At 47.9% G+C, this 70,931-nt stretch overlaps 3 protein-coding genes and 1 pseudogene across 6 annotated transcripts in view; 3 read left to right on the top strand and 1 right to left on the bottom strand.

Annotated features, from left to right (window-relative positions):
• Positions 1 to 15,698: 15,698 nt before the first annotated feature.
• On the bottom strand, positions 15,699 to 26,197 carry SELENOW (selenoprotein W). 2 transcript variants are annotated; one of them, XM_082231406.1, is made up of 6 exons: positions 26,039 to 26,197; positions 22,195 to 22,219; positions 21,313 to 21,366; positions 19,921 to 19,995; positions 17,152 to 17,269; positions 15,699 to 16,342 (listed from the first exon to the last, which is right to left on the bottom strand). In XM_082231406.1, the coding sequence occupies exons 1-5, from the start codon at positions 26,065 to 26,067 to the stop codon at positions 17,195 to 17,197; spliced, it is 258 nt and encodes an 85-aa protein (XP_082087532.1). In that variant the 5' UTR covers positions 26,068 to 26,197; the 3' UTR covers positions 15,699 to 16,342; positions 17,152 to 17,194. The 2 variants fall into 2 exon arrangements, with proteins under 2 accessions (XP_082087532.1, XP_082087533.1); XM_082231407.1 differs by having other exon boundaries at positions 15,699 to 16,339.
• LOC309536997 (small nuclear ribonucleoprotein E pseudogene) lies at positions 23,646 to 24,237 on the top strand (annotated as a pseudogene). The gene has a single exon. The product of its transcript is annotated as a small nuclear ribonucleoprotein E pseudogene (transcript).
• A 9,752-nt stretch (positions 26,198 to 35,949) lies between the features above and the next one.
• Positions 35,950 to 40,818, top strand: LOC309538122 (homeobox protein Nkx-2.4-like). Its single transcript, XM_082233370.1, has 2 exons — positions 35,950 to 36,343; positions 39,854 to 40,818. The coding sequence occupies exons 1-2, from the start codon at positions 36,085 to 36,087 to the stop codon at positions 40,396 to 40,398; spliced, it is 804 nt and encodes a 267-aa protein (XP_082089496.1). The 5' UTR covers positions 35,950 to 36,084; the 3' UTR covers positions 40,399 to 40,818.
• A 27,093-nt stretch (positions 40,819 to 67,911) lies between these two features.
• LOC309536919 (gap junction delta-2 protein-like) overlaps positions 67,912 to 70,931 on the top strand; it is a 15,463-nt gene continuing 12,443 nt past the window's right edge. The window contains exon 1 of one of the 2 annotated variants that reach the window (XM_082231316.1): positions 67,912 to 68,319. Coding sequence is in view for 1 of the 2 variants with exons in the window: in XM_082231315.1 (XP_082087441.1) it covers positions 68,253 to 68,323 (71 nt within the window). In the remaining variant the exon portion in view is untranslated. Of the gene's footprint in view, positions 68,324 to 70,931 lie in introns of both variants that reach the window. The other variant, XM_082231315.1, reaches the window with a different exon arrangement.

The following is a 70,931-nucleotide window of genomic DNA, read 5'->3' as shown; positions in this document are numbered from 1 at the left end:
TCTATGGTCTCTGTGTTGGGAAATGGGAACAGATCTTGCTCATCACCAACCTTCCCTCCACAAATCAGTATCACTATGAGGCTGAACTGAACAGCTTGCTCCAGAGTTTTAAGAGATACGTTTCTGTGGTGTGGTAGTTAAGAGCGGTGGACTCTAATCTGGTGAGCTGGGTTCGCTTCACCGCTCCTCCACATGCAGCTGCTGGGTGACCTTGGGCCAGTCACACTTCTCTCTGAACTCTCTCAGCCCCACTCACCTCACAAGGTGTCTGTTGTGGGGGTGGAAGGTGTCAGGGGATGATTAGCTGCTTGTGCTTAAAATAGTGCCCCTTCAGAGTTTGTGCGACCCCACAAACCTCTGTGTGTGACAGAGCTCCTCAGACATGTCTGCTCTAGTCACTTGTAGAGTCCGACAGTGGCTGTCTGCGGAAGCGCTTCCAGCAAAGAAGTTCCTTAACGGAAACGCGTCTCCTGGACTCACGACGTGACAGCTTCCGGCGAAGCATAGGTCTCCCTGCAGTTGCTTCTGACACCTCCCCGCTATTTTCGCTCGAAGTGTCTCTCACCCCTTTCTCTCCCCTTCTGCTTCCTGCCTGGGCTGCTGCGTCTCTCTCAGCATTACTGAGATCCTCCTCCAGAGACCCCGCGCTCCCCCTACTGGTCCCTGCTTTAGCTGTTGACTCTCTCCCAGTCTCTGGGAGCCCTACCACTTCCCTTTCCTCCGATGTCAGTTCCCTGACATCCACCTCCCCTCCAGGGCCCCCCTCTCCCCCGCCCCTACTCTCTCCTCTGGGCGGTGAGGAGCTGAAACCCCTAAAAGAATCCTCCTCATCTTCCGACGTCTCGAACATTTCCCTCCATCGGTCTTCGTTCCGACTCGCTGAATCCTCCTCCACCTCGGAATCAGCGAACCCCTCCAACTCCTCTTCTTCGTCGGTGGTGGCGAAGTATTCCCTCCGGAACCTCGCCACTGGCTGGGGTTTCCGAGGGAATCTCTGATGAAAAGTTTCAATCAAAACCTCGTCATCTACATCCTCTGCCCTGACCCAGGTGTTTTCCGACTCCGGCTCCCCTTCCCACATTACCAAATACTCTACTTGCTCTCCCCTCCACCTGGAATCGAGAATCTCCGCTACATGGTAGCTGTGTTCTTTTTCCTCCATAGCTGGTCCCCTATTGACCCTCCCCTCTCTGTCCCCTATATACGGTGACAGCAATGATCTGTGGAACACTGGGTGCAACTTCATGTGGTTAGGTAACCGGAGTCTGAAAGCCACTGGGTTGACCTGTTGCGTGACTTCAAATGGGCCCAGTCTTTTGGGTCTTAACTTCTTACAACCTCCTTTAAATGGTAACCCTTGGGTGGACAACCACACCTGATCCCCCACCCTAATGCTTTCTCCTTCCCTTCTGGTTTTGTCTGCCTGCCTCTTATATTCCTCCTTCGCCCTGTTTAAATTAAGTTGGAGCTGGCGATGGATCGCTTCCATTTCTTCAACGAACTGTTCTGCGGCTGGAACGCTCCAGTTCTCCCCCTCCCCCCCTGGGAAGGCTCGGGGATGACACCCGTGATTGGCCAAAAAAGGGCTCATTCCCGTGGACACGTTCTCCGCATTGTTATAGGCAAATTCTGCCAACGCCAGCTTCTCCACCCAATCATTCTCTCTGTCATTCACATAACACCTCAAATATTGCTGGAGGACACCATTAGCTCTTTCCGCCTGCCCGTTGGTTTCTGGATGACGGGCAGTTGAGAAATTCACCTCTACATGCAATAAGCTCATGAGCTTCCTCCAGAACCTGGAAGTAAATTGTTTCCCTCGGTCCGAAACCACCCTCAAGGGGGCACCATGCAATCTAAACACATTTTCCACAAACAATTTAGCGGTTTCTTCTGCTGTGACCGCATGTGAGCAGGCTATAAAGTGGGCCATCTTGGTTAACAGGTCTACCACAACCATAATGGCTGTCTTCCCTTTGGACCTGGGCAGATCAGTCATAAAATCTATTGCCACTGCCTCCCATGGTCTTTCCGGCGTGGGTAGTGGTTCTAATAAACCTGCCGGTGCCCGCCTCTCCCCCTTGGCTCGTTGACATCGGTCACACCCTCTCACATACTCCCGCACATCTTCCCTGACCTTGGGCCACCAGAATTCCCTGGTAACCAGCCACATGGTTTTGTGTTGCCCAAAATGCCCTGCTGTGGGGCTATCGTGCAGTTGCTTGAGTACCTTTTCCCTCAATTCTCCTTCAGGTACGTATAACGCTCCCTTGTAGTACAACGCCCCGTTTCTCTCCTCAAAACCCCCGGGTTTGTCTCCCTCCCTCCTGAGACCCCTGAGTTTGTCCTGGGCATATTCATCCTGCACCGTTCCCTCTATCAGTTCCCTTAGCCCCACCAGTGCCGCCCCACACACCCAGCGATCCTCGGGAATGACATGGGTCTCTTCGGGTGCACCCTCTCCCTCCAAATATTCAGGTTTGCGTGATAGAGCGTCCGCCCTAACGTTCTCCTGGCCTGGTACGTAACAAATCTCAAAGTTAAATTTGGAGAACTCCTGGGCCCATCTCAACTGCCGTTGGTTGAGCACTCGCGCAGTTCTCCAATACTCTAGATTCTTATGGTCCGTGCGTACTTGCACCTTCTGTTGTGCACCAATTAGTAGGTGCCTCCATCTCCGGAAGGCCTCATAAATCGCAAGAAGTTCCCGGTCATACACCGTGTAGTTTCTCTCCGATTTGTTCAGCTTTCGCGAAAAGAAGGCACACGGTCGCCACTCGGACCCCTCCTTCCCTGGCTGCAGAAGAAGCACCGCCCCTATGGCTCTGTCAGAAGCGTCTGTTTCGACCCTCAGCTTTTTTTGTAAATCCACATGTAGAAGTTGTTCGTCAGAGGCGAAGGCCTTTTTCAGTTCCTCAAACGCTCGCTCCGCCTCCCCCGTCCAAACAAACTTCTTTTTGCTGCTGAGACAGTCCGTGATGGGCGCCGTCAGGTGAGCGAAGTTTCGGATGAACTTACGATAAAAGTTTCCAAACCCTAGGAACCTCTGTACATCCTTCTTAGTCTTGGGGGTTTTCCATTCCAGCACCGCTTGAACCTTGCCGGGGTCCATGGCCAACCCCTTGTCTGACAAGCGGTACCCCAGGAATTCCACCTCCTTGGTATGAAACTGACACTTCTCCAGTTTCACCCACAGTCTGTTGGCATGCAGCCTGCTCAACACTTCTCTGACGTCTCTCACATGTTGCTCCTCATTCTCCGAATACACCAACACGTCATCTAAGAAGGCCACGCAATTCTTGTAGAGCAAAGGCCCCAGTACATGGTTCATAAAGGCTTGAAAACACGCGGAGCCTGCTTGTAATCCAAAAGGCATAACGAGATATTCAAATGCCCCCAAAGGGGTGAACATGGTGGTCTTCCATTCATCCCCTTTCCTTATACGTATCAGGTTGTACGCCCCCCTTAGGTCCAGCTTTGTAAAAATCTTTCCTTTTCGCACCCTGGTCAAAATATCATCAATCCTGGGCATAGGAAAAGCCACCGGCTCTGTCACTGCATTTAGGGCCCGAAAGTCACATACCAGTCTCGGCTTGTCCGTGTTCTTTTTATCCACAAAAAACACTGGGCTACCCCCCGCTGCCTTGGACTCTCTGATGAAGCCTCTCTTCAGGTTCTTGTCAATGAACGCTCGCAACTCCTGCATCTCCCTGTCTGACATGGCATACAACCTGCCTACAGGAAGCTGTGCTCCAGGGAGTAAATTGATCTGGCAATCAAAGGGCCTATGCGGGGGTAGTTGGTCAGCTTCCTTCTCGCTGAACACGTCGCTGAGATCAGCATACTGTGATGGCACCTTCCCCTTCTCCATCACTTCCGTCCCTGCTAGGGTGGCTTGGGCCCCTGCTGACCCCTTTTCCCCCCTGCAGTGTTCTAAGCAATGTGCGGAACCGAAGGAAACCACTCTTTGATGCCAGCCCACCAGCGGATCATGTAGGGCTAGCCAGCTCATTCCCAAAATAATGGGAGCGCCTCCCAAGGTGGCCACATTAAACGCTATCAGTTCTGTGTGCCTTGCCACCCTCATTATCATTGGGATGGTCTGCAAGCTGACGCCTCCTCCCAACAGTTCTCTGCCATCGATCGTGGTCACCTGCAGGGGGTTGCTTAAGGGGATAGTCTGTATCTGGTGTTCAGCCGCAAACTCCTTGCTCATGAAATTGCAGGAGCTGCCTGAGTCCAACAGCGCCTTTATTTTTAGGGGGTGTCCATTTTGCAACTCTAGCGACACTTCAATCACTAGAGCAGGTCGAGGAGCTTCTGGCACTGGCACTTGGGAAAGGGGCACTTTCACTGCTCTTTGGCCTGGCTGCAGTGCCCTGCTGGCAACCAGGCGTTGGCTTTTACCTGCTCCGTTTCTCCCTGCTCTTCCCCCTCAACAGTTCCCACCATCCCTTGCCATTCCTTCCTCTGGGGGCAGACTCTGGCAAAGTGGCCTGGCTGTTGGCAGAGATAGCATTTCCGGGGTCCCTTTCCCTCCTTCTTCGCCCCCTCACTGGGCTTTGAAACTGCGCGCGCGCGGGCTGTTCCGATTTCCATCGGCTCTGCCGGCGGGAAAGCTGGCTCAGGAATGTCTGGAATGCGTAACTCCTTCCAACGTTCCCCTCTCCCTTCCCGCCTCTCCAAGGCTCTTGCCTCCTGGCGCGCTCCAATGGTCAGCGCAGATTTGGTCAGCTGATCCATAGACACCGCCCTGGGGCTCCTGGCCAGCTCGTCTTTCACAGCTGAAGAAAGACCTTCTTCAAATAGCATCTGAATGGGTGCTGCCGATAAATCCCACCCCAATCTGTGAATCAGCATGGTGAATTCAGTCCAGTACTCACGGACAGATCTGCTTCCCTGCTTGCAAGCCATTAGCTGTCTGCGCACTCCCCCCTCCTCAATATCGCTGGAGAACATGATATCCATTGCACGAAAGAATTTCATAGCGTCCTTCAGGATATCGTTGTGCGTTACCATCAGGGGTCGAACCCAGTCCCGCGCCCCCTTCTCAAGATGCCCAATTACGAAAGCAACTCGGGATTCCTCATCAGGGAACTCATCAAACTGCACATTCAGGGCATATTGCATTTCAGTCCTAAAGGCATGGTAATCCTTGGGGTCCCCCCCAAACTTCTGCACTAATCCTGGTACCTTTCTGGGGAACTGAGTGGTTCTCCCCTTCTTGTCTGCATCTTGAGCCCTCCTCTCCTCGAGCCTCGCCGTCTGCAGCGCAAGTTGGACCTCCAATGCTCGGTATCTGTCTTCCAAGCTTGGACCAGCTCCACCCCCTGCGGCTCCGGCTCCTGCTGGGTCGCTCATGATGCCTTCTCCTGCACAGGCAGCGTACAGAGACTGTCGGACTGCTGTCAGGGGATGATTAGCTGCTTGTGCTTAAAATAGTGCCCCTTCAGAGTTTGTGCGACCCCACAAACCTCTGTGTGTGACAGAGCTCCTCAGACATGTCTGCTCTAGTCACTTGTAGAGTCCGACAGTGGCTGTCTGCGGAAGCGCTTCCAGCAAAGAAGTTCCTTAACGGAAACGCGTCTCCTGGACTCACGACGTGACAGCTTCCGGCGAAGCATAGGTCTCCCTGCAGTTGCTTCTGACACCTCCCCGCTATTTTCGCTCGAAGTGTCTCTCACCCCTTTCTCTCCCCTTCTGCTTCCTGCCTGGGCTGCTGCGTCTCTCTCAGCATTACTGAGATCCTCCTCCAGAGACCCCGCGCTCCCCCTACTGGTCCCTGCTTTAGCTGTTGACTCTCTCCCAGTCTCTGGGAGCCCTACCACTTCCCTTTCCTCCGATGTCAGTTCCCTGACAGAAGGGAAAGGAGATTTTTAGCCACTTTGAGGCTCCTTCAAGTAGAGAAAAGCAGGATATAAAAACTAACTCCATAAATAAGAATTCTATGGAAAAGGACCATCCCTGCCATGATGATGAAAACTATATGTTTGGATTTTGCTGTATTATACCAACCTGTGGAATATGACAGTTCGCAGTTTCAAAATCTATTTGGCCACAGTGGTTTGACAGTCGGGACACACGAAAACCTCTGGAAGATCTTTTGAATCAATGCCTATGCGAAAGCAGTGGTACCAGTCCTTGCAGTTTCCTTCACAGTAAGCCATAGTTAGGTCACCACTGGGCCTCCTGCACCCTTCCTTCAAGAAACATAGTGACCAGCAGCCTTCAAACAAGGATATCTGAGCAATAGGTTAGTGTATCCTTCCATCCCTCTGGGCATGATCGAGACACAGTAATGTAACTCTCGTTCAAGATTTGTCTCTTCTTGGGAGGAACAGCATCAATTTCCACTTGAAAATATTTGTCTTGTCCTTCAAAATAGGTTTTCCCACAGTACTGTATTATTTCTTTTGCAATCCAGGGTCTAATGGCAGCCATATCCTTTTGTATGAACTGTAATTGGGCAGCAGACGCAATCAGATGGGCAATGGTACATGTGAAAGGACCGTAGTCACTGGAATTATGGTACCTTGCCTGGGTATATCAGTTGGTGCAAAAAATGATCAGCCGCAAAACTATAGGGATATTTTGAATCCATCTTATACAAACATGCTAAGAAGGATGTTATTGCATCAATCACAGAGTGGTTCAATCCATGTTTGGAATCTAGATAGAGCATGGTCTTCCTTTTAAAAATGATTACTATCAGTTTCCAGTGGACTTCTCTGTCATTTACTGGAATAATCAAAACACCTTTCTTTAGCACTCCAAATCTCAAACAGTTCTTCAGAGCTTGCACTGGCAATCTTTGACATATCTGCATGAAGTGGCAAGAACGGTAAGTGGGAAAATTGTTCCATTGTGACCTAGCTCTTTGGCCATGATCACCCTGGAGGCAAGAAAGGCATCTATTATGCTCCTTCAGGTATACTGCATCGAGGCCGTTTAGGGCTTTAAAGGCCAGCACCAACACTTTGAATTGTGCTCAGAAATGTACTGGGAGCCAATGTAAGTCTTTCAGGACATGTGTTATATGGTCTTGGTGGCCACTCCCAGTCACCAGACTAGCTGTAGTAGTCCTAGCTGTAGTAGTCCAAGCGGAAGATAACAAGAGCATGCACCACTCTAGTGAGGCAGTCTCCGGGCAGGTAGGGTCTCAGCCTGCGTACCAGATGGAGCTGGTAGACAGCTGCCCTGGTAGACAGCTGCCCTGGATACAGAATTGACCTGTGCGTCCATGGACAGCTGTGAGTCCAAAATGACTCCCAGGCTGTGCACCTGGTCCTTCAGGGGACAGTTAGCCCATTCTGGACCAGGGAGTGCTTCACACCAGCCCACCCCCTGTCCCCCAAGAACAGAACTTCATTATTGGATTCTCCTCCAGCTTCATTGAAGGGGCGCTGCGCAGAGAGGAAACATTGTGCAGTGCCTCTCAAGCGAAGCAAAGCCTGGAGAGCAAGAGGGATCGGTGTGCACCGACCCCTCTCGTTCTCCAGGCTTCAGGCAGCTTACCACAAGCCTTCGGAGATCAGCAGGAACTTGCGCTGTGCTCCAAAGGCTTCAGGCGGCTATCCCTGAAGCCTGGACAGCGAGAGGGGTCGGTGCGCACCGACCCCTCTCGCTCTCCAGGCTTCAGCGAAAGCAACGCGTAGCCTCTGGAGTGTGGAGGGAGTGCTCCCTCTGCGCTTCGGAGGCTTCGTGTTGCTATCGCTGAAGCCAAGGAGCCTGCATTCACTCCATAGGACGCACACACATTTCCCCTTAATTTTTGGAGGGTAAAAAGTGTGTCCTATAGAGCGAAAAATACGGTAGTCATATATTCTCCTATCGGCTCTAATAATAATATTGCAGTGGTGACATTAACAGTGCAGGTAAGGGGATTTTTGTGATTTTTGTAGAGCAACTCATGATTTTTGTGGTGCAGGCTGTGCCCGTGGCTATGATGTGTGATTTGATGGTGAGTTTGGGGAGCCCCAATGCGAAAAGAGTGAGGATCCTTGTGGATCTGTGCTTCAAAACTACGTTTTTGGGCCATGGCGTTGCCAGGAAGCCGTGGATCCATAATTTTTATGGTGCAGGCTCTGCCCCTGGCTATGACGTGTGATTTGACAGTGAGTTTGGGTTGGCCCAATGCAAAAAGCATGAGGATCCATGAGGATCCGTGCTTCAAAACCACGATTTTGGGCCATGGCATTGCCAGGAAGCAGTGGATCCGAGTTTTTTTGTGGTGCAGGCTGTGCCCCTGGACATGATGTGTGATTTGACGGTGAGTTTGGGTTGGCCCAATGCAAAAAGCGTGAGGATCCATGAGGATCCGTGCTTCAAAACCACGTTTTCAGGCCATGGATTTTCCAGGAAGTCGTGGATCCGAGTTTTTTGTGGTGCAGGCAGTGCCCCTGGACATGATGTGTGATTTGATGGTGAGTTTGGGTTGGCCCAATGCAAAAAGCGTGAGGATCCACGAGGATCCGTGCTTCAAAACCACGTTTTTGGGCCTTGCAGTGGCCAGGAAGCCGTGGATCCGAGTTTTTTGTGGTGCAGGCAGTGCCCCTGGACATGATGTGTGATTTGATGGTGAGTTTGGGATGGCCCAATGCAAAAAGCGTGAGGATCCATGAGGATCCGTGCTTCAAAACCACGTTTTTGGGCCTTGGAGTGGCCAGGAAGCCGTGGATCCGAGTTTTTTGTGGTGCAGGCAGTGCCCCTGGACATGATGTGTGATTTGATGGTGAGTTTGGGTTGGCCCAATGCAAAAAGCGTGAGGATCCACGAGGATCCGTGCTTCAAAACCACGTTTTTGGGCCTTGCAGTGGCCAGGAAGCCGTGGATCTGTGATTTTTGTGCTGGATGCTGTGCTCATGGCCATGATGTTAGATCTGACGGTGACTTTGGGCTGGTCTTGTGCAAAAATCATGAGGATCCATGAGGATCCGTGCTTCAAAACCACGTTTTCGGGCCATGGATTTGCCAGGAAGTCGTGGATCCGTGATTTTTGTGGTGGATGCTGTGCCCCTGGCCATGATATGTGATTTGACAGTGAATTTGGGTTGGCCCTATAAAAAAAGCGTGAGGTTCCATGAGGATCCGTGCTTCAAAACCACGTTTTCGGGCCATGGATTTGCCAGGAAGCCGTGGATCCATGATTTTTGTGGTGGATGCTGTGCCCCTGGCCATGATATGTGATTTGACAGTGAGTTTGGGTTGGCCCAATACAAAAAGCTTGAGGATCCATGAGGATCCGTGCTTCAAAACCACCTTTTTGGGCCACGGAGTGGTCAGGTAGCCGTAGATCCGTGATTTTTGTGGTGGATGCTGTGCCCCTGGCCATGATGTTTGATCTAATGGTGACTTTGGGCTGATCTAGTGCAAAAATCATGAGGATTCATGAGGATCCGTGCTTCGGAACCACGTTTTTGGGCCAGGGCGTGGCCAGGCAGGCGTGGATCCGAGTTTTTTGTGGTGTAGGCTGTGCCCCTGGCTATGATGTGTGATTTGACGGTGAGTTTGGGTTGGCCCAATGCAAAAAGTGTGAGGATCCATGAGGATCCGTTCTTGAAAACCACGTTTTTGGGCCATGGTGTGGCCGGGAAGCCATGGATCCATGATTTCTGTGGTGGATGTCGTGCCCCTGGACATGATGTGTAATTTGAAAGTGAGTTTGGGCTGATCTAGTTCAAAAATCATGAGGATTCATGAGGATCCGTGTTTTTTAACCATGGTTTTGCGCCACTGCGGCACCACGAAATCGTGGATGCGTGATTTTTTTGGTTCTGCCTACAGTCTAAGATGTGGTCTACAGTATCATGATGTTTTTATTTTGTTTCAATATAAAAATCATATGAATTCATGAGGATCCGTGCCTCGGATCCATGTTTTTATGGTGCTGCAGCGCGGCAAAGTGTTGGATCCACGTTTTTTATAGTCCAGATTGTAGGCGTGCCTTCTAGGTGTGATTTGACACTGCATTTGTTGGAATTATTTTTAAAAAAGTGGAGATCCATGAGGATCCGTGTAGATCCGCCTTTTATGCAGACCCTACATTTCACATATAGCAACGGTTGCCCTCGCCACAAATATCTAGCCGTCGTTTAAAAGAAGCTGCTCTGCTGCAGACTATAGACACTATACTGTAAATTGTGCCAAAAGCAATGTGTTTTAATGGAGCAGCGCCCAGGCAAGCCATGCTCCATTCTTCCAGGAGAATGGTCGGTTTACATGCGAGTCGAACTGAGTCTCTCGTGTGTGGTTCTGAAATAATCGCCTCAACGCGTTTTGTAACAAAAAATCAGCACACCCGTAATAATATCAAAGGAATGCGAACTTCAGTTGCTCAGAATTGGGCCTACGTGAATCACGTCAGGAGCAACTTAAAATATTTTTTGTTGCAGCATGAGTAAGTGATCACTTTTTGTTCACAATCATCGCCGTGATCTCAAATCATAATTTGATTTCCATAGGATCCTCACCACAGATTCCATGGAATACTAAATGGATGCTGTGTGCCATGTGGAGAGACTAAAATTGCACACGAGTGAACTTACCATATGCAATTGGACATCATGTTTCCTCAGGAACAAACTTTTTTAGGTCAGTGGCAGGCCATTTGAATCTTTTGTCCGTTCTAGTCTTTGTTAACTACTGGATTTGCTTTTAGGTAAACATGGATAAAAACAGGCAGGGTGGCTGCAATTCTAAGAGCGTATACTAGGGAGTAAATCCCATCGGGACTTAGACCTGCTTAAAAACACATAGGACTGAATTACACAGCAAACACTTATTTATGGGTTGGCAGGCAACTATAAAAAGAGGAAACTCCTACATAAATAAGAGGCCGTTTGTATGTGAAAAACTCCTTAATTAACAGAAAATGCAGCTTGATTCTTTACATTAAATGCACACACACCATTGAAAAAAAACTATGGGACGCTAAGTGTACTGCTTGACAGCAGTTTCCCTAACAGCAGAGTGGGGTCTTAGACACTTTTGGTCTCGACTTGGTTTATTGCGGGGGGAAATTCACATTTTTTAGTAAACCTGTATTCTTCCCTTCCTCCCAAAGCCGCCCAGGACATTAACATCCACAGAGAGGTCCGTGCAGTTGAAGTGGCTCAGGAATTCATAGCTTCCGTGACAACCATGGGGCTGTCTCCGTTTACATCCAGACCTTCTCATGTTGCAGAACACTCTTGGCTTGGTCTTTTGTCAGTTGGAGGCAGGGAGTGGAAGCAGGGGGCTGAAGCCCCTAGCAGCTTATATAGTACTATATAGTATAGTAGGTAGGTGGGTTTTTGGCATCAAGGGGATATGCACCAGGAAGTTAGAAAACTCCACCCTATCCTATGTGGAGCTTTTCTGAGGGAGAGGAAAAATACCCTATTCCCCCCCTTTCCTATTCGAAAGACATTCCCCAGCTCCCTATCTTGCAATCTGATGCTTAGGTTTTGAACTGGCTACTAGCCCTTTGGAGCTTAGAAAGGGCGAAAGCTAATTCCTTAGCCCTGAACCACAGCATTCTGTGATGCTTTACTTACAGGCTAGTGGGATCATTGTTGCTGGAGTGTGGGAACAAGCCACATAATTTACATTATGCTCCCCCACCCTACCCTTGCTGCTAATACTAAATATAATGCATCTGCATTTCTTTCTGCTTCCCCCACTGACCCCTCCATTCTTGTTATTCTGTTTGCAAGCAATCCACAGGCATTTAGCAGATTGCATCTTTTTCACATAGAATCAAAGAATTGTAAATTTGGAAGGGACCCTGAGGGTCATTAGTACAACTGTCTGCAATGCAGGAAACTCAGCTAAAGCATCCATGACAAATGGCTATCTAACCTCTGCTTAAAGACCTAAGGGAGACTGTTCCACTGTCAAAGAGCTCTTAATGTCTTAAAGTTTTCCCCCTGATGTTTAGTTGGAATCTCCTTATCACTTGGATCCATCAATTTGGGCCCTACCCTCTGGAGCAGCAGAAAAGATGCTTGTTCCCTCTTCCATGTGACAGCCTTTGAGATAGATGGCTATCATGCCTACTCTTTCCCGGACTAAACATACCCAGCTCATTCAACCATTCTTCATAAGGCTTGGTTTCCAGACCCTTGATCATCTTGGTCCCCTCCTCTGCACATGTTCTGCCTTGCCAACATCCTTTTTAAATTGATTGCTACTTGTTGCACGCTTCACACAGAGCAAGGAAATTAACTTATAAAAAAGGACTAGCTACTGTGGAGGATTCTTTTTTAGACGAGAGGGGAAAGACTGGGCAACTTCCCAAGGCAGTTCTCCGCCTCAACATTTGCAATGTCTGGTTCAAATATTTTTCATCTAATTTGTGGGTTGAGAGGAGCAATGTTGGACCCCTGCCAAATGTCTCAATGTGTAAGAAGATACTTGGATGATCTCTGGTGGATGTTAGCTGTAAACAGTGAGCAAAACCAAAACTATCAAAAGCCACTGTGGGCCAACAGCAGCAGTAGTAAGGGATGGAATTATATAGTGCCACTATTTTCATAAGATATCCAATTAAGTCCCTATTGATCAGTGCAAACTATTCTAAATGAGCCCAGCAACTCTGTTTTCAGCACAGAACTTTACATAAGCAACAAAGCTGACTAGTTTCCTGCTTTTCCTTGTTTGGAGTTCCTGACGTTGGACTGAGAATGTTTGGTACGGATTGTTTGCGTAAATATTTTAAATTATGATTTGCCCTGAGAGTGACAGATGAAGGGCGCTATACAAATTTAATAACTAGTAACAGCTTGCTCCTTCACCCCCGTGACCACCATCTCAAGTTTAGGACACACAGCTCTCTACAGATCACTGTGAAAAGACCGTGCACATCCATTGAAACGCCCCTGAACTATATAGTCCGTTGCGCTCTCATAACAGCTACTTCTTTTAAATCTAAATGCCATGCTTTGTTTCCCATTTCCATGCTGTGTCTTGTTGGGTCCTAGAATTTTTTCCACATGCCTTATCAAGTCTGCCCCCTCACGCCATTCTCTCATCCCATGACTTCCTGTTGAAGTTCAGTGCCTTCTGCACAGCAGCCGTGCCTGTACAGAGAACACTAAACCAGAGGTGACAAACCTACAGCCTTCCAGATTTTGTTGGACAACAGTTTCCATCTTTTCCAATCATTGGCTGTGCTGGCTGGGACAGATGGGAACTGGAATTCAATGGCACCTGGAGGGCCAGATTCCACATTTCTTTTTCCCCAGTGTATTTTTTATTAAATGTTTCAAACATTTTCACAATAATCTTCATAACAATTAAATTGTTTAAATTCCCACCCCACCTTGTGTTTTTACTCAAACCTTTTCTACTGCGTTATATCTTTATTGCAAAATGTTTATTATCATTTTTCTTCTGCAGATTTTATTGCAAATCCTGCTTGCAATTTCATTAGACTATAATTTTTAAAAAAAAGTCCACAAAAGATATCCACAATTCCCCTACGCTTCTTGGCAATAGTTTTATCCTTGCCCCAGCACACTACAAAGGGCTGCACTTGAAACTGTTTCTTTGTAAGGAAGTCAAAGTGCTCAAACAAAGTACCCTGCTTCCCTGGAATTTTAGTTTGGTTAAGCAATTTAGGAATGGGATTTTTCCTGCTTTTAAGAAGCAAGGTGCACACAGTCATATGCGTACAGTACCATACCATAATGGTACTACATAACTGAGGAGAGCCACCATCTCCTCAACTCCATTCCCAGCTCTCTTGTTATGAAAACAAAAACCAAGAGCAATTTCATTTTGCGCAGCTCTGAAGGAACCGCTTAATTCCTGCTTTGTAAGCAGCTTAGTACCCTAGTGATGGCATCCTGTTGGCATAGCAACGGCAGACCAGAGCTTCACATAAGCATCACAGTCGGGGACCTATGAGCTCTTGCTCAGTATTTAAACTTGAGATTTAGCCCTTAAGCATTCTGTAATAGGTACAAATTGTGAGCCAAAACGTGCACCAAGCTGATTAGTGCCCTTTAAAATGAAAATATTTTGGATGAAACATGCACTGGCAAAATCAGGGGGAAGCTTCAATATACCAAACAAGATTAGATAATTTAAGCTGGAGCCCCTCTTTCTCCAGCAGCACTCCATACTCCTGGTTTTACTTTACTTCCAAACTACAAGAAAGAAGATTCCACCTAAACATTAGGAAGAACTTCCTGACAGTAAGAGCTGTTTGACAGTGGAATTTGCTGCCAAGGAGTGTGGTGGAGTCTCCTACTTTGGAGGTCTTTAAGCAGAGGCTTGACAACCATATGTCAGGAATGCTCTGATGGTGTCTCCTGCTTGGCAGGGGGTTGGACTCGATGGCCCTTGTGGTCTCTTCCAACTCTATGATTCTATGATTCTAATGCTTCTCAATGTTTCTTCCAACTATGGAAAAAGAGGGCATGTTACTATTTGTAAATACAATTCAATGTTTTTCTGAGGATTACAGCAGACGTCACACATTTATGAAGATTGGAAATCAAATTTCACGCATGCCTTAAAAGGGGGGGGGGAGAGAAAAGTATTTATTTGCAGAGTTTTATTCATCCCAACAATGCTATGGTGGTCTTGGGCAGTCACTAAATCAACTTCTGGAGGAGACTTTTGCACTTGGATCTCTTTTCAGAAGAGGGTATACAGGCTACAAGAAGTTACGCTTTCACTGTGAGGGGATGGGAGAAGACTACAAAACTTCAATCACAGGATGAAATGGGCATGGAATACAAGGCAGCCATTCATCCATGGCACTCATATAAGCTCAGCTTTGATCTACGGTAGCGTAAGACCTTAATCTGGAAATAATGATATTATTATTTGTATCCTGCCCATCTGACTGGGTTGCCCCAGCCACTCTGGGCAGCTTCCAACATATATAACGTAGTAAAACATTAAACCTTAAAAAGCTTCCCTATACAGGGCTGCCTTCAGATGTCTTCCAGAAGTTGTATAGAATCATAGAGTTGGAAGAGACCACAAGGGCCATCGAGTCCAACCCCCTGCCAAGCAGGAAACACCATCAGAGCACTCCTGACATATGGTTGTCAAGCCTCTGCTTAAAGACCTCCAAAGTAGGAGACTCCACCACACTCCTTGGCAGCAAATTCCACTGTCGAACAGCTCTTACTGTCAGGAAGTTCTTCCTAATGTTTAGGTGGAATCTTCTTTCTTGTAGTTTGGATCCATTGCTCCGTGTCTGCTTCTCTGGAGCAGCAGAAAACAACCTTTCTCCCTCCTCTATATGACATCCTTTTATATATTTGAACATGGCTAACATATCACCCCTTAACCTCCTCTTCTCCAGGCTAAACATGCCCAGCTCCCTTAGCTGTTCCTCATAAGGCATCGTTTCCAGGCCTTTGACCATTTTGGTTGCCCTCCTCTGGACACGTTCCAGTTTGTCAGTGTCCTCCTTGAACTGTGGTGCCCAGAACTGGACACAGTACTCCAGGTGAGGTCTGACCAGAGCAGAATACGTATAGTTTCTTATCTCCTTGACATCTGATGGGAGGGTGTTTCACAGGGGGGGTGCCACTACTAAGAAGGCCCTCGGTGCTGGATCTCCGTGCCCGGGCTCAACGACAGGGGTGGAGGTAAAATATTAAAAGGTAAAATATTGGTGTAAAAACGTAGGTAGCCTATGCCTCAACTTTGTGTAGTTACGCACAAATATGCAAGAGAATAAAGTGTTTCCACACAGGTTACAACTTGAAATGTCTTTTATTGGATACCAAATGGATTCATTTTTCCCCCCCATCTTGCAACTTGAAAATCGGCAGTGGGGTGGAAAAGGAACAAGAAAGAATACTCAAGTTGCATGTTTTGGGCCTATATTAAATGAAATGTATTTTTTTTTGTGTGGAAAAGGAATAGGATTCCACCATGTTGTGTAAGCACTGGGTAAGCGTATTTTAAGTTGCCAACTCGCAGAAGGCAAAAGCACCCCAGAACATCCCGTGATCTAAGAAGCCAGAACAAGTTTGTTTTGTTTGTTTGGTGAGAGGGCTCTACGATGCCTACCCTCCACTGCGATCTAGAATCAGTTTCCATCATTAGTATATCAGATTAAAACAAGAACTACAGAGAAAGCCAAGATTGCGTGCAGCACACACTGAATACACAACACCAAGGTGTTAGGCACTGTAGTTGCTGGCCGCTGCCCAGGTCAGCACACAGGTGTCAAAGTGCATCTTATTCAGAGCTCAAATTCTCCCATCAGGCTTTGCTCAAGCTGGCATCCTACGCAAGGGTTTTCAGGAAACTGCCAGGTGTCGGCTGACGTTTCAGCAGCTCCCGTCATCAAGCGCTCGGCCAAGGTGAACAAAACAGATTTTTCTTTGAGCTGCTGAGCAAGGAAGAGAAAGACAATGCGGTTACGTGATTTTGCCGCTGTACATGAGCAACTGCTTGTCCAAGCCACCCACTGCCCCACCAGCTATGCTAAATGCTTCAAGCGTGGCACGTAGAGGCAGTGGCGTAGCGTGGGGGGTGCAGGGGGGGCCGGCCGCACCGGGCGCAACATCTGGGGGTTAGGGGGGCGCAAATCCATGGGTTAGGGGGCACAAATTACTTGCCTTGCCCCGGGTGCTGACAACCTGCGCTACGCCATTGCGTAGAGGGCAGAAGATGCTACTGTATACAGCCTGACAAAAGACCGCATTGCCCATATGTAGGTGTGGATTAGAACTCTGCACACGCTCAGAGACATTTCACACGTGCCAGAGCTTATCTCCAAACTCTGCCCCAAGGATCCTGATCAGCAAAAACAAAAGATCACCCTTGATCTTGAGCTGCCACTGACTCGCGTAGCTGTTTTTGGTTCACGCTATTCGCAAGACAGGACAGAACCATTTAGAAGGATACATCCTAGCCAATTGTAGGCTTCAAATCTGTATCAGACAAAGTAATCTGGCATCATCATGTAGATACACCCCCCCTAGCTAGGGTATTAAGCAGGCCCAGGGGCAGAGGGACCTGATCACAATGGGAGTGTGTCTACTGCCACCGTTTTTGAGAAAGCCTAGCTTAACTGAACAATATTGCAAGCACTAGGGTGAGAAAGCAATTTGATCCCAGTACAGACCCCACCGTGGAGCCAAGACTCTTGACAGCACATGTATAACAGGCAGAAATGTTTACGTGTTGTTTTTTTACCTCTGCTAAGCATTAAGCTGTTGGCACATTCTTCCAGCCGTCCTTACGCCAAGGCGGCTTTGATGGCCATGATTATCTTCTTCAGCTTGGCACTATCATCTACAAAGCCATCTCCGTTCTAGCAGAAAGAAAAAGCAAGGTCGGAAAAGGAAGTCCCCATCCTACCTCTCTAAAAAGATTCAGAAGCTACCAGATTGATCATTGTCCGCCTAGGGCTCCTTTACAGTGTAGGGACAGATCGATGCCACGAGGACACAGAGTTGCTACACACTGGTATTTGGGTGCTACATTATGATGTGACTGTAGAATTTATTTATGCCACTCGCAGGATTTGGCTTCTCAGCACAGAAATTCTTTTTCCTTTTTGAATTTTCCTTAGTTAGATTTGCACATGCCCAAAGTTCCGTATATGGAAGTTTTTAATGTTTAGTGCTTTATTAAGTTTTTGTATAGACTGAAAAGATGAGCAGGGTACAAATAATAAAATTATTATTTTACTTTATTTTTATTATTATAGGACAAGCTGCATTCTTGCCTACTTGATAATTTGTTCTTTTACTCTTCATTCACTTCATGTAGAAATCCCTTCCCAGGAAGCATCCCAAAGCAATTTAACAATAAAAAACTTAGATAAACATCTCCACTTTATTGGAAAATTTATATAGAAAGGTTTATTGTTTTGTGTACATTGAATTGTAAGATACAACTTATGCAATGGGACTTGACAGGAAGTCAAAACTGAAGAAAAGATTTTGTAAGATAAAAGGGGGAAAATATTTTCATTATTATCATTAATTCTCCCCCCCCCCCGTGTGTGCGTGTGTGTGCACACGCGTATGTTTTGTATGGTATGTTTGGGAGGAAATAGATGGTAAATAACAAACAAAATATTAATGTATGTAATTTTTATTTCTCAATTATATTTTGTGGTTGTATGGTTGTAATGCTTTTTGTAGCATAAAATCATTCAATAAAAATTATTTAAAAAATAGTTAAACATCTCCACTTGGCCTGCTTCTGTTATTTGGGGGGGGGGGGATAACAAAGGACTATGTGGGCATTTAAATACCACTCTGGCTGGACTGCACCACGCCACGCCCAGACACATGCAATAGGTGTGTGAACTGTACCTTTCAGCTCTTCTCCCACAAGAGTCCTCCCACATTTTAACTCCTACTGTGTCAGGGAGAAAAGGGATAGTGCATTTCTTCCAACCACATCCATGTGCAAGTGCAGAGACGGGATCCGTGGCCCTCCGGAAATGCTTGGACTCCCATGGCCCCAGCCAATGCCTGAAGCTGCAGGCTAACAATGCCTGGAAGGCTACAGGCTAATGAATTGGCTTAAGGTGGTATTTAAAGGTAAAGGGACCCCTGACCATTAGGTCCAGTCGTGGCCGACTCTGGGGTTGCGGCGCTCATCTCGCTTTACTGGCCGAGGGAGCTGGCGTACAGCTTCCGTGTCATGTGGCCAGCATGACTAAGCTGCTTCTGGCGAACCAGAGCAGTGCACGGACACACCGTTTACCTTCCCACCAGAGTGGTACCTATTTATCTACTTGCACTTTGACGTGCTTTCGAACTGCTAGGTTGGCAGGAGCAGGGACCGAGCAACGGGAGCTCACCCCGTTGCGGGGATTCGAACCGCCGACCTTCTGATCAGCAAGCGCTAGGCTCTGTGGTTTAACCCACAGCACCACCTGTGTCCCTAAGATGGTATTTAAGCGAGCAAATTTAAAACATGTACACATCTCTGAAAATTCCCCCATCTTGAAGAGAGAAAAACACCACCCTAGCAAATAATCTAAAACTTCTACAGTTCAGAGAGAGACACAAAATCTTGTAAGGTTGCCAAATTGTGTTTTCCAGCGTTGGGAGAATAATCTGCAACCACCCACCACCTTGCATAGCCGTGTGCTCAAAAATTGGCCTTCCATCTGTATGCCACTACAGCAGCAAGAATGTTGATTGCACAAAATTGGAAGACTGGAGAAATACCAACTAAAGAACAATGGCAAGAGAAGTTGATGAATTATGCAGAATTGGCAAAAATGAAAGACAGAATAAGAGAAAAAGACAACAGCAACTTTGAAAAAGAATGGGAAACATTTATATCATGCTTGCAGAAACAAAGACAGTCGATAGACTCGATGGCAGGATTTAAACAAACATTCGCATTATTTGTATTAGAAAACGTGTAGGAGATAAGAGAAATATTACAGTGTATTTACTTTTACTTTTATGTTTGATGTTATGTCATTAGTAACTTTTACTGTTAGGAGGTAGCAAAGTATTTGAAAAGCATTTGTGAAGAACAGACATTTGTAGGGTTGCAAGAAGTTTTGTGAGGAGTATTATTAGAAGTATTGCAAAAATAGACAAGGGGGAGGATGATTTGTTAATAGATGCAAAGGCAATATAAAGTTAAGAAATGCATAAGAAGTGGTTAAAACGGCGGATCATCAGAGGTGCTGATGGAAGTCTAAAAAGATTGTATAAGTGATAAGATTTGTGGTACATTTTACAACTTATATGTTAAAAGTAATAAAAAATATTATAAAAAAGGAGGTAGCAAAGTGGGTGAAAGGAGAAACAAACGAGAAGCGGGAGATGGGGGAAGCCTAGGAGGGGAGGGAGGGAGGAATAACATAGTAATGTTAAGAATCTGAGACGGATGTAACGAATGAAAAAGAAAAATGGATAATTCTTTTATAAAAAAAGTATTGGCCTTCCACTGTCTTGCCAAGCAGGGCTCCCCGGAACGGCTCACCTTTTTGGAATGTACAAGCTTCCCAGCCACCGTCACTTCAAACCATCCTGTGGATTCACGAGTCCCTTCGCCAGTCTAGGTAGAAAGTGGGGGTGGGGAGAGAGGGGATGAAACGAAACCACCTTAAGGAGCCATTGCGCATCTTGTATTATCATTAGATGCAAGCATGCTGCAATTTCTTCTTCAAGCATTTCTGGAGAACGACAGTAATTATTATTATTATTATTATTATTACTTTATACCCTGCCCATCTGGCTGGGCTTCCCCAGCCACTCTGGGTGGCTTCCAAAAAATATATTAAAATACTGTAATACATCAAACATTAAAAGCTTCCCTAAACAGGGCTGCCTTCAGGTGTCTTCTAAAAGTCTGGTAGCTGTTGTTCTCTTTGACATCTGGAGGGAGGGCGTTCCACAGGGCTGGTGCCACTACCAAGAAGGCCCTCTGCCTGGTTCCCTGTAGCTTTGCTTCTCGCAGTGAGGGAACCGCCAGAAGGCCCTCGGAGCTGGACCTTGGTGTCTAGGCTGAATGATGGGGGTGGAGACGCTCCTTTAGATAGAGACAGCATACACCTAGCGGCATTGCCTCCCCACTCACCCAGCCCTCCCATGTGCAGGATTTCACCAGACCATATAGTGCAACATCTCCTGTGCGCTGCAGAAGATGGCTGGGGCATGCTGGAGGGAAGAAGATGGGTTCTCCTTCTTTAGGGAGAGCACAGACCCAACAATTCGTTGGCCATTATTTAGTTCTCAGATCACATCATTTCCCCAGCTGCCAAGAACGGCAGCCAAGCTGAACGTCTGATATAAGGTTGCTAAGCACTGCTCTTTCAACCGCTGAACTCTACCAAGGAAGAAAACTCTGGATGATTTTAGGGAGGGATAGGAGTTTGGGGGCGGGGAGAACCAGAGTTGCACGGGAAATGTACTCAGCAGACCGTACTGGGTGTAGACGGAGGAATAGGGTGTTGCCCTCGTTCTGTAAACAGAACTAATGACCTAGCCAGCTGAATCATCAGCCTAAAACACTAGTCAACACCATCCTGGGTCTGCAAGTTGAAGGGGATCTGCAGTGGGGAGATCTCGGTCACTGGTTTACAGTGGTTTCTGCAAAACAAGTCAGGACATGCATTGCAGGTTTTCAGTCCATACCAGGTGCCTTTCTTGAATGTGTGTGTGTGTGTGTGTGTGTGTGTGTGTGTGTGTGTGTGTGTGTGTCAGGGCCCCGGAGGGCCTTGAGTTACAGTGTATCTTGCAACCCACGCTAAGAGGCAACCGAAATGCCAAATTCCTTCCCTTCCTGCTGCTTAAATTGCCACGGATCGCCATTAATTGGACGGGTCGCAGGTCAGCGAGACGACTTGTGCCAGCAGCACCTGGATCCACTCACCATTTCCAGCTTGCCCGGAAACTCCTTTTCGAGTTCCTTCTTGAGCTGCTGATACTACAAGTTAAGAGGAGGAGGGAGAAGTTGTTTAAGAGTTCCGAAACATCGACTCACAGCTGTGGTTATCAGAGAAAGTTAAAGCCCTCCCTAAGCACTCATGGACTGGTTGGACACAGAGACCAGCTGGGGAAAAAGCTCAGAGCCCGGGGTGTGGTGGTGGGATGATGACGAGTGGTCAAAGGGAGACGCCCGGGAAAAGGAGGTGTCAGAAGCTGAAGAGGTAACAGGGCTTAGTGAGCAGGGGGAATCTGTGGCAGAAAGCAGTACAGAATCAGGAGAGGAGGGAGGCCTATGCTTTGCATTGCCAACAGCTCAGACTCAACCCCTGTGCTCAATTAGCACATGCAAGCCATGAGAAAGGCTGTGGTTCTGCAGCAGAGCACATCTTTGAGTGCTAAAGGTCCAAGGATCAATCCCGGAAATCTCCAGGTATGGCTGGAAGAGAGAAGTTATCCCAAACCCTGGAGAATCACGGCCAGTCAATGTCAACAATACTGAGGCAGTATTCCCATGTTCTGTAGGATGCAGAGAGATCCAGATCAGTTTGAGGGGACCTTCCCTGCCACCCTCCTTTCCTCCAGATGTTGGCATTTTCTGTTCTCTACCAGTGGAAGAGGCCAACATCAGAAACCCTGAAAGCAAAATATGTGGTGCACTAATACTGGCATGACTCTACTGAGCTAGCAAATACTGCTTGGGTCCTGCACTAACAGCCACTACCGCTGCGCCATATCCAACCAGCAGTTACTTTTGGTTCTTTTAGCCAGGCTGCAGACCAGGATGTTAAGTGGTTTTGCTACATATCAGGCAGAAGGGTCTACTCACCTTGGGACTGTATCCTCAGGCCCCACTACAAGAAAAGGAAAAGCAAGCGTTACTGCAACATCACATTTAGCACAAAGCAAAGATGGAAATTGTGGCTGCGCTACAACTCCCATAATCTCCACCCACTGGCTTCTGTAGTCACCAGGCCACCTGCAACTAGCCAGATCCCTTAAGCAGCTCTCCTCCTGTCTAGCAATCAAATGGAGCCAGGAATATAACTTTGATGGGTCCTACAACTTTTGATCCCATTAAAATTTCAATCCACTGGTTCCCATTCTGCTGTTCCATCATAGTTTCTAGATCTGTGTGTATCCCCCCCCCCAATATTTCTTCTGATTTAGGATGCTAAATGTTGGGAGACGGCGTTCCACAAGCTTTCACAAGTTCTCTAAAGATGCTCCGATTTCCAGGTGCCCTCCATGGCTAGCGTGAAAGAGCAGGCAAGCTAAAAAGTGGCAGGTTAGTAAATTTTGTGGACTCATTTACAAGGTTGACTAACAGATTGTAACAAGTATAGCTTTTCTTGATACTGAATCCAAGGGCAAAGCTAAGAGCCCTGTGTGATGCTTTACTCACTTCCAAGAGGTGAAACATCACAGACAGCTTTGGTTAAACCCAGACAATGCTTACAGCCCCTCAAACAGGCATATTCAGAAAGACTCTCAGAAGCAGGAGGTAGAAGACAGTTTATATGTCTGCAAGATCAGGTGTCGGATCCAAAAAGCTCTCTTTCACGCCACTGAATAGGACAATTAAACGGGTGACTAGCTGGCTAGAGCCCCACGTTTTCAAAAGTGACCTCAGAGCAACATTTGAAGTTGAGTAAAGAAGGTAAAGGTAAAGGGACCCCTGACCATTAGGTCCAGTCGCGGACGACTCTGGGGTTGCGGCGCTCATCTCGCTTTACTGGCCGAGGGAGCCGGCGTACAGCTTCCGGGTCATGTGGCCAGCATGACTAAGCCGCTTCTGGCGAACCAGAGCAGCGCACAGAAACACCGTTTACCTTCCCGCCGGAGCGGTACCTATTTATCTACTTGCACTTTGATGTGCTTTTGAACTGCTAGGCTGGCAGGAGCAGGGACCGAGCAACACGAGCTCACCCCGTTGCGGGGATTCGAACCACCGACCTTCTGATCGGCAAGCCCTAGGCTCTGTGGTTTAACCCACAGCGCCACCCACGTCCCATTTAGTAAAGAAGAGGAATCCACTAAAAACAAGGAGGGTTTGGGGATCCATTTTCAGTTTTATAATTCTCAAAGTTTCTAACAAACATTCCCCTTGCTTGTGTTTTCTTTTTTATAGTAAGCAAAGAATTTCTTGAATTACCATATGATCACTGACAGCTACATTTATGAAGACAACAGTGGCACATCATGCACAGCTTAACATAGGGACCTTCATTTGTCTATCTGTGGGAATGTGGACATCAACAGTGGATTCATGTGGAGGAATAAAGCGAGGAGTGAGAGGAGTTGACCGTTGGCTGCCCCGTCCTGCCTAAGTCGGCTCGTCCTGTTGGGGGTCGCTCCCAGCCCAGCTGCCAGCCATGGCGTACCGTGGCCAAGGCCAGAAGGTGCAGAAAGTGATGGTGCAGCCCATCAACCTCATCTTCAGATACCTACAGAATAGGTCCAGAATTCAGGTGTGGCTGTATGAACAGATGAAGATGAGGATAGAAGGCTGTATTATTGGATTTGATGAATATATGAACTTGGTTCTGGATGATGCTGAGGAGATTCACTCCAAGACAAAATCAAGGAAAAAGCTGGGTCGAATCATGTTAAAAGGAGACAATATTACTCTTCTACAGAGTGTTTCTAACTAGAAATAGTTATTGAGTCTGTTTTGCTTATTATTTTAATCTTTAAAACCTATAGAAGAAAACATGCAGTGGTGTAATGGTATCGCTCCCAATTCTACCATTGGTGTCTGAAGTGTGAAGAATGAAGCCAGTTACCTAATTTGTGCTTGCATAATTTTCAATAACTTTTCTATATTGCTGTTGAATTGTAGTTCTTTATAAATAAAACTTTTTGTTAGTAAAAAACAACAACAAAAAACAGTGGATTCATGTCAAGCACCGTACAAAATTGCTCACATCAATCTGAAGAAGTGGACTCTACTAGTCCAACATTTCCCCAACTTGTGGGTCACAACTCACAAGTGGGGTCTAAAGCCTGTGCAAGCGGGTCATTGGGCTTTAAAATTCAACCCAAAATAATTCTTGATTTTAATCCTTAACTCTCCTTAACCTCTCCCAACTTTGCTTTCCTGGCTGTGTTGACACTTGCACCCGGACATCTGAGAGGCTTGAGGCTTACATTTAAACACTTGGGACTTGCTCTCTATCAGAAAAGATCCAGTGATCTGGTGCTCATACAAGGGAGTTGTTTTTGAGCTGCCTGCGTATCAGAGGCAACCTGTAACCGTCACTCAAAACTAATGAACTGTTGCCAGATCTGCTGCCAGGATTAGCCAACTGGGCTCCGAAGTTTGCTTAGTCAAAATTTGTCCGCTACTTTTCTGCTGAAGGAACAGAAGTTTGAGCAACGCCACTCAATGCTCTCTCTCTGCAAAAAGTACACCACATTGAACTGTCATGGGATAGGGATCCTCTATACTACGTTTCTGGAATTGAGGCTACCCAAACCATGGCTTCATGTTACCTACTTTACTCAGTTACCACTGAATATCCTGAGTTATACTGCTACTACCCATTGGTACGCGGGTGGCGCTGTGGGTAAAAGCCTCAGCGCCTAGGGCTTGCCGATCGAAAGGTCGGCGGTTCGAATCCCCGCGGCGGGGTGCGCTCCCGCTGCTCGGTCCCAGCGCCTGCCAACCTAGCAGTTCGAAAGCACCCTCGGGTGCAAGTAGATAAATAGGGACCGCTTACTAGCGGGAAGGTAAACGGCGTTCCGTGTGCTGCGCTGGCTCGCCAGATGCAGCTTTGTCACGCTGGCCACGTGACCCGGAAGTGTCTCCGGACAGCGCTGGCCCCCGGCCTATAGATGTGAGATGGGCGCACAAACCCCAGAGTCTGTCAAGACTGGCCCGTTCGGGCAGGGGTACCTTTACCTTTACCTTTACCTTACCCATTGGTAGCACAAATCTTTGTGAGACCTGCTTTCCAGCAATTACTGCTCTTCTGCAATCAGATAGCGTGTGTTCCCTTTTTAAAAAATAAAAATCCTGAATAACGTTGAAAGCACTATAAATATTTCAGCAAAGCTGCACATTAATAGAGGCATTTAGTACACTTCGGTCTGGATTATATAGCAAGTTATAAGGCCAATTTGCAATCAAAATGCATGAAACATTTTGCTGCCAAAGTCCAGAATTCATGTTGCGATAAACCGATGGGTCACCCACACCAAGTGACGAAACCACCAACCTTCAAGAGGTCGCATGGGAACCTCCCTCCCCAGGTTACCCATGGGCAGAGAAACCGGCTTCCTTTGCCATTTTCACTGTCGTCGACGGAGAGACCTTGCTCTAGAAATAACAGCAAGATCACCACCGCAGTAACGAAGGAAACGACTTCGAGAGGCGTGGCGCCATCAGCTTGCTTGGCAGCAAACCCCAACGCGGAACCTTGCGGGGTTAATATTGAGCATCGGCGGCCTCGAGTCTCCTTCGCCACATGCACGATGCAAATGGATGATGCAGGAGCATAAAGCTTATGCAATAGTAAAAAAAAACTGTTCGCCTTTTAAGGAATGGCCCATTGGCCCGTTCAGACGAACAGCGTTCCCAGCAATCGAATAAAAAGGCTGCAGAAAGGAGCACAATAAACGCAGCAGCAGCAACAATAGTATATATTTTTTTTCTTGCAATGGCTTCTTACCAATACACCACCTTGATTTTGACATGCATGGCGACGGCTGGACCCTGCGGCTCTAACCAGCAGCAGGAAGTAGCAGTTCTCACGCGCAGTTCAGGCCTCCAACGTTCTACTTCGGAACCTTGCAGCAAGGAGGCTTTTATCTCGACGTTCGGACGACACCACTGTGACCACGAAAGTAGGGGAGGCGGGAAATGGGAAAAAACACCCTCTTCCCCATCTTCCCTCTTCCGCATCTCGCTCCCCCGCCCCTACCTTCTCCATATAAGAGACACGATTGTGCCGGCCGCTCGAGACCATTAATTAGAAAAAGCAGCAAAAGAAAACTACATCTCTTTCCTCCCCCCCCTTTTCCTGCTATGGTATCGTCCCAACCCCCTCCGCAACCAGACACGGTGAGGCCACGGCTCGCAGGTGCAAAGCGAGGGTTTCACGTGTCGTCTCCGGGTCTGCAAAAGGAAAAAAAGGAGCTTGGATAATCGACAGGGTTACGGGCTGTTATTTTATTAAAAGCACCCGATTAGCACTTAGCGGGAACATTCTGGAAGGAAGGAAGGACTTTGGTTCTGCAACATTAAGCAGTTGAGCGGTGAGAGCCGGAGGCTCCTAAATGACCCGATCGCGTGTTAAAAGCCAACCATGCCTGAACGTGGCCCGAGGGATACACAGAGAGCGAGGATGGCATAGTCTGTGGTTCTCTGGATGTTGATCTGACAATGCATGGGCAGAGCTCAGGAAGGGCAGCCTGCAACATCTGATTTTTCACAGCCCTCGGCAGACATAATCAAATTTTATGGGCGTGGCGTATTAGTTCCATGGGAACATACTTCCTTTCCCCCCCCTAAAAGATATTTATTAAAGTTTTTTAAAATATAACAATGAAAAAAGTAAAAAGAAACAAAATACAAAATACAACATAAAAACAGTTTAAAAAACAAATAATTTTCCATAACATATCTTCCTTACGCTTATTTCCCCAGACCTCCTCATACCTCCCTTCTTTGTATTCCAGTCCAATTTGTTAGTTCAGCAAATCCTTACCATTAAGCTTTTACCCATTTATAAACCTTTTTTTTTTTTTTGTATCTCCTAAAGCATTACAGCCGGAAACCCCTTCGTTTCTATCCAACATCCTTCTAACATTCATTAATTTTACAATATTTCTGTAAATAGTCTTTAAATTTCTTCCAGTCTTCTTTCACCAACTCTTCTCCCTGGTCTCAGATTCTGCCAGTCATTTCTGCCAATTCCATGTAGTCGATCACCTTCATCTGCCATTCTTCCAGAGCGGGTAAATCTTGTGTCTTCCAATACTTTGCAATGAGTATTCTTGCTGCTGTTGTAGCATACATAAAAAAGTCCTGTCCTTCTTTGGCACCAATTGGCCGACCATGCCCAGGAGAAAGGCCTCTGGTTTCCCAGGGGAACATACTTCCAAGCAAGGCTGTGATCCTGTAGCATACTTAGAATTGAAATACTTTATTGTCACTTGTACAACTTGTATACAGTGAGATTACACCAGCAGCACCCCCCCCCACTCAGCTCTCTTAGTCTTAATTCCCCTCCTTTACTGACGCACACCCACCAAACCCGAAAGTCTGTTGCCCTGTTGTTATCTTTTCATCCTGCAGCCTAACAGCCCAGGATAGAAGCTGTTTTTTACCCTGTTGGTGCGACTAATCATGCTTCTATATCTTCTGCCCAAGGGTAGGAGATCAAGAAAGTGCCAGCCAGGGTGTGAATTTTCCTCACTCTCCTGAGGCAACGTTCTTCCGCAATGTCATCCAGTGGATTCACGGGACAGCCCATAATATCTGGTGCTGTATTCACCACCCTCTGTAGGCACCAACCTCTGTATCAGCTGATGTCAAACCAGTGTACCACACCGTGATGCAGTATGAAAGGACACTTTCTATTGTGGACCGGTAGAGGGAGATCATCAAATGTTGATGGACATTGTTCTTCCTCAAGACTCTGAGGAGATGGAGTCTCTGTTGGGCTTTCTTAACCACCTGGGTTGTATTGATTTTCCAAGTAAGGTCTTCACTGAGATAAACTCCTAGGAATTTAAAGGGAGAGACTCTCTCCACACAAGCCTTAGAAGAAATTTATTAGAAGTAAGTTCCATTGATGCTTTTACTGCTGTTATTATTGCTGTGTTAAAAAAGCAGAGACATCACGTTGCCAACAAAGGTTCGTATAGTTAAAGCTATGGTTGTCCCAGTAGTGATGTATGGAAGTGAAAGCTGGACCATAAAGAAGGCTGATCGCCGAAGAATTGATGCTTTTGAATTATGGTGCTGGAGGAGACTTTTGAGAGTCCCATGGACTGCAAGAAGACCAGACCTATCCATTCTTAAGGAAATCAGCCCTGAGTGCTCACTGGAAGGACAGATCCTGAAGCTGAGGCTCCAATACTTTGGCCACCTCATGAGAAGAGAAGACTCCCTGGAAAAGACCCTGATGTTGGGAAAGATGGAGGGCACAAGGAGAAGGGAAGGGGACGACAGAGGACGAGGTGGTGGGACAGTGTTCTCGAAGCTACCAGCATGAGTTTGACCAAACTGCGGGAGGCAGTGGAAGACAGGAGTGCCTGGGATGCTCTGGTCCAGGGGGTCACGAAGAGTTGGACATGACTAAACAACAACAATAACATATTTTCATGTACACCACCCAGGTTTTGGCAAATAGGTTTGGGGTTTATGGGGCTGTGGTAAGGGAGGGTTAGCACCTCTGGTGGAGGACATGCGCTCCTTCTGGGGTAGTTTGTCCACCTTTGGTCCCCACGCTGGACTCAGCTCTCACCTGTGGCTTCTAGAAGCTGTCACCCGCACTCCAGGAATGGCTTCAACTGGCTACCCAAACCAGGTAGCCAGAAAGGCTCTGACAGATTGAGCAGATGGGACCAAGAGTGGATCCAACAGTCGAGAGGGTGTTTTCTGCACATGAGATCTTCTCAAGAAACGCTCCCTGGATTCAGAAAACCTGGCAGTTACTAGGGAAATTTGTTCGACAAATGACATCCCATCAATCCCAATTCTTGCCAAATCACAGATGCGAAGTCTTAACAGCATGAGAAATGGCAGAAAACAACATCAAGCAAACACCACTTGTTGTTCAGACCCGAGGGAACAAACTTGTGCTGTTCTGTGCTAGAATCATAGAATCATAGAATCATAGAGTTGGAAGAGACCACAAGGGCCATCGAGTCCAACCCCCTGCCAAGCAGGAAACACCATCAGAGCACTCCTGACATATGGTTGTCAAGCCTCTGCTTAAAGACCTCCAAAGAAGGAGACTCCACCACACTCCTTGGCAGCAAATTCCACTGTCGAACAGCTCTTACTGTCAGGATGTTCTTCCTAATGTTTAGGAAGTCTTGGCTGTTAGCACTGAACCTCGCAGTTCCCATCTTTGGCCAGATTCAGCTGACATCCTTAATTCACACATCTTTTTCTTGATTTCTTCATGTCTGTGTTGTCCTTGAGTGAAAGCGCAGAGTTTGCACCCTGAATCACTGGGACAGATAGCGCCATGCTTTCACCCAGCCTGTTAGTGGAAACGAGCACTTTGTTCACACCACACAGAATACGCACCTGGTTTGCAGGAGATATTAATAATATTAATAATAACAATAATAATAATAATTTTTATTTATACCCCGCCCTCCCCAGCCAAGGCCGGGCTCAGGGCGGCTAACAAGCAATAATAAAAACAAGTTGAATAAATACAACTTAAAAACAAAACTAAAATACAACATTAAAATATTGAAATATTAAAATATTAAAATGTAGCCTCATCGCAGGAGGAGAAAGGAAAAGAAAAAAGAAAGAGAGGGAGGGAATCAAATTGGCACCAAGCCAAAGGCCAGGCAGAACAACTCTGTCTTACAGGCTCTGCGGATAGAAATCAGATCCTGCAAGACCCTGGTCTCATGAGAGAGAGCGTTCCACCAGGCCCGGGGCCAGTGTTGAAAAGGCCCTGGGTCTGGTTGAAGCCAAGATAACTTCCTTAGGGCCCGGGACCACTAGGGCGTTGCTATTTATAGACTTGAGGCTCTCCGTGGGGCATACCGGGAGAGGCGGTCCCGTAGGTACGAGGGTCCTAGGCCGTGAGTGAGTTGGAAGAACTGAAAAATATTTCACATCTAGCAAGCAATGTGCCATTTCGGTATCAGAAGGTACACGGGTAGACAAGTCTAAAAACCCCAGGACTCAAATTTACACAGCCCTCTGGCAGCTATGGCAGCTCATTGGCCTGAAGTAATGTATCATTAACTCTGGAAATGTATACTGGATTCTCACCAAACTAAGCTTCCTAGATCAAATTATACACGGGGAAGCTTAGTTTGGTCAGTATACCAAATTTCAGCCATGTACCATCTGAAACCAAAGGGGCCCACTGGTTGCCAGATGTGAAATATATTGGCATCCTTTTCAGTTCTCCTACCCCACTATATTCAACCTTGCTTAAAAACCTCCAAGGGAAGACCCAAATGAGCAGAGAACATTACCATAGCTGTGTCAGATGTTTCTCCCATTCTGGTTCTGTGGGAAGAGGGTGGAGAATCGAGCATCGCATTCATGTTCGTGCAAAAGGGCTTAATGTGCCTTTATCCATAACTGGGGTCAGGGCAGGGCTGTGATTTCCTGTAGAGCTGTGATTGAAAGCCGAGTTTGTCGCATAAAACCAGCTTGGCATTTCCCTCATGCACAGATGTTGCCCGATTGGTTGTGCTGGGGTGTGGCTGATTTACTGTGGCACATCAAAGTCGAACAGGCGGCTGTTGCCCTGCAAGGCGTGCGTGTCTTGCGTGACAGTTCTGTGAATCAAAAGCAGAGGCAGACCTCATACACAGGGGCTATGCCATCTTTCATTTGCAAGGCAGCATCACGAGATCAAAGCACAATCCTGGATGCCAGGCCAGTTCTGATCAGAAGGACTAGGCCTGACTCCCCTGGTAAAACTCTTCAAGTGTATACAATATAAGCAAGCCATTATGTCGAGAGAGTCTGTAAACTCAATGCCAGCAGGGATCAGAAACCAGAAAATTGGTTTCTACCCCCTCCTAGTGGACCCACAGAAAATAACATGGCTCCCTTTTGACACCTTTTCCCCCAAGCTGATGCCCTCCAGAGACGATGTGCTGTTAGGGGAGGGGTCGTGCATCTGGTGGGTGACACATCATGCTCCTTCTGGGGTCGTTTGTCCACCTTTGGGCCCCACCCTGCAGTCAGATGGAGCGGACCAGACTAAGAGTGGGTCCAAAGGTCAAGAAGGCAGTTTCTGCACAGGTTGTAGAGGGAAGTGAGGGGCTGGTGGGGCTCATCAGCCCCATCTAGGTAACTATCTAGGAAAACTCTCATCCTAAACCAGCAAACATTTTCCACAGGGGGCCGGTCCCTCAGACCTTGTAGAGAAGAGGAGGAGTTTGGATTTGATACCCCGCTTTATCACTACCCGAAGGAGTCTCAAAGCGGCTAACATTCTCCTTTCCCTTCCTCCCCCACAATAAACACTCTGTGAGGTGAGTGGGGCTGAGAGACTTCACAGAAGTGTGACTGGCCCAAGGTCACCCAGCAGCTGCATGTGGAGGAGTGGAGACGCGAACCCGGTTCACCAGATTACGAGTCCACCACTCTTAACCACTACACCACACTGGCCAGTCTCTCTCTCTCTCTCTCTCTCTCTCTCTCTCTCTCTCTCTCTCCAGTGGTACCTCTGGTTGTGAAGGGGATCCATTCTGGAGCCCCATTCGCAACCTGAAAGGAACGCAACCTGCATCTGTGCACACACAGGTCGCGATTTGCTGCTTCTGCGCATGTGCGTGATGTCATTTTTGCGCGTCTGCACATGCGCGAGTTGCAAAACCCAGAAGTAACCCTTTCCAGTACTTCCGGGTCGCCGCGGGACACAACCAGAAAAAACGCATCATGAAGCAAACGTAACGAGGTATGACTGTACATATATATAAATAAACACCGAATTCCTATGCACACTGCAAGGGGTGCAAGTAGTCCTTCTCCCCAGCTCCATTTGCCAAAGGGCTAGCGGTGGTGGCATGAAATGGGCTTCCTCCCCGCCTAGAGAAAGAAGGCGTTGCGCTTACCTTCCCAGAGGCTGCCACCGCCGCGACCACCACTGCTTCTCATGAAGCGGGTAAGCAAGAGAGAGCTCATCTGCTCCGTTCTCTGGCCCACAGGAGCACCAGGGTTGTGGCGACGGCTCTGCCAATCAAACTGGGCACAGTGTTTGATTGGCAGAGACGTCCCCGTGCCGTGCTGAGGTAAACCAGGCACAATGTTTGATCGACAGAGCTGCTGCCCTTGGCCTCTTCCTCCCGTTGCCATCGCTGGGAGTCTCGGCTTCGCGGTGCAGGCCGGATTTATGAGCCTGGGGGGGGGGCGCATCCAGCCCCCAGGCCTTAGTTTGCCAACCCCTGTCCCAAACCTCCACTGCCTTGTGGGATATACAGTGGTACCTCGGGTTAAGAACTTAATTCGTTCTGGAGGTCCGTTCTTAACCTGAAACTGTTCTTAACCTGATGCACCACTTTAGCTAATGGGGCCTCCCGCTGCCGCTGCACGATTTCTGTTCTCATCCTGAAGCAAAGTTCTTAACCCGAGGTACTATTTCTGGGTTAGCGGAGTCTGTAACCTGAAGCGTATGTAACCTGAAGCGTCTGTAACCCGAGGTACCAGTGTATTTGTGAGCAGAAAAGGCTAAAGAGTAAACCCTACACAAATCTGGAGTGGAGCCTCTGTGATGGTTGGATGGCGTCTTGTACGCCTCCTTCTAGCAACTCCTGCAGCCAAGCTGATAGTGGGGGTCATGTCATCTGGGCAGCCCAGGACTTCCATGCCTTGCGCCCCAGGGAGGTCAGGAAAGACAAACCACAACCAAAACAGTGGCAAAATTACAGTTTTGGCATTATGCAGATCAGTGGCGTAGCGTGGGTTGTCAGCACCCGGGGCAAGGCAAGTAATTTGCGCCCATTAACCCATGGATTTGCACCCCCTAACTCTAACCCCCAGATGTTGCGCCCGGTGCAGCCGGCCCCCCCTGCACCCCCCACGCTACGCCACTGATGCAGATTAAATCTTGAGGTATCAGCCTTAATGGCTGCGCTACAGAAGATACAACAGGGTAAAAACTCATTCAAAGAACAGAAAAAAAAGCTTGGTTAGAACAGTATAAACACTTGATCTTTAGAAAAGAACGTGTTGCCACGTGGAATCAACAATATGCTTGTCAGATTACATTTCCTACAGAAGAAACATTGGGAAGATCATAGAAATAACTCTTTGGAATTTATGCCATTCAAAAGGAAGCTATAATTTAGATACTGCCACAAAAGCTATAATTTAGATACCGCCACAAAAATTATTATGGTCACAAAACAAGAAGACAGAACAATTATTCTGGATAATCTAAATGTCAGCAGGAAATCCAGCCATTAAAAATAAGGCCTAGCTCGAATTTGCCATTATAGCTAATATGTGTGTAGAAATGTGGACTAGTATTCCCTTCTACGTAGGTTATTTTATGGTTGAATCTAACAAATCCCTGAATTAAGCCACCTCTTTATGAAGTTGCCTTGCGTAATATAATAGATTCTATGTCCGAAGGAGGAGGCAGAAAGTGAAGCAGCCCTTTCAAAACCCAGAATAAACATCTGGAAGATAAACCTGCCCAGGCAATCGCTAAACAATCTGCGGTGCGAAAATTTTTGGAAGGTAAAGGGACATGGCACTTTTCATCACTAGGGGACGAGGATGAAGACTGCAAAAGCCTAAGGAATAGCCCTAATGAAGCTGCTGAGAGAGTAAATTAATTTGTACTACAGTGGAACCTTGGTTCTCAAACTTAATCCATTCCAAAACCAAAGTGTTCCAAAACCAAAGCGCACTTTCCCATAGAAAGTAATGCAAAATGGATTAATCCATTCCAGACTTTTAAAAACAACCCCTAAAACAGCAACTTAACATGAATTTTACTATCTAATGAGACCACTGATCCATAAAATGAAAGCAATAATTAATGTGCTGTACTATAAAATAAATACGACAGTATTGTATATGATAAAGATTAAAATTTTTATTTTTTCCTTACCTGCACTGAAGATATCCTGATTTTATCCATTTCCTCAGTCACATAATCAATCAATCAATCAATCAGTAGCTGAACTGGGTTGCACACCATCACAAAAACAAATTCACCGGAAAAGCCTCAAAAACAAAAACCCAAAATAAATAGCAAAATCCAAAGCACCAAATTTATTCCCTGCTGTCTTCTACTTAAACTGCCTTTGGTTTGTTTCAGTATTAACTCACTAGTTCATGAATCAAATAAGTTGTAATTAAGTAGCAAATCAGTTGCTTACTGTATTTGCTGTTCAAGAAGTTCATATGTAAAAACATTACATCTGATTTTATTATTAATCAATGGAACGCAGGGATTTTATTTATTTATATTTATTTATTAGATTTCTATACTGCTTTATATTTTTAATAAAAATCTCAAAGCGGTTTACAGCATATTAAATCAAAAAATCAATAAAACAATAGCGATGTTCCTCCAGCCTCTTCAGTGGGGCTGGGTGAGTGTGGGTCAGGTGGAAAGCAACCAGGAATGGGAAGCTCACGTGCTTTTAACAGTATGGTTATAGGGAGCAGTGTGTATAAAATATTGAATGGAATAGGGTTATTAAGGTAATTGTATCGGAATTATTATGGGGATGTTAAGGAGGGAGAGGAGGAAAGGGATAGTGTGAAATTCTGGTGGTGGGTGGTGACTGGATGGGGATTTGAAATGCAATATCAATTTCCCCAGGGACTTCTTGAAAGTCCACATGGAGCCTGGCAAATAAATATCCTCTCACAGGAGGAGGTGAGGGGAAAGGCCCCAGCTGGCCCAAAATGTCAGCTGGCAGCCTGGTCAGTTTGCCAAATGTACACCTTTTTGCAACGCCGTTCCCCTAAAACAGTGCCTTTGCACAGGTTATTTTCCCAAATACGTGCGTTTCCACCTCCTTGTTGTCGTCGTAGTTACAGCATCTGCATTCTTAAATAGACCTTTGTGTACTGTTTTAATTCTATGAGTGTTCGATTACTTTTTAATGATCACCTATTTTTTAAAAAAATTGAGGCGGATTCTACTAATTCTGTCACAGCTACGGCTTAAAGAACGGTGAACGTCATTTGAAATTGTCTGATCTATCACTGCTTCTCAGAAGACTCCAAAGCCCTGCAATTGATACAATTGTTAGCTTTGCTCCAGTCATTTGGTTTATGGGGGACCACTGCCTTGTTTTCTGACCACGGAGAATCCTCCCCAGTGGTGTAGCGTGGGGGGTGCAGGCCACACCGGGCGCAACATCTGGGGGTTAGGGTTAGCGGGCGCAAATCCACGGGTTAGGGGGCGCAAATTACTTGCCTTGCCCCGGGTGCTAACAACCCACGCTACGCCACTGATCCTCCCCTTCCTCTGGTGCTTCCGAGATCTCAGCAGCCATGGCCCACTCGCAATTATGCCAATTTTGCAACCATGTGGACTAGAAACCTGATTCAAATACAAAAACGAAATCCCGCACCCAGTGTACAGCCATCCGGGTGGCATGCCTGGAGACAGCATGCCTCGTCAGGGACAGATAGGCCCTACCTTTGTCTGCAGTGATGCCAGCGAGATGTCCCAGGTTAAAGGTTCGGGAACTGAGCTTCCCCTCTCAAACCAATTCTCCGCTTCCATTAACTTGGACTGTCTGTTTCTTAGCTCCTGCTGTTTGGTTAGACTCCTGGAGAGGAGGGGCTGGCTCCTTCGCCCCCACCCACCCACCCACTCCACCTCCATTGCCGTAGGTGGAGCACTTAAATCCCTGATAAGGTGCAGACTTTGAGATAAAAGGAGGAGAAGGCCCCTTGAATCACCATCATTGCAGAGTCCGTCTGGAGAGGGGTGGGAAAGAATAGCAGGTCAAAGAGTGTGTGGAGGGGTATCAGCATCCAGCTCTAAATCCTCCATCTTTTGGGGGGGAGGAATAATCCGTCCACATGGAGGACCTCAAAACGTTTGCTGCAGAGGCACTGGAAGATTTTGCCCCATTTATGCCCGGCACCCACCAGCCTCCTTTGGGGGGCTCCAGGTTCTCCATCGGCAACTGCCTGCCTCCGAACTCCATGCTGGGTTGCTACCCAGGGGCATTCCCAGGCCCAGCAGAGCTGCCCGCCTACCCCCAGGAGAACTTCAGGAATGGGGTGGCCCACGCAGAGTGGTACTCCTCTGGCACCGCGGACGGACCCTACCCTTCATGTAAGTGATGTACCCTCTTAGCTACCCTTCATGTAAGTGATGTACACCCAAGTGTTGGTGTTGACCTTTAAAGGTCCAGTATACCTGAAGGAGCGTCTCCACCCCCATCGTTCCACCTGGACACTGAGGTCCAGCGCTGAGGGCCTTCTGGCGGTTCCCTCACTGCAAGAAGCAAAGCTACAGGGAACCAGGCAGAGGGCCTTCTCGGTGGTGGCGCCCGCCCTGTGGAACACCCTCCCTTCAGATGTCAAAGAGATAAACAACTACCTGACATTCAGAAGACATCTGAAGGCAGCCCTGTTCAGGGAAGTTTTTAATGTGTGACATTTTAATGTATTTTTAATCTTTGTTGGAAGGAGCCCAGAGTGGCTGGGGAAACCCAGCCAGATGGGCGGGGTACAAATAGTTTATTATTAGTAGCTGTCAGATAGGTTGCTGTTGTTACTTTTGAAAGCAAAATGTCTGTAGGGCAACTTGTGTGGGGCTGTCAGCGGGCTTCTGAACTGCCAAGTGCAGAAATGTGGCGGAGTAACGCTCTCGGAGGAGGCTGCCCGTCGCACCCCTGCGGGAGTTACGAACATGAAAAGAGCCTGTAGCTGGATCAGCCCAGTGGCCCACCTAGTCCATCATTCTATTCTCGCAGTGGCCAGCCTGCGGGAAACCCGAGAGCGAAACCTGAGCGGGACTCTTCCCTCCAGGTATTCGTTGCTGCCTCTGAGTGTGGAGCAGAGCAGAGCCATCATGTCTAGTAGCCACCGATAGATTTCTTCATGAATCTGTCCAATCCTCTTTTGAAAGCCATCCAAGTTTGTGGCCGTCCCTGCCTCTTGTGTCGGGGAGTTCCACAGTTGAACTACGCTCTACTTGAAGAAGGGCTTTCTTTTATCTGTCTTAAATCTTCCAGCTTCGCCCTGGGCTTGCCACCTTCCAACCAGGAATGGGGCCTACGCTTGATGTGACTAGGAATGCCTCTTACACACTCAAAAAGTCAACCCCCTATTTTTGAAACTACAATTTGAATCCCCCTGCTATCAGAAGTTAGGGGGGAACCGTGCCTTGGAACAGGTCAGAATGTTGTTATTATGTACGGAGGGAGTGTGGTGTAGTGGTTAGACTTTTAGACCAGAGAGTCCTGGTTGCTCACTGGGTGACCTAGAAACATAGCTGTCAACTTTGCCCTTTTCTTGCGAGGAATCCTATTCGGAATAAGGGAATTTCCCTTGAAAAAAGGGAAACGTTGACAGCTATGCCTTGAAACAACATAGGAAGCTGCCTTGTTCAGAGATAGACCAATGGTGTAGCTCAGTAATGTCTACACAGGTTGGCAGCAGCAGCAACTCTCCACAGTTTCTGCTTACAAAGCCTGCACTCTAGCACTGATCTATGCCCGTCCTCTGCCTGCCCCTAGCCTTCCTCGTAGGCTCATTGTGAGGACAGAAAGCACTCTGCGCTCCTTGGAAGAAAAGTTAGGACAACCCGATAGATTACAAATATACATTATGGTATGCAACCAAATCTTATACAGTGGTACCTCGGGTAACCCAGAAATAGTACCTCGGGTTAAGAACTTTGCTTCAGGATGAGAACAGAAATCGTATGGCAGCAGCGGGAGGCCCCATTAGCTAAAGTGGTACCTCAGGTTAAGAACAGTTTCAGGTTAAGAACAGACCTCCAGAATGAATTAAGTACTTAACCTGAGGTACCACTGTATAATAAAATCAAACTCATTGTCCTCATGTCTATTTGTATGTAGTCAGGACAGCCCCTTTCACCACCCAAGAGGGAAGTATCAGTGGCCTTGGGGGAACCCCAGATTTGTGGGGAAACCCATTAAGGGGGACTCCCCACCCCCACCCCCAAATACCCAACCCTATGACAACTGAGCATGCTCAGTGGCTTGGGATGCTGACTGTGGGTTTTGCACATGGGAAGAAACCGAATGGAATGGAGTATTTCACTTTGGATAGCTCAGTCGGTAGAGCACTGGACTCTTAACCTCAGGGTTGTGGGTTTGAGCCCCACGTTCGGCAAAAGATTCCTGCGTGGCAGGGGGTTGGACCAGATGACCATGGGGGTCCCTTCGAACTCTATAATCTATGAAATAAAACATATTCTTTCCTACAAAGAACGGGGCCGGTAGAGCTACAATTCCCAGGGATATTTGGGGAAAATAATATCAGCTTTTGTCCTGGTTCCCCGGAGTCATCTGGCTGGCCGCTGTGAGAACAGAATGCTGGACTTGGCCTGTTCCTGCAGCTAGGCTCTTTTTGTGTTCTTACCTTTTTAGTGAAAGTCCAGTATCCCTCGCATTGGAAAATGGCGTCGGAGTTTTGCCGGCAGAAAACCCGTTTGGCCCCAGCATCCCCAGTATATTCAGTGCACGCTTAAAGCACCGAGTTCCCCCAAAGAATTCTGACAACCGTAGCTCCCCTCTCATGGAGCTAAGATTTCCTTGACCTACTGATTACAGGATTATTTGGCGGAAGTTGTGCGTTTTTAAGGTGCGCTGAATATGAATATATGGCGTTATCAGCACCGCATGCTAACCAGCCGAGCTAAAATGAGGACCGGGCTTTTGATCGCCGGATCAAGGGCATCACGTTTGTTGAATTAACCAAACTAAAATTTTTTCGCTCTATAAGACGCACCAGACCATAAGACGCACCTAGTTGTTGGAGGAGGAAAACAAGAAAAAAAATATTCTGAATCCCAGAAGCCAGAACAGCAAGAGGGATCGCTGCGCAGTGAAAGCAGCAATCCCTCTTGCTGCTCTGGCTTCTGGGATAGCTGCACAGCCTGCATTTGCTCCATAAGACGCATACACATTTCCCCTTAATTTTTAGGAGGGAAAAAGTGAGTCTTATAGAGCAAAAAATACATAGATTTTGAAAAGTTGCACAATTAGTTGTTGTTTTGAATTTTATTGTGCTTCCTTGGTGGGTCATGCAAACCGCTATTCCGAACATGGGGCATGGGTCACTGCGGATGAATTTATGGGGCTGAGAGAGATTGAGTGTTTGAAAAAAACGAGGAACCGCTGCTTTAAATGTATAGTGTGGATTTGCAAGGATCCACATGCTACGGAGAGCTCCCCCACCACCCAAAAATGGGACTCTGCATTTGATTATTATTATTTGATTATTTATTTGATTTCTATACCGCCTTCATCTGAAGATCTCAGGTTGGTTCACAAGATAAAAAGACAGTCATACCTTGGATCCCAAACGCCTTGGAACTCGGACGTTTTGGCTCCCGAATGCTGCAAACCCGGAAGTGATTGTTCTGGTTTGCGAACATTATTTTGGAACCCGAACATCTGACGGGGCTTCTTCTGATTGGCTGCAGGAGTTTCCTGCAGCCAATTAGAAGCCATGATTTGGTTTTGGAACGTTTTAGAAGTCTAACGGACTTCTGGAACAGATTCCGTTTGACTTCCAAGGTACGACTGATAATTTTTGATTCTCAATGACAGCCTGACTTGCTCTCATTCTTTCTCCTCCCCCCCCCCAGTCCCCAGGTATGTGGGGACATCGGGGTTCAGCGGAGTCGGAGCTGACTGCCTGGGCTACATTGGCGAGGTGATCAAGCCGCCCTCGTTCTTCACCGGGAACCCGTCCAAAAGGAAGCGCCGGGTGCTGTTCACCCGGGCCCAGGTTCATGAGCTGGAGAAGAGGTTCGAGTTGCAGAGGTACCTGACAGCCCCAGAGCGTGAGCACTTAGCCACCGTCACCCGCCTCACCCCCAACCAGGTGAAGATCTGGTTCCAGAACCATCGGTACAAGATGAAGAAGCAAGGCAAGCAACAGGACCCCAAGGCCGACCCGGGGCAGGAAGCACACCGAACCTGCGACAATGGCGTGGTTCCGCCACACTCAGGGGGCTACGGTTTTGCCGGGTCTCTGATGGAGGAGAAGTCTTTGTTAGGGTCTCCTTATCCCTTCCCCGGACTCGCACCCAGCACCCAGAGCTTATCCGCCAGCCCCAGTTCCAGCGCCGACTCTCAGCCCGGCACAAAGGCTGCGGAAAGCAGGCTTGCGTTCGGCAAGCCGTGGTAGCCGATGGAAGGGGAGCGAGATTGGACCATTTGATGGCATGAGAGGCCGTGCTGTGTGCCTGACAGCCCAAGCAAGGGGCTGCCTTGTCTTGTTGCACCCGTAGCACCCAGTGGACGGAGGCATCAGATGTGACTTGTGTGCCGTCAGACTGGCCGTTCTGAAACCAGCTCAGATTTGCTTTTGTGCTGTGGGTTAAACCACAGAGCCTAGGACTTGCTGATCAGAAGGTCGGCGGTTCGAATCCCCACGACGGGGTGAGCTCCCGTTGCTCCGTCCCTGCTCCTGCCAACCTAGCAGTTTGAAAGCACATCAAAGTGCAAGCAGATAAATAGGTACCGCTCCGGCGGGAAGGTAAACGGCGTTTCTGTGAGCTGCTCTGGTTCGCCAGAAGCGGCTTAGTCATGCTGGCCCCATGACCCAGAAGCTGTATGCCGGCTCCCTCGGCCAATAAAGCGAGATGAGCACCGCAACCCCAGAGTCGTCCGTGACTGGACCTAATGGGCTAGACATGGCAAGACTGGAGCCAGGGCAAAACCTGCTTGGTGTCAGGAGCGAGCCAGCAGTAAATCACACCGTGCAAGTTGGTGTGGACTCTTTCTTGACAAAAACAGGATCTGCTCAGGCCTAGCGTGCAAAGCAACTTATCTCTGGCAGGTCTTGCAGTTGCCGAGACTGAAAATCCCCGCCTCCCCACAGCTGCCTGAGTCCCCTCCTCTCTAGGGCTTTCCCCAAGCAATCAGAGACTACGGCTGTATGAAGCGAACATCTCCTCCGCCCTCTTCATGCCTCTCCTGGTTCTGCAAGGAGGTTCAGGGGAAAGGGGAGCTTGTCACAGCAGAAGGGGGAGAACTCCCTGGTTTCTTCACTAGCCTGACTCATCTCTGCCTCTTGCTCACCCCTCCTCTACAGCCTTTGCTTCTGCCTCTGATTCTGGACTGCTTTCTGCCACAGATTCTCCCTGCTCACTAAGCCCTGTAAGTAAAAAGGCAGGCAGGATGGATGAAGGCAGGATGAGGTTGGTAGGCAGTACCCCAATCACCTGAACGCAGGGGTGAGGAGCCTTTTCCACCTGGCAGGACAGATCTTTGATAGGGCTAACTCTGATAGGTGGGCAGGACCACTCCTCTGTCAATCATCCGATACCCTAATGATGGCAGTCGATTGACAGGTGAGCAGCCAGCGCAGCAAAGTCTCCACCTGCCCCACACCGGACGTTGCCTATAATAATATGGGGCAAATGGGAGTGCTCTGGGGAAGACAACATGGTGGGCCAGATTTGGCCCGCAGGCAGAGGGTTCCCCACCCCTGCTCTAACCTTCACTCTGGCGCTTTTTGGCTTTTTAGACAGAAGACACCAGACTAAACATCATGAGATCATGGTAGGAAGACGAGGAGGAGCCAAGCTACCCACAGACTTAAACCACCAAGTCCCTAACCATTTTAAACCCCACAAAAACAAAACAAAAAAGGTTCGCTGCTTGGACCAGACACGTACCTCATCTGCAACTTTTCAGATCAGCCAGCGCTTCTGATCGATTGGTGCTCCAGGATCGATCGCTGTAGCTTTCTTGGGGAAAGGGAAAGATCCGTCAAATGGCTTTTGCTGATTTCTCTGCAGGCTCCCTTCTTATTGCTTTGTCGAAAGCAAATCAGCACAGATTACGGCAAGAGTGAGCAGGGGGGGGGGGAGTGGAATATCAATTTTCTTTAGACCAGCCTTTGCCCTCCTGGGGACTGCCGTTCCCACCACCTCTAACCATTGGTCATGCTGGCTGGGGCTGATGGGAGATAAATTTGCCTCTGACTGAACTACCAGGGTTTTTGGGGGGGGGGCGGGTGGGAGATAATTTGTTGTTAGATGGTGCAAATAGCAGGCGACAGCTCAGGGCTTGCTTGTTGCGCTGTGGGGACAGAGTGCCTGAATCCGCTTTAATTGTGCAAAAAATCTGCTTGAGTTTGAAAACCTCCTGGAAACAGGGACCGACTGGGCACACCCTTTGGGATGCTGCCTGTCTAACAGTTGCCCAGACGTGAAACTAGTTGCTGTTGCGTCCTCTGGTACAGAAAAGTATTGCCGATTGCTATGCAGGAAGAAAGAAATTGTACACAACATTTAAGAGAGCTTGGGAGAGACTGGGTACAATGGTGCCTTATGGCAGAACTCTATTTCATATCAAACACAATCAGAACACACCTCAGGTTGCCTCTGGATATGAAACTCACCTGAGGAAACCACATGCAGACTAGACACATTTAAAGCACATTCGAAACACATTCTTTTCCTCAAAGAATTCTGGGTACTGTAGTTTGCTAAGAGATGCTGGGAATACTAGCTCAGGGGGTGGGGTGGGGGTTAAACTACAGTGCCCAGAATTCTTTGAGGGAGATAATAAGCTTTAAATGTGCTTTAAAGGTATAGTGTCCCCTTCTTTAGATTGTCCAATTCTGTTACATTCGTTTACTATAGATGTGTTCTACATCCTGCAAGTTTTACGAATTGTACACTCTGCCAAACCATGATTAGCCTGGGGTCTGGAAATTCCCAACCCCTGCTGTAAGGTACATTACCTGTACGCACGATATTTGGTGTATGCGGCATGTGCTCTATATCATAAAAGCAATTTTTTAAAAATACCAGTTTTGCTTTATAAAAAAAAACCCAAGGCTAAAGATGAAACAGTGCCAGCATAAACCTGAGTGTTGCGCTGAGATAAAAGACAAGTATTACTCCAAATGTTGTTTTTATAGGATATTGTAAGACTGGGCAATGTATACGCAGCACGAACGTCATCCTGGAATACGCTATGCCAGGAACACTGTGAGCACTGTCCATTTCTCAACAAATTTGTTTGCAGTGGAGAACAATTTCTCAAGAACCACATTCAGACACTAGTGCAGTTGTTCAAATTTTCTGGAACAAATACTCATTAAATATCGGTGGTGAGTCATTTTTCCACCCTGAAACAGTATCCACGTTTGCTGCTATTATTTAGAGAAAGGTTTTTAATATCTTCTGCATATCCAAATTCACTTGATTTGCTCATTTATTCATCTGCTTTAAATATATACTCTTATCAAACTGCAGGTAATTACAATAATCCTGCCAATGTTCTTACCCATTTACAATTCATCTGTAAATATTCAATAAACCGTTCCCATTCTTTTATAAAAAGTTTGTTATCTTGATCTCTTATTCTTCCAGTAAGTTTCGCCGTTTCTGCATATTCTGTAAGTTAGAACCATCAATTCTAGCACGCGGGGGGGGGGTGTCGTCGCCTAAATTATATAATTTGGTATCTGAATGATTGGTATTAGTAACTGTATTATAATCTAGCATTTTTATAATGAGGCTATTATTGGATTGTAATTGAAAACTAATAAAAATTATTATCAAAAGAGAGAAGGAAGGAAGGAAGGAAGGAAGGAAGGAAGGAAGGAAGGAAAGCAGAATCATGTATAATGGCCCCACTACCATCAATTGCATAAATCATCATGGACAAATGATCAAAAGACGGCCTGCAGGGTCCCTGCAATTAAAATCTGAGCCCCGGGAGATCAGAAACCAGCCGCCTCAGCAGAGACGGATGCATCTACCAGAATTTTGCTGCCTAGTAAATATTTAGCCGACTTCTGTTCTCCAAGACTCGGCATTCTTTGATGGCATCTAGAATTATTTGGCACGGACAGCTTTTAGCAAATACCCGTTCCGAACTCCACTGCGGCAGCAACCTTGTTGAACCTGGGCTGCTCTGAACCTCCGGGCAAATATGTACCCAAGCAGGAAATGGGGACAGGATTTCGCATCCAGAAGCTCTGATTGACGCCTCAGGGCAGCAGCCAAAGGCTACCCGCTGCCCTTCAATGTTGTGCCACAATTTCAGAAGTTTTTTTTTTATTTTTTTTATAATCATATTTATTAAAATTTTCAATAATAACAGAATAGAAAAAATAGAAAAAATAGAGAAAAGAAAGAAAAAGAAAGACCAATTTTAAACCTTTATTTTCGTAACCTTCTTTCTGGGACTCCCTCCTTCCCCTCCCGACTGTATTCCCCTTTCCCTACGTTGGTTCCACAAGTTCTCGTTCCCAATTTAAACCTAATATGTTGTACCTATTAGCCAGTTTAAATTACAATCTTAACATCACTCCTCATCTTTAACAAAATAGAACAAAGATTTTTCCCCCAAGATCTACCCCGTTTCCTTCCACGAATTCCCCCTTTTTTTCCAAAACATGTCAAATCAAAATACCAAAGTTATATAGAAAGATAAAAGATAGAAGATAGAAGAAGATTCCAAAAGTTGGTTACATAGCCTTTGGATTCTAGAATTCCCCCTCCCTTCCCCGGTTTGGATTCCCCATGTCCATCAGTCTGTATGTTGTCGGCCTGGAGGTCTCAAGTCCACAGCCAAATTTTTCTCAATCCATCTTGCCGGTTTTCTTTAAATTTGCTTGTTTTGATAATGTTTAATTTCAAAAATCCAGTCTAATAGAGGCCTTTAATTTCCCTTGGTCATTTTTGCTCCTCCCATTGTTCTTTCCGTGGCGTAGTTGGTCCTTTGTTCTTTTGTTTCTCACTTTCTCAGGTTTCTATCTTGTTCAGCTGCAAAACCATTCTTATTCTGAAATCTAGTATCTCTACAGAGGTTTGTTATTCAGGAACAGAAACTTACGTCCAGTTCCTACCTTGCTTCAATAGAAAGATTCTATTGTGTTGTCACCTCTGTAGACAAAACAATATTTCAGTTTTGCTACTTTCCCAGAAGCTAAGACCAGTACACATCCCAGAGTAGTTTTCCACATACGCCACTTGTAATGTCCCAAAGCCCCTCTAGGGGGGTTGCAGTAACTTTGTGTCCTCTAATCCAAAAGTCAAGTTGTTGTTTCTTTCCCCCCCCCCCGACATTTTGTATCCATATTTATGTCCAATTGTATCAAAATTAACCAGCAAAATACTTGTAACAAAGTCCTCTTTGTATTCTCAAGATTTGACAGCTACTTTGACAGCTGTCAAACTCTCCATCTCTCTCCGCCAGGTTCTCCGAATCGCCCCGGTTCCCAGGGGGGGGGGTTGCCTTTTCCCTCTCACCCTCGACTTTTCTCCTCCAGCACAATTCTTGTAGTATCCCATCGTGGAGTTGATATTTTTGTCAGCAATAAACTTCTGAATCGATCTTGGTTTCTCAGTCCTTGTTTTAGCATGTTTACAATCAGGGAGGGGACTGACTTCCTTTTTAGATCCCCCCCGCTCGTGCCGAATCCGAAAAAAAATTCCTTTTTTTCCTCCTTTTATACCCGGTTACCCAATTACTCACGGGTTGTTGTTAAATGTCCGAATTTCAAATGGAAGAAGCCAGCGCTCTCCGACGAATGGCATGCGGCTGCGCTCGGCAGGGGAAGCGATAGACTCACAGTACCACGCCGCTCCCCGGCACCCGATCCGTAGCCTTTAAAAAGGCTCCTTCACGAGTCGGGAGGGCGCTAACGGTACCAGCCGAGTCCCCATGTCCACGGGCTCCGTGCCCGTGGTTTTTAAGGGTCCCCGCGTCGCCGGCGCGGTAGGACCCAGCCCCTGCCGAGCAGACTCCCTCCGGAGCTCGGAGGGAGTCCGCCATTCGGCGATGGCGCCAACCCGGAAGTCTCCACAATTTCAGAAGTTTTTCTTTGCATTTACAGATAGGTATCCGTGTTGGTCTGCCATAGTCAAAATAAAATAAAAAAGTTCCTTCCAGTAGCACCTTAAAGACCAACTAAGTTAGTTCTTGGTATGAGCTTTCGTGTGCATGCACACTTCTTCAGATACACTTCAGATGCATGCACACAAAAGCTCATACCAAGAACTAACTTAGTTGGTCTTTAAGGTGCTACTGGAAGGAACTTTTTTATTTTATTTTTTCTTTGCATTTGTAAAGGCAAAAGCCAGCAGGGCTTTACCTAAAGTCAGAGCTCATCTCAGAAGCCTGTTTCACAGCGAGCAGACTCAACTTCGTGGCACACGTAAAGCAATGCAAGTGTTTCTGAACACGTGCAGAGTGCATTTTCCTGAGTCGTCGCAACCAGGCCTATCCCATCTAGGAGGAAGAAGTGCTTCCAGATCAGAAGGACCAATGTTTAGACCCAGAACCTCTCTCCCTCTTTCGTTTATAGTCACATTTGTTCAGCATCATTAGCCCTAATTGGGAATAATCCACATTTTGGTATCTCTTTAATCCCTGCTGATAATAAGTCCATCAGAATCATTAAGGAATAACTAGCACAAGTTTGTAAACTAGGAGCCAAACCAGAGCCAACAAATAAAGCTTTTTGTGTGTGGATTATAACAAAATCAAAGCTGAGTGCTTCTCGGATATTCAAAAGGTTTAATCCATTTTAGTATTTTAACTTTTGTATGTTTTAAAGAGTTGTATTTTTTCCCCTTGCTTTTACTGTTTAATCTTTTGTAAACCGCTTTGAGGTTTTTGTTTTTGCTTACAATCAAGTGGTGTATAATTTTTTATCAAATAAATTTTTTCCCCTAGGAAGGACATTTTCTCAGTGGGTAATAGAGCACCAACAACTCGGTTTCTGCTTGCTGTATCAAGTGTTCCATATTTAGACTAATTTATTATATGTTTTGGCAAGCTGTTTCCCTGCTCACCAGACATACGGACACCTCTTTAAGATTTCATACCCAAATTTTGCATCACAGTTCCCAAGAAAAAGGAGCAGATTTTCGTCGACATTTGGGTAGAACTGGGTGCCATTTTGAATCAAGATGGCGGACTGAACCTCTCAAAGCTACGCTGGTTTTAAAACCACAAATCATTTATCTTAACCACTGATTTCAAAACTTGGTTGTTTCCTAGGCTTCCCAAGCAATGCTGGGTACAAGTCTGCTTTCATATTTCTATTAGTTTTCTTTGCTGCTTTTAAATGGTAAAATTGAATAGCATATATTCCTCTTTTCTTCCCTTTGGAAGAAACAAATATTACGAAATATACTGAGGGTTGTTCTTTTTTATTTAAGCAAATATAACTTCAAAACGACCTTGACAGATTAGAGAACTGGGCAAAAATAAACAAGATGAATTTTAACAGGGAGAAATGTAAAGTATTGCACTTGGGCAAAAAAAATGAGAGGCACAAATACAAGATGGGTGACACCTGGCTTGAGAGCAGTACATGTGAAAAGGATCTAGGAGTCTTGGTTGACCACAAACTTGACATGAGCCAACAGTGTGACGCGGCAGCTAAAAAAGCCAATGCAATTCTGGGCTGCATCAATAGGAGTATAGCATCTAGATCAAGGGAAGTAATAGTGCCACTGTATTCTGCTCTGGTCAGACCACACCTGGAGTACTGTGTCCAGTTCTGGGCACCACAATTCAAGAAGGACACTGACAAACTGGAACGTGTCCAGAGGAGGGCAACCAAAATGGTCAAAGGCCTGGAAACGATGCCTTATGAGGAACGGCTAAGGGAGCTGGGCATGTTTAGCCTGGAGAAGAGGAGGTTAAGGGGTGATATGATAGCCATGTTCAAATATATAAAAGGATGTCACATGGAGGAGGGAGAAAGGTTGTTTTCTACTGCTCCGGAGAAGCGGACACGGAGCAATGGATCCAAACTACAAGAAAGAAGATTCCACCTAAACATTAGGAAGAACTTCCTGACAGTAAGAGCTGTTCGACAGTGGAATTTGCTGCCAAGGAGTGTGGTGGAGTCTCCTACTTTGGAGGTCTTTAAGCAGAGGCTTGACAACCATATGTCAGGAGTGCTCTGATGGTGTTTCCTGCTTGGCAGGGGGTTGGACTCGATGGCCCTTGTGGTCTCTTCCAACTCTATGATTCTATGATTCTATGATTCTATGATTCTATGAACTTTTTCTCCCCACCTGGCGTTTTTTTTTTTACACTTCACCTCTTACAACTGCAGGTGCAAGAATCAAGCGTCTGTAGACCTCTCTCAAAGCCAGTGAAATCGAGGTAAGGAATCGATTTGAGTCAATTTGAGGCCATTGTTTCAGCAAGCTGAAAAGCCCTGTTCTTAGATATATCCAAGAGTAAATCACAGAAGGTGGAGAGAAGAGGGGGGAAAGTGCATTTTAAGGGCATAGGTTCGTGGCTGATATATTTCAGTCACCCGCTATCCTGAAGTATAGGGATTTGTACTTTTCACTGCCAATTTAAGCAGATGTGCCCATTTCATTGTCACCAACTATATTATTTTCTGTACACAAAACAAACAGAAGAACATAGGGAGATACCTTGTACCAAATCAGACAATTGCTTGACCGGCAGCAGTTCCTCAGAGTTTTGGGCAGGGGCCAGTTCCAGCCTTACCTGCATTACAGCCCTTACTTCCAAAGCAACTGTTGTTGTTGTTGTTGTTTAGTCGCTTAGTCGTGTCCGACTCTTTGTGACCCCCTGGACCAGAGCACGACAGGCACTCCTGTCTTCCACTGCCTCCTGCAGTTTGGTCAAACTCATGCTGGTAGCTTCAAGAACACTGTCCAACCATCTCATCCTCTGTCATCCCCTTCTCCTTGTGCCCTCCATCTTTCCCAACATCAGGGTCTTTTCCAGGGAGTCTTCTCTTCTCATGAGGTGGCCAAAGTATTGGAGCCTCAGGATCTGTTCTTCCAGTGAGCACTCAGGGCTGATTTCCTCAAGAATGGAGAGGTTTGATCTTCTTGCAGTCCATGGGACTCACAAGAGTCTCCTCCAGCACCATAATTCAAAAGCATCAATTGAATTGCACCATAATTCAACAGCATTTTTTGGCGATCAGCCTTCTTTATGTTCCAGCACTCACTTCCATACATCACTACTGGGAAAACCATAGCTTTAACTATACGGACCTTGGTTGGCAAGGTGATGTCTCGGCAAGGTGATGTCAAAGCAACTACTCTATTCCAAACTTAAAAATGGAAAGCATAATGCTGGTGGTCAACAAAAGAGGTTTAGAGACTGTCTCAAGGCAAATCTTTAAAATAGTAGTATAAACACTGACAACTGGGAAACCCTGGCCTGCGAACGCTCCAGTTGGAGAAAAGCCTTTACCAAAGGTGTCATGGGCTTTGAAGACACTCAAACTCAGGACGCAAGGGAGAAACGTGCTCAGAGGAAGGCACGCTTGGCAAATCCACACCATCATCAACTCCCGCCCGGGAACCAATGTCCCCACTGTGGAAGGACACGTGGATCCAGAATTGGCCTCCACAGTCACTTACGGACTCACTGTTAAAACCGTGTTTATGGAAGACAATCTTACTCGGCTAAAAGGGATCACCAAAGAAGAAGAAGAAGAAAAGAAGAAGAAGAACAAGACGACTCACAGTGAGCTAAGTAGGTGATTTTTCTCTTCCCATGGCAGTGGTGTGTAGTGGTTAGAGTGTCGGACTAGGACCCAAGAGACCAGGGTTCGAATCCCCGCTTGGCCACGAAGCTCACTGTCAGGGGGGGAAACAGGCGCTGCCTCTCTACCTAACGTACCTCACATGGTTGTTGTGGGGATTAAATGAGGGCAGAGAACCATGGTTGCCACCTTGTGCTCCCTGGAGGAAAAGGTGTGGGGGTAAGCGCAGTCAGTAGAGCGCAAGACTCAATACAGTGGTGCCTCGCAAGACAAAATTAATTCGTTCCGCAAGTCTCTTCGTATTGCGAGTTTTTCGTCTTGCGATGCACGGTTTCCCATAGGAATGCATTGAAAATCAATTAATGCGTTCCTAGGGAAACCGCCTTCAGACCAGGTCCAGGGACAGTCTGTCCCCGGACCTCTTCTGAAGGCTGGGGGGGGGGGGACAAGGGCTTTTCTTCCCACCCCCAGCATTTTAAAAAACCCCGGGACAGCGGAGGACTTCTCCGCTGTCCGGGCGATCTTAAAATGCTGGCGGGCGGCATTTTAAAATCGCCCCGGGACAGCGGAGGACTTCTCTGCTGTCCGGGGCGATTTAAAAGCCCCTGGGAAGGCAGGCAGGGGGGACAAAGACTTTCGCCCCCCGCCCGCCTTCAGAAGGTGTTCCCGCCCCACCGCCCAGCTTCGGAGGAGGTCCGAGGACAGTGGGGAAGACGCGCTGCGCTTCCCCGCTGTCCCGGAGATTTCCCTATGGGCTGTCGTCTTGCGAAGCAAGCCCATAGGGAAATTCGTCTTGCGAAGCGCCTCCAAAACGGAAAACCCTTTCGTCTAGCGGGTTTTCCGTCTTGCGAGGCGTTCGTCTTGCGAGGTACCACTGTATCAGGGTTGTGGGTTTGAGCCCCACATTGCGCAAGAGATTCCTGCATTGCAGGGGGTCGGACTAGATCAGGCATAGGCAAACTTGGCCCTCCAGATGTTTTTGGCCTACAACTCCCATGATCCCTAGCTAGCAGGACCAGTGGTCAGGGATGATGGGAATTGTAGTCCCAAAAACACCTGGAGGGCCGAGTTTGCCTATGACTGGACTAGACAACTCGACAGCTCTATGATATGCAATAAACAAATGAGAAGAATAAATGAGAATTGCATGCCACCTGAAATACCAATGTGTGTGTGTGTCAGACGACCCCGCAGCCCTGAAATAGCCTGCCTTTACTTCTGCTGTCGCCCCTATTACGTGTCCAGGAAGCCACAAAAAACGTGCTGGCTTTTCATCCTGGCCTAACCTCAGGGCACCTCTGCACTCCCTCAAGAATGTAATGAGCTCACTGAGCTTAGATCTTCAAGTGCCTCCGTCAATATTGACTGTCCTTTGCACACACACCCCACCTCTGCTTCTTGCTTTCTTCTTGGATAAGTACTTGAGGAGAAGCCGGTTCCCTGCGTGGCGCCAGGGGTGAAAACAAGCCTTGTTGACTTTTCACCTTCTCAGGCTGAGATTAAGGGCAAGCAATTGTTTGAAAGCAGGTCCATTTTGGATAGGAAACAGACAGGCTCCCCGTCCTCCAGAGATCATTAGCAGGAAGACAGCAGGCAGACAGCAAATTTCCATGTGCCACCCACCCAAATGCAGCTAGACCCCCATTTCTCTTTTTCGCCCAATTTTTTTAATTGATTTTCCAAAATTATAACAAATATAACATACTAAAAAGGAAAAATAGAAAAAAGAAAAAGAAAAAAGAAGGAAAAAACATACAAATAAACACATCATCCTTCTAAAATCCGATTTAGTTTTCATTGTTAACTGACTTCCTCAAATCCCCCCTAACTGAATTCCACTGTATCTCTTTGTACAGTTTTTAATATCTTCTTTCTATCAAAATTAACGCCTTCAAATTGCTACCTTTAGTTCTTTTCATGATTTCTAGACCCATAATGTTTTACAATTCAATCATTTCTCAAGATGATCAGTGCAGGAGGGGAGTCAGGCTTAGAGCTGCATTCTGCTCTTAACTTAAAAAAAGAAGAAGCTTTATTGATGTTTAAAGCAGAAAGTTTTGGGAACAGCACAGCAGAAAGCACAATGCAAAACTGCTTACGGTCAGCTTGCATCGCCAGATAGATGATTGCCGGCATCCATCTGTCTCGAGAGACAGCGGAATGCGCCTCTGTGGGTGAAGAAAAACCGCTGGGAGAATCGCTACACCTCCTTTGTCTGCAGAGACTGGTAGCGCATAACATCTGCAGCCTGCAGTGTTTCTGCTGGCTTCTGAAGTGACTTCGCTGGGGTGCATGGAGTGCCTGGAGGCGGTCGGAGGTTGGATGGCAGCTAACAGACTGAGGTTGAATCCTGACAAGACAGAAGTACTGTTTTGGGGGGGCAGGAGGTGGGCGGGTGTGGGGGACTCCCTGGTCCAGAATGGGGTAACTGTGCCCCTGAAGGACCAGGTGCGCAGCCTGGGAGTCATTTTGGACTCACAGCTGTCCATGGAGGCACAGGTCAAATCTGTGTCCAGGGCAGCTGTTTACCAGCTCCATCTGGTACGTAGGCTGAGACCCTACCTGCCCACAGACTGACTTGCCAGAGTGGTGCATGTTCTGGTTATCTCCCGCTTGGATTACTGCAATGTACTCTACATGGGGCTACCTTTGAAGGTGACCCGGAAACTACAACTAATCCAGAACGCGGCAGCTAGACTGGTGACTGGGAGCGGCCGCAGAGACCACATAACACTGGTCTTGAAAGACCTACATTGGCTCCCAGTATGTTTCCGAGCACAATTCAAAGTGTTGGTGCTGACCTTTAAAGCCCTAAACAGCCTCAAAGACCCAGTATACCTGAAGGAGCATCTCCACCCCCATCGTTCTGCCCGGACACTGAGGTCCAGCACCGAGGGCCTTCTGGCAGTTCCCTCACTGCGAGAAGCCAAGTTACAGGGAACCAGGCAGAGGGCCTTCTCAGTAGTGGCATCCTCCCTATGGAACACCCTCCCACCAGATGTCAAAGAGAACAACTACCAGGCTTTTAGAAGACATCTGAAGGCAGCCCTGTTTCGGGAAGCTTTTAATGTTTGATGTATTATAGTATTTTAATATTCTTTTGGAAGCCGCCCAGAGTGGCTGGGGAAGCCCAGCCAGATGGGCGGGGTATAAATAATAATTTATTATTATTATTATTATTATTATTATTATTATTATTATTATGGAGGTCCTGGGCTGCTCAGACAACAGAACCCCCCTCTTGGCCTCACTGATGTGGCCAAAGGAAAGCAGAGCAAGACGTTTGGCCCCAGCCTGGCTGCAGGAGTTGCCTGAAGGAGGAATGCAAGGCACCATCCAACTGCCTTAGGGACCCCCCTCCGGATTTGTGGAGGGTTTCCTCCTAAGCCTTTTCTTCTCCCAAAGATTTCCCATAAGGCAGCAAAGGTATGGGATCACATTTCCCCCTGTGTCCTACGGGACCGCCTCTCCCGGTATGCCCCGCGGAGGACCGTAATTCCGGGCTGCAGGAATTTCTGGAAGGAGGCGTACAAGGCGCCATCGAACCATCTTAGGGACTCTTCTCCGGATCTGTGTAGGGTTTACTCCAGCAAACTTTTTCAGCAGGGGCCAGTCCACTGTCTGTCAGACCTTGTGGGGGGCCACACTATATTTTGGGGGGGGGAAATATGAATGAATCCCTATGCCCCACAGATAACCCAGAGATGCATTCTAAATAAAAGGACACATTCTACTCATGTAAAAACACACTGATTCCCGGACCATCCGCAAGCTGGATTTAGAAGGCGATTGGGCCAGATCCGGCCCCCGGGCCTTAGTTTGCCTACCCATGGTTTACTCCTTAGCCCTTTTCTATCTATCTGCAACAGATAGGTAGCCATGTTGGTCTGCCATCTATCTGAAGAAGTGTGCATGCACACGAAAGCTCATACCAAGATACGTATCTGAAGAAGTGTGCATGCACACGAAAGCTCATACCAAGAACTAACTTAGTTGGTCTTTAAGGTGCTAGTGGAAGGAATTTTTTTATTTTGACTATCTATCTGCAAACATTCAGCTCAACACATAGACCACAGAAGGTGATGATGTGACAAATTGTGCTCTGGGCTGGTCCATGAAAGAGGCATAGGGTTGCCTGTGCTCTCCCCTTCACCCCACCTTCCTGCGTTAAGAGGGACGTTCTGATAAGGGACTGTAAGCAGTTTCCGCTAAACGCGGTTACAACCCACTGCTGGATTTACGTACAAGACAAACAAGCTATAGCTTAGGGCCTCACTCTCTCGGGCCCCCAAAAAAATTTAAAGGGGGGAAAAATTGGATGTACATTTCCAAAATATAAGATAAGAAGCAAATAAAATAAAACCTACATACAGCAACAGTGTTTTGCGTTGTGTAGGCTCCTATGATACAAGTAATGGGCCTCGCCTGCTAGCCTGCTCCCTCAAATATCACTGGTTTGCTCATTTCTATATATAGGGTACCCATTCTGCTATTGATAATTATTAGTAGTTTGCATCATATATTTAGACCTATTATTAATTCATGTTATAGCAAGTTTCTAGAGACTAGAGTATGAGTCTTTGTAAGCTGTTCCTAAAGGAACTTTTGTTATTGCCAAATGCCAATGTGTTTGCATTATAAAGTTTGTTATGAATAAAATAATCATTTTAAGTTAGAGCTTAATAATTATTTCACTATTGATACTTCTTCTTAATTGTATGTATTTCAGTTCAACAATTACTTTGATAAAATACATGTTTTGTTATGTGCAAATGGCTTTAGATACCTATTAGGTCCATAAATTATCATATGGCATATATTCAACACAAAAAACAGCGACCATTTGTTGTTGACAAAGGACAGCTGGACATAGAAAGGGCCACATTACCTTCAGTAGCTGAGGGCCTCATCAAACCTAAATCCAGCCCTGTTACAACCTTCCCCGCGCTCTTGAACCCTGGTTGTGCAGAGTCTGCGATGGTTCAATTCGCTAGGTCACAGCTCACATACCTCCACATGTGGTGGGAGTGTCCCAAAATCCAACTATTCTGGACGACAGCCATACAAGAAATATGTAAAACAACTAAGCAAGTAATAGACATCACCCCAGAATTGGCCCTACTAAACATCTTCCAAGACAACAATGCCCATTTACACCACAAAGAACTCATAACCCACCTGCTCTCAGCAACCAGAAACACCATAACCAGACACTGGAGAGACCTGTCAGGAGTAAGCATGGACCAATGGTACCAAATAGTATGGGAAACAGCCCTACTAGAAAAATTAACTAATAAACTGAAACTGACACGGGGACAAACAGAAGAAGACACCTTCACCCCGGTATGGCTCCCCTTTATTACACACACAGCCCAACAGGACATTGACAATAATCCACCAACAGCATACAAATCAATATGGCTAACCTGATCCAGAACACCCACCCACCCCACGCACACATGAAAACAAAGACCACCACAGCCAATCACAAGCAAACAATCACACCCTAGGCCAACCTCAACCTCTCTCACCACCAAAGGAACACAAGTGAACAACACAAACAACGCTGACACCAAACTCTACACACATTAAACATAATAGAAACACCGCCACCCGACCCCACCCCCATCCATCTTCCCTCTCTCCACCCCCCTTTTCTTCTCTCTTTCTTTTTTCTTCTCCCCCTAATGCCTCAACAAATGAAATGGATTTGTAAAAATGTTACATGAAAAAAACAAACCAAAAACGAGGCACTACACTTCTGTAAAACAAGAAAATCCTTAAAAAAATATATTATAAAAAAATTCGCTAGGTCACAGCTGTGGCGCCCTGTGACCCAGCGCCCAATGTGGCAGAACTGGTTGCATTGTCCTAAATCCCACCTCTGCTCAGACAGCGCCTCTCAACCTCTTGCAGGGTTGTTCTGAGGATAAAACGGGGGGGGGGGGGGAGAACCACTTATGCAACCTTGAGCTCCGTGGAGAAAAGGTAGGGTGAAATGTAATTAACAACTGAATACATAAGTAATCTGCAAAACATGAAAGTCGGTCCCTGCTTTGGAAACACGTGTTGAATTCTTGTTGTTATTGTTTAGTCATTTAGTCGTGTCCGACCCTTTCCTGACCCCATGGACCAGAGCACACCAGGCACTCCTGTCTTCCACTGCCTCCCGCAGTTTGGTCAAACTCATGCTGGTAGCTTCGAGAACACTGTCCAACCATCTCGTCCTCTGTCCTCCCCTTCTCCTTGTGCCCTCCATCTTTCCCAGCAACAGGGTCTTTTCCAGGGAGTCTTCTCTTCTCATGAGGTGGCCAAAGTATTGGAGCCTCAGCTTCACGATCTGTCCTTCCAGTGAGCACTCAGGGCTGATTTCCTTCAGAATGGAGAGGTTTGATCTTCTTGCAGTCCATGGGACTCTCAAGAGTCTCCTCCAGCACCAGAATTCAAAAGCATCCATTCTTTGGCGATCAGCCTTCTTGATGGTCCAGCTCTCACTTCCATACATCACTACTGGGAAAACCATAGCTTTAACTATACGGACCTTTGTTGGCAAGGTGATGTCTCTGCTTTTTAAGATGCTGTCTAGGTTTCTCATTGCTTTTCTCCCAAGAAGCAGGCGTCTTTTAATTTCGTGACTGCTGTCACCATCTGCAGTGATCACGGAGCCCAAGAAAGTAAAATCTCTCACTGCCTCCATTTCTTCCCCTTCTATTTGCCAGGAGGTGATGGGCCCAGCGGCCATGATCTTCGTTTTTTTGATGTTGCGCTTCAGACCATATTTTGTGCTCTCTTCTTTCACCCTCGTTAAAAGGTTCTTTAAATCCTCCTGACTTTCTGCCATCAAGGTTGTGTCCTCTGCATATCTGAGGTTGTCGATATTTCTTCCAGTGATCTTAATTCCGGCTAGGGATTCATCCAGCCCAGCCTTTCGCATGATGAAGTCTGCATATAAGTTAAATAACCAGGGAGACAATATACAGCCTTGCCGTACTCCTTTCCCAATTTTGAACCAGTCATTTGTTCCATATCCAGTTCTAACTGTAGCTTCTTGTCCCACATAGAGATTTCTCTGGAGACAGATGAGGTGATCAGGCACTCCCATTTCTTTAAGAACTTGCCATAGTTTGCTGTGGTCGACACAGTCAAAGGCTTTTGCACAGAATTGCAAGAATTGTTGCATTCTTACAAAGGGAAAATTCAAAGGGCAAATTCAAATTTGCCTGTGGCCACTGCCTCAGGGGGAAATGGAAAGTACCTTCCAGAACCTGGCTTCTCCATTAGCTTCTGCTCCTATTTATTGCACCGTATTTTCTACGTCTGAGTAGTCCCAACCATCCTTAGAACCACACCGAGTCTGTGTCTACACTGCAGCTTTAAAGCACTCTTCCCCACACCAATTCCCACAAGCAGTCCTGGGAACTATAGTGTGTGGGAATTGTAGATGGGTACACGGCAGTTCCCAGGATTCTTGGGGTAGGCGAGTTGGGTTTTAACGGTAGCTGGGTTGGTGGAGTGTGAGGTTCTTGATCTCAAGGTCTTGAGTTCGAGTCCCACCTCGGGCAAACGATGCCTGCATGGCAGAGGGTTGGACTAGCGGGTGCAGGATGCTGCAGCGAGGCTCCTCACGGGGTCCCTGCCATGGGAGCATATTCACCCAGTGCTTTACCAGTTGCACTGGCTCCCGGTGGAGTATAGGGTCAGGTTCAAGGTGCTGGTCTTGACCTTTAAAGCCCTTTGTGACTTAGGGCCCTCGTATCTACAGGACCGCCTCTCCTGGTCTGCTCTACAGAGGACCTTAAGGTCCATGAATAACCATAGTTTAGAGGTCCCGGGCCCTAAGGAAGTCAGACTATCCTCCACCAGGGCCAGGGCCTTTTCAGTGATGGCTCCGACCTGGGGGAATGCTCTGTCGCATGAGACTAGGGCCCTTCAGGATTGAATTTCCTTCCGCAGAGCCTGTAAGACAGAGCTATCCCACCTGGCCTTTAATTTGAATTCAGCCTTCTGAATTCTGAATCTTTCATTTTCCTTCTCTTCCTTCCCCCTCCCCTTTTTATGAAGATCACCCGCTCTGAGACCCCACAACTAATTCTCCCCTGGCCTCCTCGCTGGCCCAGGTAGGACCAATTCAGCCAGCTAGCCCTGGGGATTATCTAATTGATTTTTTATTTTTATTGTTATTCATGTTTTTATACTGTATTTCATGCTGCTTTTATAATTAAGTGTTTCAAAGTGTTTCAAATTTGTTGTTAGCCGCCCTGAGCCCGGTTTTTGAATCGGGAAGGGCAGGGTATAAATAAAAATTTATTATTATTAATAATTATTATTATTATTATTAGTTGACTGTTGTGGTCCCTTCCAACTCTACAATTCTATATGCAGCCTTAGTCGATGCAAAGGTCAGTACGTGAATCAGGCAAAGCTATGAGTCATTGCATGGCGAGGACTAAAATATATGTAAGTCACTTCAATCATGGGACTAGCTTTCAGCTTCATCTATGACGACGGGAGGGCAAATGAGCCATGACAGGGAGACCTGTGATCAAGATCTCTGATGCAGATTGTTGGCTTTTAAAGAAAAACTAAAACTAGCTTTTGTATTCATCTGCTTTGCGAATCTAGAAAGCGGCACTTTCCTGATCAGAATCACCAGACGATGGAAATATTTAGAGGGATTACAAATAAGGATTTCCCGGTATAATCAAATCTGGTCTCTAGCTATTGCTGAAAAATCAACTCAGAATTATAGACAAGTAAAAGAGAATTCATTTCGAACCAAGTGGCAAAAGAAACGTTTGAGGAACCTTTTGTTTTGTTTTGTTTTGTTTTCTGTTTTTTCTTTCTTTTTTAGTTAAGTTTGCAAAGAATATTATAAAAAGCCAAATAAACAAAATTTAAAAAGAAAATGTGTTTGGAAAACCAGCCCTCTTTGAAGGAGGCTTTTGGTATTGGCCGCAGCAGAGACCCGCTGCAAAATTCAGGGACAAGCAACCTCGCACACCTCAAAGTGATAGGCAGCCGGCCAACAAACGTCTCGGCCTCCGTCTGCTCCCCAGAGCCAGCTGGCAGAGACGGTGGCAAGACACTCCATTCGCTAGGCAAACAAAGCTTTTGTGAACCAGGCGCCCCAACGCCCGCGTTCTTGAGTGATGACTCAAAAAAAGGAGACGGGGTTGCGCCACCCAGCCCTTTCGCCAGGCCTTTGGAGAAAGGACTGGCATCTCTGGAAATGCTGCAAAGCACATTGCCGCCCCTGCTCAAATCATGGGAACTGGAGTTTGCCAAGGGGAACCATAGCTCTGAACAAGTCCTTTGAACCTATCTCTTCACACGCCCAGAACACCCTTACGTATTTGTGCGGACGCAACCGGAAAGCTCTGTTGTTGTTGGGCAAATCTAAAAGCTTATTTTATATGAACTATAATTCCCAGGTTCCATCACTTTCTAGCGAGGTTTTCCCTGAACTGTTTTGGACAACATCTACCATTGGACGGAGTTAGGTCTTTTCTTTCAGTGGGACTGGCTGATTGCGGTTCAAAACAGACTTTTTGGGATACACCCTGAACTCAGTGGCGTTTACTGTGTAGAATGAGTTGATTTTAGAAGGCATTTCAATTAATTGATTGGGATTTTATGTAAATTGTGTTACTTTTATTGTTGTTGGCCGCTCTGAGCCCAGCTTCGGCTGGGGAGGGCGGAATATAAAAATTTTATTATTATTGTTATTGTTATTATTAGGGCTGGGAACTGCTGAGATCTGCGGATGAAGGACGATATATAAGTTTTTTTTAGTAACGATAACAATAATAATACTGGTAAGCTGCAGATCTGCAGTCTGATTTATGATTTCCACAAAGAAAGTTACTTTCAATTCAATGAGACTCAACACCATCATCCCACTCCCAGAAAAGGGGAAGAAAAAACAGGATTAGGGTGTGAGGCTGCATAGACACCATACATTTAAAGCAGGCCACCTCAAAAAATCATAGAATGGTGGTGTTATGTACTGAGTTGAATAGGATCCAAAATGCAGCAGTCTGATTGGTCCTAGAACAATAGGATTCAGAATGCAGCAGTCTGATTGGTCCTAGAACAATGCAGCAGTATGACTGGTTGGCAGGAACCACCCAATCCTGCTCCAGATAGAAGTGAATCCACAACCTGATTGGCTTACAGTAGAATTCCAGAATTAACCAATCATGTGCAGCCCATTGTGTAAATAATGTATATAAAGCAGATACTGTGAGGGGACATTCATTCATTCATTCCTTCTCACCACTATGAGCTGAATAAAGAGCATGAAATCACTTTGCGACTCAGTATATTTGGAGGGGACCCTGAGAGTCTTCTAGTCCAACCCCCTGCCACGCTGGGATATTTTACCCCATGTGGGACTCGAACCCATGACTTTAGGATTAAGAGTCTTATGCGGGACTTGACATCTTTCCGCAGGGTCTGCAAGACAGAGCTGTTCCACCAGGCCTTTGGCCAAGGCACAGTCTGACCCCCTCCTTTGGTAATCCTCATAGAACTCTAGCCCAATGGTTGCCATTGATTTGATTTGAACTGATTTTAGAATGAATTGATTTTAGATTACTGTATTACTTTACAGTTGTTAGCCACTCTGAGCCTGGCTTCGGCTGGGGAGGGCAGGATATCCTGGCAAATAGAAGGGGAAGAAATGGAGGCAGTGAGAGATTTTACTTTCTTGGGCTCCATGATCACTGCAGATGGTGACAGCAGCCACAAAACTAAAAGACGCCTGCTTCTTGGGAGAAAAGCAATGACAAACCTAGACAGCATCTTAAAAAGCAGAGACATCACCTTGCCAACAAAGGTCCGTATAGTTAAAGCTATGGTTTTCCCAGTAGTGATGTATGAAAGTGAGAGCTGGACCATAAAGAAGGCTGATCGCCAAAGAATGGATGCTTTTGAATTCTGGTGCTGGAGGAGACTCTTGAGAGTCCCATGGACTGCAAGAAGATCAAACCTCTCCATCCTGAAGGAAATCAGCCCTGAGTGCTCACTGGAAGGACAGATCCTGAAGCTGAGGCTCCAAGACTTTGGCCACCTCATGAGAAGAGAAGACTCCCTGGAAAAGACCCTGATGTTGGGAAAGATGGAGGGCACAAGGAGAAGGGGACGACAGAGGATGAGATGGTGGGACAGTGTTCTTGAAGCTACCAGCATGAGTTTGACCAAACTGCGGGAGGCAGTGGAAGACAGGAGTGCCTGGCGTGCTCTGGTCCATGGGGTCATGAAGAGTCGGACACGACTAAACAACTAAACAACAACAAAATTATTTATGCTCTACCGACTGAGCTAATCCTAGAAGAGAACTGTCATTCCCAGAATTCTTGCACTCTGTGTGTGTGCTTTAAATATATACACAACCTCAGTCCCCTGCTGGGTTCCTTCCCACTTCCTCTGATATAGCTACCGGTATATCCCCATTTTGCTCTCTTCAGCCTTGGGGGCTTTCCAGACAGGCCTTCACCTTGCAGGGCTGTGAGGGACCCCTCAGGCCGCTGCTTCAATCAGATTAGGAAAGATAAAGGGCCTGTTTTGAATTGAAAAGAATGCCAGTGTCCACCACTCTCTTCCTCCCTGACACAAACTCCCAAGCCTATTTCCGTCCCTCGGAAATCCAGGGCAACTCAGGTTCAGGAGAAGGAAGGAAGGAGCGGATGGATAAAATATATATAATCTCCCCTCCGTTGCCCCGGCTAACTCCCTTGACAAAGAGCTCTGAGCCCACCTAATGAGAATCTAAGAAGCGGGTCACATCAGGCCTAGGCAACCACGCTGCCACCTTGCCGTCGCCATAGCAACGTCGCCCAGGATCTCTGAGGCGGCAACAGCACCTGGAGAGGTGATTCAGGTGGTCTCTCCTCAGAGATGAGAAGGCTCCATTTCGGCACAGCTGCAGAGTCATACACACACAAACCACCAGCCGTGTTGTGGTCTAAGAAGAGCGCCAGTGAGCTCCGTCCATCAGTTCCAAGCAAGCCACAAAACAGTCGATGTGGATCAGGGGTCAGCAAACTTTTCTAGCAGTGGGCCGGTACACTGTCCCTCAGACCTTGTGGGGGGCCAGACTATATTTCGAAGGGGGGGAAAATGAACGAATTCCTATGCCCCACAAATAACCCAGAGGTGCATTTTAAATAAAAGCGCACATTCTACTCATGTAAAAACATGCTGATTCCCAGGCCGGATTTAGAAGGTGATTGGGCCGGATCCGGCCCCCGGGCCTTAGTTTGCCTACCCATGATCCTTGGGGTGATCTCAGGGAGTGGCATTCAGCTTGGTTTGAGGATCACAGATTGCACGGATCCAGCTCTAGGGACCAGCTCTGGTCATATGACTCTGCAGATACACAGCCTCCCCCAAATAATCCTGGGAACTTTAGTTTACCTCCCCCCACAGAACTACAGTTCCCATGAATATGGGAGGGAAGCAAGCGAGGCTTTAAATCTAGGGAGCACCCAAGACCGACAGGAATCCACCCAGACCTTTACAGGCCTGGCAGCAACTATTGGGGTGAGATTGACACCCAATCTGGAAGCTGTTTTCAACCGGTGTTTGCACACCCTGCGCCTGAAACTCAAACATCCAAAACCCGACATTGGCTGGATTGCAAACTTTAATTTAAAAGTTGGCTCCCTCTTCTGCCGTTAGGCCTGCCAACTTTCTTCCTGGCCCTTCTCCTCCTCTGATTTTAACAGCGGCAGCCTTTCATGCACAAATTTAGCAAGCGAAGCCTTTCTGGATATAAAGCGAAAATGCAGGGGCCAGGCAGAAGGCTTAAACGGCTTAAGTTGCGCAAATCAGGCTGCAGCGAAAGGCAGAGGAGCAGGGTCAGTAAGAAAGTTGGCAATCTTAGCTGTTTTCTGTTCTGTAAGGTCAGTACATACTGGCAAATGCTTTCTTGACATTCCTCGTGGAAATGACCCCCCTCCCCCCCGCCAGGCAACTTTCCCCAAACTGGTGGCCTTCAGATACTTTGCTGTTACTCTGGCTGGGACTGATGTGAGTTTTAATTGAGAAAATTGGGAGGGTCCCAGGTTAAGGAAGCGAGGCTGCCCCAGAGGTATCTTCACTGTGATTCCCTAAGCATTGTCAATGAAGGGGACCTTGTCAGTCAGTAGAGCATGAGACTCTTCATCTCAGGGTTGTGGGTTCGAGCCCCATGTTGGGTCAAAGATTCCTGCATTGCTGGGGGTTGGACTAGATAACCACAGGGGTCCCTTCCAACTGTATGGTTCTACAGGTTGAATTTGCCCCAGGATATTTGATGCTTTTGAATTCTGGTGTTGGAGGAGACTCTTGAGAGTCCCATGGACTGCAAGAAGATCAAACCTCTCCATTCTGAAGGAAATCAGCCCTGAGTGCTCACTGGAAGGACAGATCCTGAAGCCGAGGCTCCAAGACTTTTCCCTGGAAAAGACCCTGATGTTGGGAAAGATGGAGGGCACAAGGAGAAAGGGACGACAGAGGACGAGATGGTTGGACAGTGTTCTCGAAGCTACTAGCATGAGTTTGACCAAACTGCGGGAGGCAGTGGAAGACAGGAGTGCCTGGCATGCTCTGGTCCATGGGGTCACGAAGAGGCGGACACGACTAAACAACAACAACAAAGGATATTTGCCCCATCCACATGCATTACAAACTTTGCAGATTAGTGAGGATCCCTCTGGTAAATCTGAACTAGTATACAGTTCATGTCTAAGGTCTTGCAAGCATTCACAGCTGAGCGTTTTTCAGCCTGCAAAATGATGGCAACGTCTCTGCAGCTGAGGATTTTGTTTCATTTTCAAAACTTTGCTCACATTCCCACACCCACAAAATGTGTGTGACCTAGATGATTGTGTTGGTGGCAGTGGGGAAGGCTTTGCTGTAGCATGAGTCTTGACTCACTCACTCGAGCTGCCTATATTTCTTTCATTAACCCATTCCTCACCAGGAAGTACCTGCATTCCACCTGTAGTTGCTTAGCGCTGGGAGAAATGCACTGTGCACATGTCCAAAGACACCCTGCTGTTTCACATGTTCAGGGGCTGAGCCTTTGCATCCAAAACTTGTGTCAAACAAAGTCTTGCCAGTTTTCAGCCACCTATAACTGAGATTCGGTGTTAGCGGTTGCCCAACAGACTCTGGGGGGGGGGGGAAACCACACACACAGAAAATTTATTGGCAGAAAATCTCCAGACATGGACAATCACAGTGATTTAATGCAGTGGTTTTTCCTGCCGCTGCAAAGATTTGTCAGTGGGACGGTAAGAAACTTGGCACGCAATTGAAAGCCCAAAACATCTGAGCCAAGAATGCAACTTGCAGAAAACTTCTGCTCCTAATGATGTGTGCAATTCTCCATTCTGCCACCAGGTGGAGCTGTGGGTATAGTTCTTGCCCAGCCAAAAGGACTGCATTCTTGGCACCTGCCCTCCAGATGTTGTTGGACTACAACTCCCATCATCCTTCACCACTGGCCAGGCTGCCTGCAGCTGAGGGAGCCCAACAACTGCAGGAAGGCCCCCAACACAAATGCATCGTGCAAAATTAAAAAGTGGGTTTCCAAATGCATGTTTGGGCTGAAGGTCGTCTGAAAAAGTCATTATTGCCATATACTGTAAAGTTGTGGTCGTTTGCAAGATCTCCTTTTTCATAACTTGAATTCATTAGTTTGAGTCCTACCCTCCAGAGCAGGAGAAAACAATCTTGCTCCATCTTCCGTGTGACATCCCTTGAGCTATTTGAAGATGGCTATCCTATGTCCGCTCAGTCTCCTCTTTTCCAGACTAAACATATTCAACTCCTTCAACTGTTCCTCATCAGGCTTGGTTTCCAGACCCCTGATCATCTTGGTTGCCCTCCTCTGCCCACCTCCCAGCTTGTCAACATCCTTCTTAAATTGTGGCGCCCAGAACAGTACTCCAGGTGTGGTCTGACCAAGGCAGAATAGAGCGGTACTATTACTCCAAAGAATCTTATCGGGAACAGTTGAGGAAGTTGGGTATGTTTAGCCTGGAAAAGAGGAGACTGAGAGGAGCTATGACAGCCACCTTCAAATATCTCCAGGGCTGTCACATGTACAGAAAAAGTTTAATGCTCCTCAGATTGTGGAAAGTCAATTCCAATTCCACTTGGAAGAACAATAATTGGATTACACTAGGAGCCACCTACATGGGACACGGGTGGTGCTGTGGTCTAAACCACAGAGCCTAGGACTTGCCGATCGGAAGGTTGGCGGTTCGAATCCCCGCGACGGGGTGAGCTCCCATTGTTCTGTCCCTGCTCCTGCCAACCTAGCAGTTTGAAAGCACGTCAAAGTGCAAGTAGATAAATAGGTACCACTCCGGCGGGAAGGTAAACGGCGTTTCTGTGTGCTGCTCTGGTTCGCCAGAAGCGGCTTAGTCATGATGGCCACATGGCCTGGAAGCTGTCTGCGGACAAACGCCAGCTCCCTCGGCCTATAGAGCGAGATTAGAGCGCAACCTGAGTCGTCCACGACTGGACCTAACAGTCAGAGGTCTCTTTATCTTTACCTTTAGGAGCCACCTGTCTGGCAGTTGTTGCAATGTATTTATATGCTTTCTGAGCATGTACAAAGTACAAAATAACTTTGCACGTTCCTCTTCCCTTGCTACGCAAGAGATCCTTGCCAGTGAAGAATCTGCAGCAGAATCTCAGGGATGGAAGTCAGGTTTTGCCTTCACCGCAAGAGCAGTAAATGGGAGCCGTTCATTAATGGCTCTTTCTCTGGTGACACCTTGGGGGTGGGAGCGGAGCTCCGCAAAATCTCCTTCCTCTGGAGAGACCCCAGGCCTTGAGAAAGAAGCCAGTTCCTGCCTGCCTGCTCCCTATCCTGCCAAGCTTGGGAGCTTGGTCACGGCAAAGTGTGACCGATCTCTGGCTCCCCGGATCTGACATGAGAGGTGGATGTCCTGGGCTCAGAAAACTGGTCCTAGAGCCCTGCTCAAATCAAACCCTGGAGAATGTCAGACTTGGCCCATTGCAACAGCCTTCGGGCCAGGATCAGATCCAGGGGAGGCAATATTTTATGTTGCGAAGTGCCCTGTGATCACAGGATAGAGTTGGAAAAGACCTTGAACCCAGGACTCTTGAACCCAGGACTCTGAGATGTAGAGTCTCCTGCTCTACTGACTGAGCTATCCCAGCTGTCGTCTTTGGATGAAGGGCGGTAAACAAATCTAATAAAATATAAAAAAATTAAAGGGAAGGAGAATGAGTAGCCCAGTGGCGTAGCGTGGGGGGTGCAGGGGGGGCGGGCTGCACCGGGCGCAACATCTGGGGGTTAGGGTTAGGGGGCGCAAATCCACGGGTTAGGGGGCGCAAATTACTTGCCTTGCCCCGGGTGCTGACAACCCACGCTACGCCACTGGAGTAGCCGCAGAGGAGGGACACTGGACCTTGGCACAATGGGCAGAAGAGGAGAGACAGAGAAAAAGGTGGCTGCAGAATCCACTTTCTCCTCTCCTGTATCTAAGCCACGCACCGCGATCGGGACAGGATCGAGTCCTGGAGCCGCGGGGACGCTGGTTTCACGGAGTGGCCCAAAGCGAAATCCCTGGTGTCTGTGTGCACAGAGTGGAGTGGGGGTGGGCTGGAGGGAGACCTTGCAACAGCAGTGTCTCGGACACTCCGCAATTCTCTCACCCTCTCAATACTGCAACATGTGTGTGTGTGTGTGTGTGTGTGTGTGTGTGTTGTGCGTGTGCAACACGCTTCCGCCTCCGCCCCCCCCCCTGCATAAATCCTGCAACTCCCCGTCATCTGGGCGGCGGTGGTGGTGGGGCGCTTCCTTAACCACCCGGCAAGAACACTGTGAGCTCTCCGTCCATCTCTCCCTGCGTTTGTGTCTGTTAATAGACTGCAGCAATGAATGCAGCGGAAATACTGCAAGGTGTGCGTGCACGTGTGGGCGCGCGCTCGCAGCAATCGCAGCGCGTGCCATTGAATGCACGCCACAACATTCCTACACTGATCATAATAGTGTAGTGGACACCCGCAGAAATAGGCTTGGGGGTGGGGTGGGGGCGCGCGCGACTTAAAATATTTAAAGTGGTGCGGAGGGGGTGGTGGAAGAGGGAGTTTCCATCGCCTGGACCTTTCGCCTCGCATCTGCGCTACAGCAAACTTTCTCTCTTTTTAAAACGGAGGCTGGTGATTATTATGCTTCCAGTTTATTACCTGCCCTTCACAATGGGGCCCCCAGGGAAGGATGCAACCACAAAAACACAACCGTGGTTCACTCGTGAGGGCAGTTGCCCCCCCCGACCCCCCCTGCACGGGCCTTGGACTGCCAAGGAGTTGCAATAGCCGTAGGAGCAGTGAGGAATTCGAAATTACACCGCGCGGAACCAACGCATAAGTTGGATACGGTTACCCTATCGCCTGCGTGCGCGCATATACAGCTCGTGAGAGAGAGCCGTCCCTACTCACTATAGATTCGCAATATTCACAATTCCAGTGGCGTAGCGTGGGTTGTCAGCACCCGGGGCAAGGCAAGTAATTTGCGCCCCTAACCCATGGATTTTAGCAGGGGGCAGAGAGCTGCAAGTACGAGCGCGCCCCCGCCCATGTTGCGCCCGGTGCGGCCGGCCCCCCTGCACCCCCCACGCTACGCCACTGCACAATTCTCTTGATCCGTGAGTTGCCCCGGCTGGGGAGCCACCTCCCGCTCCCCCCTCTGCAAATCGCCTTCCACCCACGAGGCCCCGCCCCAGCAGCCTGCACGAGACCCCCCACCCCACCCCACCCCCCTAACCAGCTCGCCCTTCCCCGGACCCCCTGGAGCGGCAGCTTGGCGCCGGGCCACCCCGGCGCGCGCCCGCCCGCGTCCGGCGTGGTCTTCCCGGAGCCGGGGCTGCAGGATCGAGGCGTCGCCTCCCGCAGAGTCCTCTTCCTGCTCCGACCTCACCAGGGACTTGCTGCTTGCGCAGCCCTGGCGGTGGGCAGTTTCTTCCTCCTCCCTGGTGGTGGTGGTGGGGCGCGCACCACCCACCACCCCTCCCTCCCTCCCTCCCCTCCGCGCGCCCTCGTCCCTGCTTGCCTCCCTCCCGCGCGCCCGCCCGCCCGCCCGGCGCTTAATCCGCCTCTCCGCCCTTGACACGCGCGCCCAGGTGGCGCCAGGAGACGGAGCCGAGCGCGGCGCGCCGCGGAGAGAGGCTCCCCCGGTCCCCGGTGGCAGCATGAGCAGCAGCAGCAGCAGGGCACCGGGGGAGACGGTGGCGGCGACGGCGGCCTCTTCCTCCTCTTGCTCTCCGCGTCCTCCTCGTCGCCCTGCTGCTCCGGATGCCCCCGCAGCCCGCGCCTCCTGCGCCAGGCGGGGCGCCGCTGCGCGCAGCTGATGGCGACGGCGGCGGGCCGGCTGTGAGCAGGGCGATCGCGGGCAGGACTCGGCGGACTAGGCGGGCGGCGGCGGCGGCGGCTGCGGCAGCGACCATCCCTCGGCGGAGCCCTCGGATGCGGGGAGACCCGTGCAGCCCGGAGCGATGGGAGAGTGGACCATTTTGGAAAGGCTGCTGGAGGCTGCGGTGCAACAGCATTCCACCATGATAGGCAGGTGAGAGAGAGAGAGAGAGAGGGCGAGCCGCTTGGCGAGACCGGCGGGGCAAGGAGAGCGAGCGAGCGAGCGAGCGCAGGGAAGAACGGACGACCCGGCAGGATCTGCCCCGCGCGTAAAGTTGGGAAGGTGGCTCGGTTAGGGCTGGGAGCCCGGACGCCTGAGTCCCAGAGGGAGGGTCTCTGGTGGGCTTCTGCACAGCCAAGGCGGGGGGCATGTCCGGCAGGGGCGGCTGGCCATTGTAGGGGCCTCGGGGCAAAGACAGAAGCTGCAGGGGTTGAACCACAGCTGCTGCTGCTGCTGCTTCGCCTCCCTGGGTGCCCAGCTGGGCCTGCCGTCCCCGGGTCGTTCTCTCCTAGAAAGGGATCTGTTCTGGGAAGCCCCCTTCAGGAGCCCTTGGCTTGGCGAGAGTCCGGCTGGTGCGTTTTTACGCGGAGGGTAGAAGCGCCGCGTCAGGTTCCCCCTTCTGCAAGGAGCACCCGGAGAGCTGGTGCGGCTTGGCGGAGCCGGAAGGATGCTCTCTGCGCTTCCTCGCCGCCGGGTCCCCTTCCCTTCCAGCGCGCGGTCCTGCCGGGGGCAAGCGGCGCAGGGATTCCCCACCGCCGGGTCTCCGAAGAACCCTGCAGCGCCGGAAAGGCTTCGCACAGGCTTCCCACAGACTTAATAGCTCCTTCTCTCAGATGCCGGGTGGGCCGTATGTGTATTAAAGTCAGAGCTATGCAGCGAGTCGGGTCCATCTCGTTCAATATTGCCTACACACTTTGGCAGCGGCTCTCCAGGGCTTCACGCACGGAGATGCCGGGGGATTGAACCTGCCCTTTTCCAGAGGTGCAGACATTCTTCCCCTCTGTATTGGAAAGCTTGTGCCAAACATACGATCTAAAACAGAATCGCCCAGATAGCCGTCTGGAAGATTGTTAAAATTGTTACCAGAGTGGCTTGCAGAGTTAGGAAAGGCTGGTGGAGTAATTCTTGAAGGGCAGACAAGCACATCAAGGCAAAATGTATCAGCTTGGCAGCCTGGCTTTCTCTGGTGCTTGGCAGAGCAGAAGAGAAGAAGTTCCTACCTGTGGGTATGGCGTTTGCCAAATCTGGAAATCTTATCCCTTCCCGCCAGAGAGGAAAATGATGGGCAGGTGGATTCTTTTGACTTGAACCAAGGGCTGTTGGACCTGAGACATGGCACTGCCCGAGGCATAATGTGACACAGCATCACACCTGTGGGTATTTTACAGGGTGCCCAGACAGGTCCCTGATCCAAGGAGACTGCAATCTATAAGTTTCCACAGCAGCGGGAGATGCAGCAGAAAGAGAGGGTGGGAGAGGCAGGTGTGACAGGAACCATAGACCCACAGAGGTGTATGTGGGGATGGACAGAAAGGTAGGCAAAAGGTCAATGGGCATGTGCAGAGTGTTTGCGACCCGCAGCAAAGCAGCTGCAGCGAACCGCTTCCCAGCCACCTCTAGGATGCTCCCATCAGAGGGCTACCCCTCAGACAGGTTTATCTTTTGAGAAACCAAACAATACACAGACTCTGTAAATGGGGACTGGCCAAAAAAAAGAAAAAAGGAAAGAAAGCATGTGTGAAAGAATAGAGAGACAACAGGTTTCTGGCAGGCTGATAATCGCCTCCTTCCAATAGTTCCAGGGGCCTGCCAGATCCTGCAGGACTACACGCCCCCCCCGTCACTCCTGCTAGGTGGGGCTGGAGGGCCAAAGGTTGCCCCCCTCTGTTTTAAGGGATATTTGGGGTGGCCTCATGAAGCCACTGTGTCTCCCTAATATGACCACTTCCCTCCACTGCTGTCTTCTTTGACCCTCTCTCCATCACCCTTTCTCTCCCTTCTTATTGGGGGCGGCAGTGCCACCAGAACTAATTGCATGGGGAGCATCTCACAAGAGAGGCAGCCCACGGTTTGGGGAGGGCAGCATGGGCAGAAGCTCAGCACACTCAAGCGTCTTTGTAAGCAAAGGCTACACACTGAGAGCCAGTGTGGTGTCGTGGTTAGAGTGCTGGACTTCGACCCGGGAGACCAGGGTTCGAATCCCCACTCGCACAGATATCTCTGGGTGTGACCTTGGGGGCCAGTCACTTGCTCTCAGCCTAACCTATCTCTCAGGGTGGTTGTGGGGATTAAAGAGGATGGAGGCCACCATGAGCTCCTTGGAGGAAAAAGGTGGGGGATATAAATGCAATAGAAATAAGTATATAATGAGAGGTGGGGAAGAGCGAGCCAGGCAGGTGGGCAGTGGGGACTGTGTGGGTGGGTGGAGGATGCAATTAACAGGAATTAAGAGGTGTGCAGGGGTGGGGAGTGCTGAGATGAAGCATAAACAGGGAGGTGAAAGAAGAAAGGGCAACGCATCCTTTCTTCAGCACCCAGGAGACTGGCTCAGATAAGTGGTCCATCCATCTCAGCATCCCGTCTCCAAGGGCAACCAACCCAAGATGATGCAGAAGAGGCCACTGGGACGTCCCAGAGAATGTCCCTTCAACCACCTGTACAGTTTAAACTTCTGCTTTTGGTGTCTTTGGCCTTTAAATTTTCTTGTCTCCCTTTTGCTCTCTTCATTCCTCACACACAAAATCGCACACAAGATTTGATG

This window comes from Podarcis vaucheri (genome assembly GCF_965113315.1).
Source record: "Podarcis vaucheri genome assembly, chromosome: 7".
Lineage (NCBI taxonomy): Eukaryota > Metazoa > Chordata > Lepidosauria > Squamata > Lacertidae > Podarcis > Podarcis vaucheri.
The sequence above is the reverse complement of the archived record's forward strand: the minus strand, read 5'-3'. Positions and strand labels throughout refer to the sequence as shown.

Excerpts from the sequence above, each read along its gene's own strand:
- LOC309538122 (XM_082233370.1), top strand. The coding sequence starts at position 36,085 with ATGGAGGACCTCAAAACGTTTGCTGCAGAGGCACTGGAAGATTTTGCC. Across the intron at positions 36,344-39,853 it reads GGACGGACCCTACCCTTCAT|TCCCCAGGTATGTGGGGACA; the intron begins GTAAGTGATGTA and ends CCCCCCCCCCAG.